At 64.7% G+C, this 53,172-nt stretch overlaps 1 protein-coding gene and 1 long non-coding RNA gene across 7 annotated transcripts; one reads left to right on the top strand and one right to left on the bottom strand.

Annotated features, from left to right (window-relative positions):
* The first annotated feature begins 462 nt into the window (after nt 1-462).
* Nucleotides 463-35,270, top strand: PFKFB3 (6-phosphofructo-2-kinase/fructose-2,6-biphosphatase 3). Of its 5 annotated transcripts, XM_055146882.1 has the most exons (17): nt 16,611-16,938; nt 21,128-21,253; nt 21,909-22,005; nt 22,603-22,669; nt 22,937-23,011; nt 23,886-23,942; nt 25,080-25,204; nt 26,127-26,334; nt 26,806-26,952; nt 27,054-27,158; nt 27,855-27,984; nt 28,165-28,227; nt 28,310-28,374; nt 29,493-29,666; nt 31,018-31,040; nt 32,542-32,593; nt 33,335-35,270. In XM_055146882.1, exons 1-16 carry the CDS (start codon nt 16,863-16,865, stop codon nt 32,582-32,584), a joined length of 1,581 nt encoding a protein of 526 aa, XP_055002857.1. In that variant the 5' UTR covers nt 16,611-16,862; the 3' UTR covers nt 32,585-32,593; nt 33,335-35,270. The 5 variants fall into 5 exon arrangements, 2 of the variants coding, with proteins under 2 accessions (XP_055002857.1, XP_055002858.1); XR_008631409.1 differs by having other exon boundaries at nt 16,610-16,938; nt 29,493-31,040; XR_008631410.1 differs by lacking the exon at nt 16,611-16,938 and adding an exon at nt 463-580 and having other exon boundaries at nt 29,493-32,593.
* Nucleotides 35,271-36,529: 1,259 nt separating this feature from the next.
* On the bottom strand, nt 36,530-44,764 carry LOC129406979 (uncharacterized). 2 transcript variants are annotated; one of them, XR_008631373.1, is made up of 3 exons: nt 44,014-44,764; nt 42,715-42,993; nt 36,530-39,927 (listed from the first exon to the last, which is right to left on the bottom strand). It is a non-coding gene; the product is annotated as an uncharacterized LOC129406979 (long non-coding RNA). The 2 variants fall into 2 exon arrangements; XR_008631374.1 differs by having other exon boundaries at nt 42,715-42,986.
* Between the last annotated feature and the right edge of the window lie 8,408 nt (nt 44,765-53,172).

Genomic DNA, 53,172 nt, shown 5'->3' with positions numbered 1-53,172 from the left:
AGTGCAGGGTGAGTGAGGCTCCAGGTGAGCGGGACGTAGGGTGCGGGGTGAGCGGGGTGCAGGGTGAGCAAGACGCAGGTGCTTGGGGTGTGGGGGCCGCAGGGTGAGCGGGGCGCAGGGTGCTGGGGGGGCAGGGGGCAGGGGGTGAGCTGGGCGCAGGGTGAGCGGGGCACAGGGGGCACAGGGTGAACTGGGCGCAGGGTGCGTGGGGCGCAGGGTGCTGGGGGGGCAGGGGGCACGGGGTGAGCTGGGCGCAGGGTGAGCAGGGCACAGGATGCTCGGGCGCTGTGTGAGCGGGGCGCAGGGTGCTGGGGGGCAGGGGGCACGGGGTGAGCTGGGCGCAGGGTGAGCGGGGCACAGGATGCTCGGGCGCTGTGTGAGCGGGGCGCAGGGTGCTGGGTGCAGGGTGAGCCTGGGTCCCGCCCCGCCCCGCCCTGCCCCGCCCCACGGCACCGCCTTTGCCCAACTCCATCGCGTCCCCGCCTGCCGCGGCCTCAGGCGCCGGGTGCTGGCTGGACGCCGTCTGCGGCTCGGGGTCCCGGGCGCCCTGGGGCCCCCTCAGTGATGTCCTTCCGGAGAGGTAGGCGGGGCACGGGCGGGGCGGGGCGCGGGCGCGCGGGCGCGCGGGGGCGCCGCCGAGTCCGGGGGCGCGGGGAGGGGGCGGGAGAGGGGCTCGGCAGGGCGCCCGCCCCGCCCCCTGCTGTGTCCACCCACCCCCTTCCGGCCCGCACACTTGCCGGGCCCCCCCATCCCCCCCGCCGTCCCCGGTCCCGCGCGCGGACTGGGGTCCCGGGGGTGTCCCGCCGCGTCCCCTCCGAGCCTCAGTTCCTCCTGGGCGCAGCCCCGCGGGCCCTTCCCGGACGCCCACCCGGCGCGGGTCCGCGGGCAGGGTCAGGCCTCGCCGGCCGGCCGGGGGTCCCCGGGACAGGATCGCGCCCTCGCCGGCCGGGGGTCCCCGGGGCAGGGTCGCGCCCTCGCCAGCCGGCCGGGGGTCCCCGGGGCAGGGTCGCGCCCTCGCCAGCCGGCCGGGGGTCCCCGAGGCGCGCGGGGCGGAAGGGGCGCAGCCTGCGGGGACGCGCGGTTTCACTTTCTCTCCCGCTGTCACTCGTTTCTTCCCTTTATTCTCGCGATTCTGGGGCCGGGCGGACCCGCCCGCCGGCCGGCCGTGGGCGCGGCAAGTGCCAGCCACTGCCCTCCCTCCCTCCCGCGTGGACCCCGCGGACCCGCGCCAGGCCCCGGCCCCGGCCAGGGGGACCCGGAAGCTGGCCTGGGGGACGGGCGGGGCGGGCAGGCGGGGCTCGGGTGATTCAGTGTCGGGCAGCTAAGGGCACAGGTAAGGCTGGTGCCCGCTGCGCCCAACCTTTGTCCCTTCCGGTCAGCAGGGGGGAGGTCGGGGCTCCCCAGGAGGACGGGGAGGCTTGGAACAGGAGCCTGCAGACTGTTGTGGCCGCGTCGCTCTGGTCCTCCCGCCCCTCCTACCCAGGGGCTGCTCTTTTGCCCATCCTGCCGCCCCTGCAGCAACTGAGCCCTCCTAGGAGCAGCCTGGAAGCTCTGGTCCCAGGGCTCCCCGCGGGCTGGGCCTTCTGGAGGCCGCCCCAGGACCACACGCCCTGCGTCTGCCCTGGCCGGGGCCCTGGCCTTGCTGGGGGTTCCTGGAGCTGAGGGGTCCTAGGAGCTCCATGTGAGGGCACAGCCCCACGTCTCGGGACACCCCAGATGGGGGTGCTTGCGGGTGCTTCCTCCCAGATGTCAGGCGCTCAGACCGCCTTAGAGTAAGGCCAGGAGGGGAGGCTGCTCTGTGCCCCTGTCAGGAGGGTCTCCGGCCCACACTGTCTGTCCGGGGCGCGCCAGCTTGCCAGCCTGGCAGGAAGCACAGGTGCCCGTGCCTGGGAATGCTGAGAAGGGGTGTCTGGAGGCGTGTGAGTGCAGGAGCAGCACGGCCTGAAGCTGGAAGCCAGGGACCCCGCCTGCCCTGGAAGCCTGCAGAGACTCGGAAGGACCCCTCCCCGCTCAGGCCTCTACCTCCCTCTGACCTTAAGGCACTGGCTTTTGGTGGCCAGATGACCGGGGGCCCTTGGGGTCTACACCTGTGGACCCTAATCCTGAGGGTGGAGCTGGTGGTCAGAAGTAGCCAGTCCAGGTCCGTTGGCCCTAGAGCAGTCGGGTTGGAGTGACTGCATGTCACGGCATCCGTCCGTCCCCTCCCCCTGTCCCACCCTCATTCATCCTGCCTCATGTCCTCTCATTCGTCTTCCCATCGACCTGCCAACCGGCCGCCCATCCAGCCCATCACCTGCCCACCATCTCTTCATCCACCCCTCCGCTGTGCCCCGGGCCTCCAGATGCCCTTGCTCCGCCGGTGAGAGGGGCGCTGGGAGGGTCCAGGTGGTCCTGCGGAGCTGAGGCCTCACAGCCTGTCACCAGGCAGGGCCCAGCGCAGGCACGGAATGGACAGTGAGGCTGCGGTTGGTCCGGGTGGCACCTAGTGGCACTTGCCCTCTGTCGGACAGGTCAGTGGGCGGGGATGAGGCCCAGCAAGAGGGCTATATGCTCTCTCAGGGGTCGTGGAGGTGCAAAGGTCCTGGAGCACAGAGACTGCGTGTGTCGGGGCCTGAGGGGCTGCTTGCTGGGATGGGGCAGGAGGATGGCGTGGGCGGCCCTTCTGTGGCGAGGCCTCGGAGGGTGTCATTATGTCATAGACCAAGCCCCTCCCTCCAGAGACCAGCGCTGGATGTGGAGTGAGCGACAGCGTGGGGGCGGGGGGTTGCTGGAGCAGAGGAGGCTGGGGGGGGGCCCTGGAGGAGAGAGAGGAAGTGCTGGCCCGGGCGGGGGGTAAGGGCCACCACTCGAGTACTTTCCCGAGTGGCTGCAGGCCGGGAGCCAGGCCGAGCCATGGCCCTCCTGCCAGCTTTCCGGGTCTGTCCGTAGCTCGGCCAGCAGCCCCCGGACCAGCGCCCGGTGCCCTTCCTGGGGAAGAACCGGCTCCGACCACCAAGGCCGGCGAGCCCTACCTGCCGGAGGGGGTTCCTGAGCTCGGCACGGGAAAGTGGGGTGCGGAGGGGGCTGGCAGGATCTCCGCCCCTCAGGGGTGAGAGCAGACCGCACGGAGCTTCCTGACCCAGCCCTGCACAGCCCCCCACCCCCCCGGCCCGCGGCCGTGCTCCTGGGCTGCCCTGGGTTCCCCACGTGGGTCTGCAGTGGTCCCGAGACCCGTGGCTTCTGCCGACCTGAGCCGTGCGCCAAGGCAGCCCGCAGCCGGCAGGGTTGCGCACGGCTGCAGGCGGGAGGCCTACGGGAGTCTCCAGGCCCTGCGCCCGGGCACCGCAGAGAAGCCTGAGAGGGGCGGGGGCGCAGGCGCGCTGGCCACTGGGACGGGTTTGCCTGCCGCCCCGAGTGCGGGACGCATGGACAGTGGCCGCGGCCCGGGAGGGCGCTCCTGCCCTCTGCTGTGAGTCCAGGCGAGCAGAGGCCGCCCCCTGACCGTGGCCTCACCCTGCGAAGCCCACGCGAGTCACTCACAGAGCACCCCGGGGCGGCTTGGGAGGACCCGTCCCTGCAGCCCTTTGCTCTGCTGCAGCCGCAGGCCCCAGAGGGCTGGTGGCAGCTGGGAACGTCAGGAAGTGTGGAGCAGGAGATAGAGAGCGCTGGCCTCGGCAGAGGGCAGGCCAGGGGCTCAAGGCGGGAGGCGCCAGTCAGAACTGGAGCGGCTGGTGTGGGCTTGGGGGGTGGGCTCCCAGCTGACGCCCAGGGGCCTGGGGACCAGAGACGCCCGGCCAGCCATTCCCGGTGTTCAGCGTGCAGGCTTGGGGATGCGATGGTGCTCAGCCAGAGGTGCTGGGGACAGCCGGGCCACCCCGGGCTCGGCGGGAGGGGGAGGGGCGCTAGGCACTGGGCATCCAACTCGCGGCCTCGCACACGAACGCTTTGAGCTCTCCCCCTGCCCAGAATTGGTGGGTTATTTGTGTTTGGGCCACCCCTGGCTGTGCTTCGTGCCTACTCCTGGCTCCGTGCTCAGGGATCACTCCTGATGGGGCCCAGAACATTCTACAGGATGCCAGGATCAACCCTGGGGTGGCTGAGTGCCAGACAGGTGCCCTCCCTGCTGTACTGCCCAGCCCCGAGTTAGGGGCTGGGGCCTTGGGGGAGATTGTGCTGCCCGGGGTCTGTCTCAGAGGGTGACCGTGGTGTGGGCATGGGTGTGTTATGTCCAGCAGTCCTGCTCGGAGTGGCGGGCCAGGGGGAGGCTGAGGGGCAGTGCTGACGGTCGGTCCTCAGGGTGCAGGGCTGTCGCTTGCAAAAGGCCCAGTGACTTCATTTGCTCCACGGGATAAAGACTCACCGCAACAGAGATCGGGCCTGCCTCCTCGAGGCCGGGGAGAAGCCTGGGTCTGTCACGGCCCCAGGGCGGTGGGTGACCATGTCCCCGAGGGCTGCTCCCGTGAGCAAAAGAAGCCTTTGAGGACCTCTCGGGGGCGGGGGGCGTTCTGTCGGGGAGCACCTCGGGCCGGGGGCGTGGCTTTCACCCCCGTCAGAGGCAGTGACAGACCCCCACTCCGGGGAGCCGCCCCTGCCCTGCCCGACTTTAGGACACTAAGTTCCCGAGCATCTGGTCTCCTGCACCCTTCTGCTCCTCCCCTGCAGAGGCTGCCAGGACCCCGCGTTGCTCCTCAGGCTCAGTGCTCACCCAGGCCATGGTCCTCTAGCTGGACACTGGCCCACCGGCCCACAGGGACACTCCTTGGTGTGGAATTCCTGCATGTCCTGGCCCCACCCCTGTCGGGGCTCACACACACCTGGAGTGCGGCAGGAGAGCACCGAGCCTGTGGGGCCCACACCACACGAGCCTGTGCCCGGTGCGCACAGCAGGGCGGGGGCTTCTCGGCCTCCCTGCCGCTTTCCCCACTGCTCGCCTCCGTCCTGTGGTCCCAGCCGTCTCCGGGGAGGCACCCAGCCCACCCCAAGTGGTTCCTGTGCCGTGGGGGGTCCTGGCGGGGGACTTGGCGGCGCTTTGAGTGTGGCTGGAGGATCCTCCTTCCGGCCATGGTACTTACTTATGCAGTGCTGGCCTTGAACCCGGGGCCCTGTGTGTGCGAGGCAGCTGCTCTGCCCTGACGCCCTCCCTCTCGGCCGTCTGGAACAGGACAGGGGAGGCGTTGCCCCTTCTCCCTCCGAGCTGCTCTCTCGTGGTGGGACTTGCCTGCCGGCCCTTTAAGGCACTTGGATCACCTCTTAGCGATGGTCCAGCAGCAGCTCAGGGGCGGGTGTGTGTGTGTGTGTGTGTGTGTGTGTGTGTGTGTGTGTGTGTGTGTGACTGTGTGTCAGTGTGCCTGTGTTTGTATGTGTGACTGTGTGTGACTGCGTGGTGTATGGCTGTGTGTGTGTGACTGTGGAGTCTGTGGTGGGGGGTTGTGTTTGGCTGTGTGTGTGTGTGGTTGTGCACGGGGTCTGTGTGTGCATGGCTGTGTGTGTGACTGTGTGGGGTGGGTGTCGGGGTGCGGGGTGTGTAGAGTGGCGACCACAGTGGTTTCCCCGTGCTCTCTGTTGCCTCCAAGCGTCTCAGCTCCCTGCTCCACTCAGACCCTCACTGCGCCGTCCCGGCTCCTCCTCTCCCTCCGCCGGCTCTCTGCGCTCCCCTCCCTCACACTCATGGTGCCCGCAGGTAGCACCTCGGCCGCAGTGCTCGGGCCTCACTGGAGCTGAGGACCATTAGGGCGAGGCTGGGTCCAGCACATGTGCCAGGCAGGTGCTCCCTCTAGGAGCTCCAGGAGCCCCAGGCCAGGGGCCACGGGCCGGAGCCACAGACAGCGGCCAGGGCATTTGTCTGCATGCGACTTTGTTTGATCCCCGGCATCCCGTATGGCCCCCCCAGCCCTGCCAGAAATGAGCCCTGAGGACAAGCCCGGAGTCAGCCCTGAGCACTGCCAGGTGTGGCCCCCAAACAAACAAACAAAGGCAGCACCTCGAACCTTTGATTCCTGGTACCAATCAGGAAACAGAACTCAGAGGGATGCTAAGTCCCCTTGCAGTGACAGTGCGCAGGAGAGCGGGTGTCCATTGTGTGTGTGACTACGTGTGTATGTGTGCGACTGTGTGGGGTCTGTGTGTGTGGTGTATGACTGCGTGTGTGACTGTGGAGTCTGTGTGGTGTCTAAGTCCCCTTGCAGTGACAGCGCGCAGGAGAGCGGGTGTCCAGCACCGAGAAAGCCGAGACAGTCTCAGGGCTTTATCCATTCTGGACCGGACCAGAACCGGCTGCTGTTCTCCCTGCGTCTCCCAGTCGGGCCCTAGTGCACACGGGCTCCTCTGAGGATCACCAGTGGTCATCTTTAAGGCAAAGGGTGCACCGCGGGGCCATCTACGCTCAGGCGCCGCCCATCCTTGGGAGGGTCCCTTCCCTCCACCCCTGCAGCCACTCAGCGGCAGCCCAGCCAGCAGGCAGCCCACCTTGTCCCTGAGTCCCAGCACCCCCGTTTGGAGTGGGGTCAGCAGGGTGGACAGACCCGGTCCCACTGCAGGGCTCTCCCAGTACCTGGGCACCTGTGGGGTGGAGGCAGGGCCAGAAGCCGGACCTGCTATCGCCGTGGGGACGAGCTGGGCGCTAGAGGGGGAGCTGGAGAGGTCAGCTGGGCGCTAGAGGGGGAGCTGGAGAGGTCAGCTGGGAGAGCCTTTGTGGTGCACTGATTGGCTGCACAACCGATACGCCCCGCCCCGCCCCGCCCCATGCCGGCTTGCTGCTTTTGTGTGGCCTTTCCTGGGGCTGTGCGGGAGCGCCCCGATCACGCTCCGGCCGTGTCCACCCCCGCAGCCTCTCGCTGTCCTTTCCCCTGGCCAGCAGCCTTCTCCGGGAAAGGCGCTGGAGACACCGTGCTTTTAAGGAGCACCCAGGGGCGTGGGTCGCAGGTGGCTGTGGAATGCAGCCCCGCCCGGGAAGGATTCTCTTCCAGAAACGGGGCGGGTTGCATAAGCGAGGGCGGCGCCCTGAGTACGAAGGGTAAATGCCCTGCCATGCTTCTCCCTGCTTGGCAGGTGATGAGCCAGGCCTGTGGTCATGTACTCAGAGTTCCGTGGAAAACTGCAAACAGACACCTGATGGTAGGTACAAGCCACAGCTGCCCACCCCGGCCACAGCAGGTGCGTGGGGGTCACAGCTGCCCACCCCAGCCACAGCAGGTATGTGGGGGCCACAGTGCCCACACCGGCCACAGCAGGTGCGTGGGGGCCACAGCTGCCCACCCCGGCCACAGCAGGTATGTGGGGGCCATGTCTGCCCACCCCAGCCACTGCACCTCCTGTCAGCAAACTCCCAGAACCGTAAGGGCCACCTGGCTCCTGTTTGTGGTCCAGACCGCTACTGTGATCGAGGACGCCCCTCCCGCCTCCACCCCATGAATTCAGACCCTGGCCGCAGCCCCTTTTCCTGAAGCGCCTGAAGTTGACTTCGAGAGGGAGTCAGCAAGTGAAAGGACCGGAAACCCACCAGGGCCGAGGGAAGAAGTGTGCATTTGACCCTGGCAGGCTCGGGGACCTGGCGCTCAGCCCAGACATTCGAAGCCTCTCCCGAGAGCACGAGTCTAGAGCTGCCTGTGGGCACAGCTGCGTAGAACAGAGATGGCTTCCGGCCAGTTGCGGAGAGGCCCGGCATGTTTATGGAGCTCTTCCTCTGTGGGACGGTCCTCGCAAGGGACGGTGGTGAGGACAAGGCGCAGCACGCACCGGCCAACTCCCAGCCTCCCCTTCTCAGCCTCCGCTGGTTTCATGGGTTGGTTACCTTAGGGGTGACAGACAGTGCCGAAGGATGAACAGGGCTGGCGGGCTCTGTGGCCGATGTGTGTAGACGGCACTGCTACCCGGAGGGGTGTTGGGCGGCCCCCCTCGCAGCTCCCCTGCAGCTAGATTTCCCAGCAGGGTGCAGCCCTTGGCCCCTGGGGCAGCCCTGACCCATGCCCCTGTGGAAGGTGCTCTCCCACTTGCCGTGACCGTCGACTTGACTTTGAGGTCAACACGTGGTCACAGTGGCCACCTCTCACCAGCTTTCTTGCCGTGTGAGCCGGGGGCCACAGGAGAGAGAAGCTGGACTGAGCGCTTTCGGCCCTCCTGGCTGAGCACAAGTCCGGGGAGGAGTGGGCCGAGTCCTCAGTGTGGGAGGCCGGAAGCCCACTGTCCGGCTAGATCAATCAGGAAAGCCCAGTGGCACTCGGCCTAGCATCCCCGAGGGTCGGGAGAGGACACAGTGGCCCTCCTTGGGTGTCCAAGCAGACCTGGTGAGGTGCCTTATCAGATGGGAAACAGCAGCTGAGCACTGTTCCCCTCCCCAGGAATTTGCCCGAGGCTGCACGGGCCTGCCCCCGCCCGTTGTGACTACCGAGAGGCCATCTGATAGCCCCGTCCTGTCCTGCGCCCTGTGGCTTGGTCGCTGTCTGCTGTCCTCTGCAGCCCCACCAAGGCTGTGAGCATGAGAAGAGGCGTTTCCTCCCTTCTCCCCAGCAGGTCTGGGCTAGGAGGAGCTGATGCCCTGGGGCTCTGGGGCGTAAACGGCCTGGGGCCAGGTCTGGGAGGCTGGGAGGGGCTCTCCCTTCCCCAGCCTCCCCGCTGCACTGGGCCTGTGGGAGCTGGCGCTTCCTGCAGCCCGTGTCTGAGCAGCCAGGCATGAATGAGGGGACCCCCCAGCAATGTGCGGGGGCTGCTGGGCGTGGATTCAGATGCCTGCACCCCCACTCAAACTCTGTGACCTTTCCCTTTTGTTTGTTTGTTGCTTGAGCCACACCCGGCGATGCTCAGAGGTTACTCCTGGCTCAGGAATCATCCCCGGCGGTGCTCAGGGGACCCTGTGGGGTGCCGGGAATCGAACCTGGATTGACCACATGCGAGGCCACCTCCTTAGCGCCTGTCCTGTCTCTTCTGCCCCGTCTATGTGGCCTGAAGAAGCTCCCTGAGCTCTGAGCCTGCCGGCCTGTGTCTATGAAGCTGAAGGGGTGACGGAGAGCAGAACCCTCACCCCGACCCCCAATGCACTGGGGGACGCTCTAGGGGCTGCCACCTCCTGCACCCTGAGGGTCTTCCCCCACCCCCGCTACTGCCTGCCAGTATGGAACCCCCAACCACCAAGTGCAGGAAACATCCTGACACTCCAGGGCCCAGAGGCCCTGGGGGTCCCTCTCCCCGCTCCAGGAAGTACAACTGAATGAGGGGGGGCGGTCCCCTGAGCAAGAGCTTTCAGTTCTCTTGGTCTCCCCTCTATGGCTCCCCCAGCAGACAGGGCTGGGCTTGAGCGAGAGGGGCCTTCCAAGTGCAGCCACTTGTCCCTGGAGTTTTTTGTTTTTTTTTTCTTTTTGGGTCACACCCAGAGGTGCAGGGTTACTCCTGGCTCTGCACTCAGGAATCACCCTGGCGGTGCTCAGGGGACCATATGGGATGCTGGGAATCGAACCCGGGTCGGCCGTGTGCAAGGCAAACACCCTCTCGGTTGTGCTATCGCTCCAGCCCCCTGTCCCTGGAGTTGAATCTGCATTTCCAGCTGTCCTGCCCTGGGGTGACCCTGCCCTGCCCGCTGATGGGGTGCAGGTGGGGCGGGGCCAAGGGTCACGGAGGAAGGGGGTGTTTGCTGAGGTCTAGGGAGAGATGACAATGTGGAAATCTTTGAATCATTCTAAAAATGTTGGCACCCGGGAAGTGTGGGCCCGGGCGGATTCCCAGCCTCTGAGCTCCGAGGGCCAAGCTCCGAGGGATCCAGGCGGGAGGCACGGCCCGCCACACTCCCTGTTTTCATGAAGTTTCTGTCATGTCTGCGAATTCCCCGAATCCTTTGCCGCTCAGCGGCATGGGGGTGTCTGGGCTGAGAGGCTGGCCACGGAGGGAGGGTGGACGGCGGGTGGGGAGGGGTGAGGTTGCAGGAACCTTAAATTAGTCACATTCTGGAAACCTGGCTTCTCCGTGTGGCTGTTTTGAAGCGGGTTGGGGGGCGGGGGAGCCTCTGGGTCACTGGGAGGAGAGTTGGAGCAGGAACCCCGTGTTTACCGGCGCTCCAGAAATAGCTTCCTAACCCAGCTGAGGTGCAGGGAGGCAGCGCCTTGCCCAGAGGGGAGCAGGGAAGACAGCTCCAAGACTAATTGGCTGACTTGTGTTTGGGCCACACCTGCCGGTGCTCAGGATGGGTGACTGGGGTGCTCTGGGGTGCTGGCGATCGAACCTGGGTCGGGTGTGGGCAAGGCAGGCTTCCTCTCTGCTGTTCTCTCTCTCGGGCCCTTTGCTTTGATTTGGAATGAGAGAGAGATGGCACAGGGGTCAGTGTGCCCTGACTCGGTGACTGAGTGACATGCTGGGTCTTCCCCAAGACAAAGACCAGAGTGATGCGTCTTCCGAGTCGCCCGGTGAATGTGCTCAGGCACCTTGGGTAAGGGTGAGAACGGGGCACGAGAAGGGAACCCCAAGCAGTGTTCACTCCCGGTGGGAACGTTCCCTCCAGGTGGGCTTTCCTGGCGGAGTTCGCAGCTGGTGGCTGTGATAATCCTTTGCCCGCACCCCCTCAGTCTCCCTGGAGCTGTGCTTGCCCAGGGCTGGTCCAGAAATGTGTCACTCCTGCTCTGGGTAGAGATTGCGGGTGGTTAGAGATCTAGCACCATACACACAGACAGACACACGGGCATAGACACACAGACACATACAGACACTTCGATGCAAACACAGACACACACAGACATACAGACATGTGGAGACAAGCGAAAACAGATACAGACACACAGAGATACACACAGACACACCAGACATAGAGTCACACACAGAGATACACAGACACACAGACACACACAGACATACAGACATGTGGAGACAAGCGAAAACAAATACAATCAGATACTCACAGACACACAGAGATACACACAGACACACACAGACATACAGAGTCACACACAGAGACACACAGACACACAGACACACACAGATAGACCCCCACGAGGCCCCTGCTGCCCACCCTCAGACATGAGTGCTCAGGGCCCGAAGGAAGGGCCAGCTGGACGTGGAGGGGGCCATGGCGGGTGGCTGGGGACTTGGAACCACCCCTCTTTGCCTCTGCTTCGACGGAGGCACGAGAAGAGCTCTGGGACACTTGTCTCGTGGCCACGCTGCTGGTTGGACTGAGGGCTGCCCAAGGTTCACGTGTGGCTTCGTGGGACACAGGCATGTTTGCAGGCAGGGGTGCAGGACTCAGTGGCCCTGGAGGGAGGCCCTCCTCCCTCTTGTATGCTGCATCCGGAAAAGGGGGGGTCTCGCTCCCCTGCACGTGTCCCTGGACTCACACCTGTGGGCACTTGGGCCAGCTCTGAGCCTCAGAAGCCGGCATCAGTGGTGCCCCAGGCCCCTCAGGACCAATCCCAGCTGCTCTGGGGGGTGGGGGATGGGCCCGCTCCCCCAGAGCCCGTCCTGGGTGGCTCAGGGAGGAGGGAAGGAGGGGGTCCCCAACGGCCATGACCCGAGGACACAGGGCCTGGGATGGCTGTTCCAGAGCTGAGGGTGCGTCTCTGTCCATGGCGGCGCCTCTGGCTCTGCTCTCCAGGGCGCTGGCCCTCGCACTGCAGCGGGCACCCCCCCCCCACCCAAATCCTGCTTTTCCAGCCTTGGCAAGGAATTTTCCAGAACAAAGTTTCCTGGCTGATCTTCCTCTTTCAGTTTTGCAAGGATAAGTGCTGGGGGTTGGCGGGGGAACCGAGAGCCAAGCAGTTGGGACAAGAGACTCATTCAGCATCCTGCCCACGGAGTCCCCTCAGCCCTTCTCCCCTCAGCCCCTCTCCCCTCAGCCCCTCTCCCCTCAGTCCCTCTCCCCTCAGCCCTTCTCCCCTCAGCCCTTCTCCCCTCAGGCCCTCTCCCCTCAGCCCCTCTCCCCTCAGGCCCTCTCCCCTCAGCCCTTCTCCCCTCAGCCCTTCTCCCCTCAGCCCCTCTCCCCTCAGCCCCTCTCCCCTCAGGCCCTCTCCCCTCAGCATCCCCCTCAGCCCCTCTTCCCTCAGTCTACTCTCCCCTCAGCCCTTCTCCCCTCAGCCTCTCTCCCCTCAGCCCTTCTCCCCTCAGCCCCTCTCCCCTCAGCCCTTCTCCCCTCAGCCCTTCTCCCCTCAGCCCCTCTCCCCTCAGCCCTTCTCCCCTCAGCCCTTCTCCCCTCAGCCCCTCTCCCCTCAGCCTTTCTCCCCTCAGCCCTTCTCCCCTCAGCCCTTCTCCTCTCAGTCCCTCTCCCCTTAGCCCTTCTCTCCTCAGCATCCCCCTCAGCCCCTCTTTCCTCAGCCTCTCTCCCCTCAGCCCCTCTCCCCTGCAGATTCAGGTCCTCGGCTCTTCCAGGGTCTCTGGTCATGACCTCAGTCCCATGACCAGTCTCATAGGCCTCCCCAGCCAGGACACAGGCAGGCTCTGATGGACGGGTCCTTACAGCCCCCTCCCTGCTGGAGTCCCCCTGCTTTAGGTGCTGGGGTGAGACCCCTCTTCGTGTGTCCCAGCTACTCCCTGCTTTCTCATTTACTTTAGAAAATCTTGGATTCTTGGAGCGCTTGGGTAAGGGCCCGGGACGCCATCCGTCCCGCGTCAATATCACAGACCCTGGGCTGGTCCTCTTGGCACCTGGTCATCATTCCAGGTCGTGGGACACCATGTCGTGCTCTCGTCACCTGTACTGGTGAGAGACACCGTGTCATTCCCTGTTGTCTTGGACTGGTGAGGGACACTGTGTTATCCCCTATCACCCATTCTGGTGAGGGACACCGTGTCATCCCCCGTCACCCATACTGGTGAGGGACACCGTGTCATCCCCCGTCACCCATACTGGTGAGGGACACCGTGTCATCTCCCGTCACCCATACTCATGAGGGACACCGTGTCATCCCCTGTCTCCTGTACTGGTGAGGGACACTGTGTCATCTCCCGTTGCCTGTACTGGTGAGGGACACTGCGTCATCCCCCATCACCCATACTGGTCAGGGACACCGTGTCATCTCCCATCACCTGTACTGGTGAGGGACACCGCATCATCCCCCGTCACCCATACTGGTGAGGGACACCGTGTCATCTCCCGTCTCCTGTACTGGTGAGGGACACTATGTCATCCCCCATCACCCATACTGGTGAGGGACACCGTGTCATCCCCCGTCACCCATACTGGTGAGGGACACCGTGTCATCTCCCGTCACCCATACTCGTGAGGGACACCGTGTCATCCCCTGTCTCCTGTACTGGTGAGGGACACTGTGTCATCTCCCGTCGCCTGTACTGGCGAGGGACACTGCGTCATCTCCCGTCACCTGTACTGGTGAGGGACACCGCATCATCCCCCGTCACCCATACTGGTGAGGGACACCGTGTCATCCCCTGTCTCCTGTACTGGTGAGGGACACTATGTCATCCCCCATCACCCATACTGGTGAGGGACACCGTGTCATCCCCCGTCACCCATACTGGTGAGGGACACCGTGTCATCTCCCGTCACCCATACTCGTGAGGGACACCATGTCATCCCCTGTCTCCTGTACTGGTGAGGGACACTGTGTCATCCCCTGTCTCCTGTACTGGTGAGGGACACTATGTCATCTCCTGTCGCCTGTACTGGTGAGGGACACCGTGTCATCCCCCGTCACCCATACTGGTCAGGGACACCGTGTCATCTCCCGTCACCCATACTGGTGAGGGACACCGTGTCATCCCCTGTCTCCTGTACTGGTGAGGGACACTATGTCATCCCCCATCACCCATACTGGTGAGGGACACCGTGTCATCTCCCGTCACCCATACTGGTGAGGGACACCGTGTCATCTCCCGTCACCCATACTCGTGAGGGACACCATGTCATCTCCCGTCTCCTGTACTGAGGGACACCGTGTCATCCCCTGTCTCCTGTACTGGTGAGGGACACTGTGTCATCCCCTGTCTCCTGTACTGGTGAGGGACACTATGTCATCTCCTGTCACCTGTACTGGTGAGGGACACCGTGTCATCCCCCGTCACCCATACTGGTGAGGGACACCGTGTCATCCCCCGTCGCCCGGACTGGTTGGAAGCGAGTGGCACTGGGATCCGGGCAGATGTCGCGGTGCCCGTGAGCCAGCCCCTCCCCTGCGGTGTCGCCTCTGCCCTGCCAGGCTTTTCCCCAGAGTCTGAGCAGACTGAGCTTTCGCTGAGATTTTGCTTTTAAAAAGCTGCTTATTTTGAAAGCGGAGTTGCCCAACCATACCCATGGCCCCATGGACCTTTCCCCCACTCTCCCCAGCTTGGTCAGAAAGCACCCGGGCGCGTGCACGGTTCTCGGCACCCCGTGCACTCAGGGTCACTCCCAGGGGAGCTCGGGGGTCACATGCGTGCTTGGGACTGAACCGAGGCTGGCCGCATGCACACGGAGTCCTGGCCCACCTCCCTTTGCAGCCCGGCAGCTGCTCTCCAGAAAGCACCTCCACTGTGAGGTCACCAGCCACTCGCCAGACTCTGATGCGGCGGACTGGGAGAGGAGACATGCGGGGTACGTGGGGAGCCAGCCAGGCTGCGCGCCAGGCAGGCACCCTCCTGCTGTCTACGGCTCCGGCCCCGGGGATCTGCTCTAACGGGCGGGTGACCGCTCAGGATGGGGCCCCTCAGGGAGTGGGGCAGAGGTGCACGAGCACTGCCTCTGTCCTGGCGGGCTGGCCTCTGTCCATGCAGGGGCAGTGAGGGCTCCCCCATCCTGTCCCCGTCTGCCCTGAGCTGGAGGCTTTCTTGGCCTAAGGTTCCCCCGTGGCTCCATCCGCTCTGCTCACTTGGTGTCCTGACTCTGAGTCCAGTCCTGGGGAGGGTGTGCCTGTGTGCCAAGGAGGGGTGAATGGGTCAGTGCCCTGGGGAGGGTGTGCCCGTGTGCCAAGGAAGGGTATGTGGGGCATCGGAGCTGGTCCAGCTCCCTGACCTCTGACCCAGACCCTTAGCCATGCCTGCCCCTACCCTATCTCCATCGCTCATCTTCCCTCCAGTGACTGAGAACAAAACAGTGGCTGAGTTATCTAGAAAGTTCTTCTGACCTTGGATTGGTGGTGGAGTGGCACCTCACCTTGGCCACAGTCTCAGTGAAGGAGCTCATGGGCAGTGGGGCAGGGCGCTGGGGACAGCCTCTCGCCAGGCAGTGGGAGCTGGGGTGGCCGGCTGATCCGCTCAGAGGAACGCCTGAGTGACCCCAGGGGGCCCAGTGGGCTCGCAAGGGCTGGCTGCCAGGAGGGAGGGCCCTGAGCTCAGGGTCCTGCCCAGCCCTCTCCTGGATAGGTACAGAGGGGACGCCATCCTTCTAGCAGAGGGTGCCCAGAAATCAGGGCCAGGGCTGCCCACCAGAGGCCCAGCTGGTCACTCCAGCAGCTACTGGTGCTCCCAGAGGCAGATCGGGTCACACACACGGGGTCCCTTAAAGACCCAGCCCCTCCCTACAGCTGCTCCCCAGGGCTGTGTGCAGGCAAGCCAGTGGGAAACCAGCGGGCTCCCGGGACCCCTATCAGGAAGGCGCTAGCATTCAGTACGGCCAGCGCAACCCCCTGGACGCACCCCTCGCCCCATTTCTAGGGCAGCAAACCCTCCCTGGGGCTCTGGGACTGCTCCCTCAGCCTCTCCCCACCCCGCTGCAGAAAAGCAAGTTCTCCTGGGGTCAGAGCAATAGTACAGCACGCAGGGAGACCTGGGTTCCATCCCGGCAGGCCTCCGGGTGCGGTACTGACCGCAGGAAGGTGGCAGGGAGGGTCGGAGCGCGCGGGCGGCAGGCGGGGCGTGTCCGCCTGACCGGGGCGTGTGCGCCTGGGCGGAGCGTGCCCGTCTGGGTGGGGGCGTGTCATTCCGGGCGGGGGTGTGTCCGTCTGGGCGGACGCGAGCCCTGCGGGACGTGAGCGACGTGTGGTCTGTCGCCTGGCGCGCGGGCCCGGCCGGTCCCCCGCATGATGCCAACGTGCCCGGGCGCCGGGGCGCAGGGGGCGCGGGGGTGTCCGAAAGGACAGACCGAGCCGGGCGGTGGCGTGGATGCGGGGCCGCAGAAGCAACGAGCCCGCGACTCCCGGGATCCTGGGGCGCGGGGGCAGGAACAGCCCCGCAAGCGCCCTGGGTTGCGTCTGCTGCGGGTCCCGAGGTCCAGGGACCGTGTTCGCCCGGGCCCGGCGTGGGGGGTCGTCCTCTGACCTCCGCACGCAGACGGCTGCCGCACCCCAGCAGCTGACCCATGACGTGGAGTCCAGGCCCCTGCGGGGTTCCGAGTGGTGCTCGGAGGTCGGGTGGGTGCGCGCAGGTCGTGCAAAGGGCGACCCCAAGAACCTTCATCCCCTGCCCCCAAGCGTCCTTCTGGCTTCCTCCAAGTCAGCCCCACCAGGCGTCTCGCTGCCCCCGGAGCCGGACTGCGCCCACCCGGCGGAAGGCATTGTGGGCGCAGCGCCCGGGGAGCAGGGCCGGGACGACGCTTTTCAAGCGGGACGCGCGGCGGGGCGCGGTGCCCGTGGAATAGGGGGGTGCCGGCCGCGGAGGGTCCCGGCACGGAGAGGCACGCGCCTTCTCTCGCCTGCAGGGGCGCCCGCGGCCGGGCCCGCGCCCCGCGCTCCTCCCGCCCGAGGGGGCGGGCCCGGACCCGCGTCCCCGCCCCGGGCTGACGTCGCGCTGCCCGCCGCGGCCACTCTTAAAAGCCGGGGCAGCGCCGGGCGTCGGGGCCGAGCCGGAGCGGGCGAGGGGCGAGGAGCGACTAGGCTGTCACCGCGCTGCGCGCATCCCGGGGGCTTCCCAGCCGCCGCATAGGCAGTGGCTCCGCCCGCATCCAGCCCCGAGCACGTTTCCACGAGTCGGGCCGCGCCCCCTGGTCCCGCTTTGTTCCGAGGGGGTCCGCTCCGCCTGAAAGCCGCGCGCAGTTGGCGAAGATGCCCTTGGAACTGACCCAGAGCCGGGTGCAGAAGATCTGGATCCCCGTGGACCACCGGCCCTCGCTGCCCAGATGTGAGTGCGGATGCGCGCACGGCCGCGTGCCCGGCCCGGCTTTGTGCGGCGCTGCGGGGACCCCCGGCTCCACCCGGGCGCGTGTCGGCCGGGCGGGCTGGGGGCGCCCCGAGCTGCGCCTCCTGCTGCCGGCATCGGGGGCGCTGTGGCCCGGCCGCTCCTCCGCAGGGCCGGCGCCCCGGAGCGCGCGGGGGGCGCTGAGGCTCAGGCTTCTCGGGGGTCGCGGGGCTCGGGAGCCCCTCCCGGTCGCCCGCCCGCCCCTGCCCCTTCCAGGGCAAACACCTGGACCCCGCACTCCACTTGCCGTTTCGGGCGGGGGGAACGGGCCTGGCTGGGTTGGGGGCCGGGCTGTGCGCGTGGGGCGCAGTCAGGGCGCGCGCGCAGCCGGCGCGCTGGGGACGCGGGGGCCGCCAGTTGCGCCGGCCAGTGCCTCCGGCTCTGGCTAGTCCGAGCTGGGGATCGGGTGGTCTGGAAGCGACACGGCGCCGGAGGTGCGTGTGCGGCCTTGTGCTGATTCTCGCGCCGTCCCTCGGGCGGGTCCCCTCGGCCGCCTTGACATCTCGTCCCCTGGGGCTTCTGGGCTCGGCCGGCCGAGCCGCCCCTCCTGGGCGGTGGGGACAGTGGCCCCACGGCATTGGCTAGACCCTGGAGCGGCCGCTGACGCCCTCCTCGGTCCTCCCGAATCCCGGGCGGGCAGCCCCTCTTTGTTAAGGACGACTCCGTGGCTTCCCGGGCTGCTGACGGTCAGTTTCCCGCTCCCCGGCCGGGAGTCTGGGGGCCGGACCCGGCCGGGGTGCAACCCCGCCCCGCCCCGCCCCGCCGGCGCTGCTGGCAGCAGGTGCCCCTGTGCAGGTGGAGGCTGGGGCGGGGGCGCTGGACGACAGTGCCCCTGCGCTCCTTCGTCCATTGCGCACGCCCCAGCTGCACGTCTCGCACGCAGGGCAGAGATCTGCCGAAAACCCTCCCCGGCGATTCGGGACCCGCCATGGGTGGCTCCAGGGGTTGTCTCAGGCGCCTATAAAAACCTTTAAGGAAACCGCAGCCCGGACTGGTCACGTGCCGCGGATGGAGCCGGTGCGGGTCACGCTGGCCGGTCACGCTGGCCGCCCGGGTGCCAGGAGAGTTTCTTCTGGTTCCCTTTCCCCCCATCCCCGGCTGTCTTGGTGATTGAAAGGTTGGGAAAAAGATTCCCAGCCCTGGTCCAGCTGTGAGCGCCGCCCCCAAGCCTGTGTCCTGCGCCCTCCCCAGTTACTACTCAGTTTTCACTCGTCCCCTCGGATATCCAAGGGGCCTGGGGCCCCGCAGGTGGGGATCGCTGATGGGGACAGGCGGCTTCTTCCCAAGGGATTGCGGAGCCCTGGCCCATTGCCCTGAGGTTCTTCACTGAGGTGGGCAGTGACCTCGCAGTGAGGCGCTGACCACGGTTCACCCCCACCCCCGTGGCTGCCGGCTGACTGGCCTCTTCTCATGCAAATACCTGTACGCGGGACCCGCCCTAGGGCGAGGCCAGTGACTGACGCCTCAGGCTGGGCTTTGCTTCCAGTTTTCTCCCGGAGCCCGGGGCTGCCAAGGAGCCTGAGACCCTCCCCTCCCCAGGGTCCCACCGGAGGCAGGCACCACCTCTTCCTCCTGCCTGCTCCCCACCCGCCCAGCTGCCCTGTGCTGGGGTCACACAGGCTCCGTTCCTCGGGGGACACACAGACTCAATGTTACTCTGGGGTCATACATACTTGTTATCATTCTGGGGTTACACATACTTGATATTACTCTGGGGTCCTACACAGTGTTACTCTGGGGTCACACATACTTGATATTACTCTTGGAACACACATACTCAATGTTACTCTGGGGTCGCACATACTTGATGTTACTCTGGGACACACATACTCGATGTTACTCTGGGACACTTGATGCTACTCTGAGATCACACATACTCGATGTTACTTGGGGTCACACATACTTGATGCTTCTCTGGGATCACACATAATTGATATGACTCTGGGGTCACACCTACTTTTACTTGCATGGTCAGTGCTCCTGGGGGCCACACCTGCCGGAATGGGGAGCTCACTGGGTGACTTGGGGGGTGCTGCTGAAGGATGGAGCCTGTGCCCAGGAAGCAGGCGTTCCTCCTGTGCCACGTCCCTTGCCCACCACACTGAGCCTGGCGCACAGGCTCCGGTTGGCACCAGATGCTGACGGGAAGATCCTCCTGGGCTTCTGTGGGTGTGTGCGGGGCCGGGGTGCCCACTGGGGTGAGCCCTGGAGTAGGCAGGGCTTGTCACCTCCCCTGGAGTCCAGTTCCAGGAGAGACGGGTTGTCCGGTGCTGGCTGCTCCAAGCAGGGCCTGGCAGGGGCTGGGGGTCTTGATCGCCCACGGTGCCAGTCTCAGCTCTGGTCTCACCTCATGCAGGGGCAGTGTGGAAAAATCAGTCACTGCACAAGCCGTGTGCGGCCCTGACTCTAGCCCCCGGCCCCAGCATGCTGGGTGTGGTCCCTCGGGAAACCGAGCACTGTAGGGGCCCACTCGAGTGAGAAGTGGACCCGGCTCAGGTGGGGAGAGGGCTGTGGCTTGGTGCTGGGGGCCCTGGCCAGAAGCTGTGTGACCCCTCTGCCCGGGGAGGGTGCCCACCCTGCTCCGTGTTTCTGCAAGTGTGGGGAACCGCCTCTTGGGCTCAGCCCGCACCCAGCCGACCCTGGTCTCAGCCCAGAGGGCCCTTCACTGCTCTCCGAGGAGTAGTGGACATCCGTGGCCCCGTCCCAGGCTCTGTGGCTGGGCTTGGCGTGGGTCTGAGTCTCCCGCTGGGGCTGTGACAGAGGTCAGTACGGCCACTGTGTTAACCCTGGACTTCTCTAGAATCCTGTGCTGGGAGGGGAGGAGCTTGGGCTGGGGCTTGAGGGGAAACTGAGGCAGAGCTGGGCAGGCAGAGCAGTAAGAGGGGCGGCCATGGCAGGTGAGAAAGGGGCATTCTGGACCATCCCTGCATCTCCCCACAGTGCCCTGTGTCTGGGTGCCACGCGCCCCGCCCCCTCCTCCCGGCTGCCTGCCAAGGGCTAAGTGGGGATGGCTGCCGGCTTGCTCCCAAGTCAGCAGTTTTGGGGAAAGTGACTTCCTCTGCCAGGGACGGGCACTGGGCTGCTCGCCCTGATGTAGGCTGTGCGAGGAACGGACCCGCCCTCCTGGGTGACCCATTTGCCAGTCCCTGTCTGGCGTGGGGCCGGACAAGGGGGCCGAGCGGGAGCAGCTGAGAGACGGTCACGCAGACAGACACGCAGACACCGCCTGGGCATGCGTGTTTGATCCGGTCAGTGGCCCTGGGGGCTCACCGGACAACAGGGAAGCCGCAGTGGCCAGTGCCGTCAAGTGTCCCCAGCCCACCCAGTGGCCGAGCTCCTGTGTCCTTGGGCCTGACTGGTTCTTGGGGACACAGTCCCCTCCCACACTTGCCCGTGGAAACTCTGTGGCCATGCCGTCTGCTCGGAACCCCAAGGCTGGCCCTGTCCATGCTGTGGTCGTCCCTGGCTCTAGAATCTGACCCCAGGCCTTACTCTCGTGACCCAGTGGGCTGCATGGACAGCTGTGCCCCCAGTGCTTGGTGACCGGTGCCCGCCTGCAGAGACGCTTGCTGTGGCCTTGGCCTGGCTGGCTGGAGCCGCGCCCCTCCCCAGGTGGCCAGCTGCCTGAGCAGCCAGGTGGCCAGTGTCTCATGGCCCACAGTCACCTGGGCTCCCGGGCCGGGACACGCTGGAACCACCAGGACAGGATCTGTGTGTCTTGGACGCTGCCCTGGGCCTGTGCCGACTGGGGGCCCCATCACTCCGGGCCTCTGTCAACCGGACAGCAGGCATGCAGAGGCGGGCTACCCCAGGGATGGGCACTTGTGCCTGTCACCCCACGGAGCCGTGTTTGCTCTGGACCGAGCTGGTCTGACCCACGCGAATGGCCTTACCTGCTTCCAGGAAAGGAGTCGGGGAGCAATGCTTGGCCTCTGTGTTGTGGCAGGGGGCCCCAGCCCACACTGGCCCCCTTTAGCTGGGCCCCTCCAGTCTCGGGAAGTCCCTTCCATGCCTGGCCCCAGTCCCTCTGGGCTTGGGCCCAGGGTCCTGCTCTTCGGGAGGCTTTGGTGGGGGTCCTGGGCATTCTGGGGAGTTCTGGAGACCCCCTGACCCCACCCCTCTGCCCCGGCAGCCTGTGGGCCCAAGCTGACCAACTCACCTACGGTCATCGTCATGGTGGGCCTTCCGGCACGTGGCAAGACCTACATCTCCAAGAAACTTACGCGCTACCTCAACTGGATTGGGGTCCCCACGAAAGGTAGGCTGGCTGTGCCCGCCCCGCTCCTGCCCATGCGCCGGCTTCTTCCTCTTGGCCGCTTGGCTGCTGCTCTGGCTCCTTTTGGTCACGCCGCAGCCATGTGGGCTGCTGATGGACACGCCCATGTCAGCGCGTTCAGAGGCTTGGGTGCTTTTCGGTTTGGGGCCCCGACCCAGCAGTGCTTGGAGCTGACTCCCAGTTCTGTGCTCAGGGAACGAGCACTCCTGTGGTGCTCGGGTCCAACCCAGGGTGTCTGTGTGCAATGGAAGCGTTTCCCCCTTATATCTCTCTGGTTCCAGCGTACGAAAATGAAAACTCGACCTTCACCAGGCCCCACAATGCCCGCACACGGGGTCCCTGTGCTGGGCCCGACTCCGTCACAGACATCCTGGCCCTTGGGGGGGGTCTCACCCTCTCTTTTTCCATGAGTCCCGCAGCCCCAGGCCTGGCTCCCCCCCTGCCCTGCCGCGTCTCCAGGGCGCACTGCACACCTGGGCCCTGCTCCCCACAGTGTGGCCTGGGGCCCGGTGTGCGTGGGGGCCCGCTCCCTCCTGGACACCGTGGGCTGCACTCACGGCAGGTGCGGCCAGGGCAGGCCGCCGGGGCTGTGCCCGGGTGTGGGCCGGCGGCCCTGAGGGTCTGTGTCACTCCCCAGTATTCAACGTGGGCGAGTACCGCCGTGAGGCTGTCAGACACTTCAGCTCCTACGACTTCTTCCGGCCTGACAACGAGGAGGCCATGAGAGTGCGCAAGTGAGGCTGCAGGGTGGGCGCGAGCAGGCGGGCACGGGGGGGGGGCAGGGCTGCTGCTCTGTGCAGCCAGAGCTGCGGGGTGGGAGACGGGGTCGGGAGACACAGCCCTGTCCCCGAGTCTCAGTGAGATCATTTAGAAACGGGGTGACCTGAGCCCCAGACGTGAGGATAGGGTCCTGGGCTGGGCCTTAGGGTCCTGGGGGGCTCGCCCCCTCCCTAGCCCCTGCTCTGAGATCTCTGGGCAGTGGGTCTCGGAACATGTCTGGGACTCCCGTGCAGAGTGAGCAGGGGGGCCCGTGGGTGTGGGCACAGGGTGCAGGGGGCCCTTGGGTGTGGGTGGGCACAGGGTGCAGGGGGGCCCGTGGGTGTGGGCACAGGGTGCAGGGGGCCCGTGGGCGTGGGCACAGGGTGCAGGAGGGCCCGTGGGTGTGGGTGGGCACAGGGTGCAGGGGGGCCCGTGGGTGTGGGCACAGGGTGCAGGGGGGCCCGTGGGTGTGGGCACAGGGTGCAGGGGGGCCCGTGGGTGTGGGCACAGGGTGCAGGGGGCCCGTGGGTGTGGGTACAGGGTGCCCTCTGATGCGCCTCTCTGCCCTGCAGGCAGTGTGCTCTCGCTGCGCTGAGGGACGTGAGGGCCTACCTGACGCAGGAGGGAGGCCAGATCGCAGTGAGTCAGGCCGCGGGGGCTGGGGGCTGACGGGGACGCCCTGGCCTGTGTCCGGGCTGGACTCAGCGGGGCTGCTGGAGCCGCTGCCCTCTCAGAGGCGCCTCCTGGCTGCACCGGGGGCCGGGCAGGGCCCGTGGCTCATCGGTGCTGCGTTGTTTGCTTGGGGGTTATGCCCGGCTGCCCCCCACACCCAGCAATGCCCAGGGACCTGGGGACAGGGCAAGTCGGCCACCCGCGGACTCCATGGCCCTTCCTTCTCTTGGCCAGGTGTTTGATGCCACCAATACAACCAGGGACAGGAGACAAATGATCCTTCACTTTGCCAAAGAAAATGACTTCAAGGTGAGCTGAAACCCTGCTGGGGTCTGGAGCGGGCAGGGATGGGCAGGGATGGGCAAGAATAGATAGGAGTGGGCAGGAGCGGGCAGGAATGGTCAGGAGTGGGCAGGAGTGGGCAGGAATGAGCAGGAGCGGGCAGGAGTGGGCAGGAGTGGGCAGGAGCGGGCAGGAGCGGGCAGGAGTGGGCAGGAGCGGGCAGGAATGGTTAGGAGCGGGCAGGAGTGGGCAGGAGCGGGCAGGAGTGAGCAGGAGCAGGCAGGAGTGGGCAGGAGCGGGCAGGAATGGTCAGGAGTGGGCAGGAGTGGGCAGGAGCAGGCAGGAGTGGGCAGGAGCGGGCAGGAGTGGGCAGGAGTGGGCAGGAATGGTCAGGAGCGGGCAGGAGCGGGCAGGAGCGGGCAGGAGTGGGCAGGAGCGGGCAGGAGTGGGCAGGAGCGGGCAGGAGTGGGCAGGAGCGGGCAGGAATGGTCAGGAGCGGGCAGGAGTGGGCAGGAGCGGGCAGGAGTGGGCAGGAGCGGGCAGGAGTGGGCAGGAGCGGGCAGGAATGGTCAGGAGCGGGCAGGAGCGGGCAGGAGCGGGCAGGAGTGGGCAGGAGCGGTCAGGAGCAGGCAGGAGTGGGCAGGAGTGGGCAGGAATGGGCAGGAGCGGGCAGGAGCAGGTGACCCCCGCAGGTGCAGACCCTGTCTCGGCGCCTCCCTGGGGCCCTTCTTCCTGCCCCCGAGACATGGGCTCTCCTGCGGGGACCCTTGGGTGCCGTCCAGAGCAGGCGCAGATTCGGGGCACAGAGGCGTGGGGTGGGCCAGGGGCTTCTGGCCCGGTGCCTGGCCATGGTGCACGCCCTGGGCAACCGCTTTGGCCTTCCGCCCGCTCCCCCGCCCAGGTGTTCTTCATTGAGTCTGTGTGTGACGACCCCACCGTGGTGGCCTCCAACATCATGGTGAGACCCTGTGGGGACCCCGGGAAGGCCCGGAGGGTGAGGGAAGCGGGTGGCACCCAGAAGACCTGGCCGAGTTCCGAGGCAGGGGGTCCCTGTGGCTGGGAGCGGCTGTGTGGGACAGACGGGGGACTTGCAGGGGCTCACCAGCACGGACGCCCCGTAATCGGAGTCGCTCGCAGCCTGTTTGGCTCCGAGGCGCCGTCACGCCAGGTGTTAGGTATTGATTGTGCCATTGACGCTCTGCCCGGTGACGGCCTGAGCGGGGGCGGGGGCACCTCCCCGGCCCACTCTCCCTGTCCCGAGCTCGCGCTCCGCGTTTCTGGGAAACGCCTCCTCTTCCAGGAAGGGCTGCTGAAGTTGTTGCGGCCTCGGGCCAGGTCCGGTGCTGTGGTGGGGACGAGACTCGAAGGAGGGACTCAGCTCACGCCCCGGGCTCGCTTTCTCGGTCCCGCAGGGTGGGGGAGCTCAGTGAGCACAGAAAACGTTTTCAGAGCAGCGTGAGATTTGCTGGTTTTCTGCTCCGTGGCCGGCCCTGGCTCCAGGCCGGGAGCAGCTCCGCCCGGCGGCCCGTTGTCCGGAGCTCTGTAGCTGCTCGGCTGGTGACCAAACACGAGGCCCTTCACCCCCATCACCCGCTCAGGGGAACGTTCCCGCCGTCTCGAGAGCAGCCGGCCCTGGAGGCCCCCAGCCTGCCTCTCACATGCCCACACGCAGAACCCGGAGCTCCAAGGAGGGGCTGCATCTTGCCCAGATGGCAGAGTGCGGGGCCCTGGGTGGCTCCGTGGCACAGTGCTTGCCTTGCGTGTGTGAGGCCCTGGGTTCGATCCCAGACATAGCTATCCGTGTCCCAGGACCACAGTGTTCTGAACGCTTCTGCTGGGCTAGAGGAGCCAGAGCCCGGCAGGCCCGGGGCAGGACCTTGCAGCCTCGGGGCACCGGGACCCGGGCCGGCCTGGGGGTGTAGACGCCGTGGGCAATTCTGGACGCTCAGGCTTTTCCTGTCTTTGTCCTTTTGGGCCCCCCATTCTCTGGGCTGAGGGGTGTCCTCCCTGGGGAGCCCGCAGCCTGTGACTCAGCCCTCCCTCCCCTGGGCTTTCCCCCGGAAGGCCTGTGACTCACACTGCCTCTGGCTCGCAGGAAGTGAAGCTGTCCAGCCCGGATTACCGGGACTGCAACTCAGCAGAGGCCATGGACGACTTCATGAAGAGGATCAGCTGCTACGAGGCCAGCTACCAACCCCTAGACCCCGACAAGCACGACAGGTGACGCCGCGGCTGCCACCGGCTCCCCCCTCCCGCGCTGTCCCGGGTTCGAAGTGTAGTAGGCAGGGAAGGCATTTGCCTGACCTGCAGCTGCCCTGGGTTCGATCCCCTGCATTCCGTATGGTTCCCTGAGTGCAGAGCCAGGAGTGTCCCCCGCCTGGATTGGGTCTCAGTGGGAGCTTCCTGGACATGGCCAGTGTATGAGCAAACAGTGAAGAGAAGGCTGGTGTGGCCGCTGTCCATGGTGGAGGCCAGCCCTTGGGGCCCCACCCTGGCAGGGGCAGGAGCTGCCACAGGCTCCTGTTCTCCAGACTCAGGAAGCAGCTCAGCCCCTCCTGGGCACAGGCCCCAGAGCTGCCCTGCTGTGTGCTGTCGGTGTGGGGTCTGAGGAGGCATCTGACAGGACCTGACGAGTCCAGGTGTGGGTTCTTGTGCGGTTCTGATTGGAGGTTTTAATGAGACCTGGTGAGGGATCTGAGGAGGAGCTGAAGGACTTCTGGGGGGGTCCTGATTGGGGGGCTCTAATGGGGATGTTGTTGGGAATCTCATGGAGGATCTGAGGAAGATTTTAGGGGGGAACCTGATAAGGAATTGGCTGAAAGGCCTGACGGGATCTAAAGGAAACATGAGAGGACCTGAGGAGAGATCTGATGGGGACTTTGAAGGGAATCTGGTGGGTTCTGAGGAGGATCTGAGGAGAGATCTGATGGGGGCTTGGAGAGGGGGAGGATCTAAGGAAAGATCTGATGTGGATTCTGAGGAGAGTCCAAGGGGGATCTTGTGGGTTCTGAGGAGATCTGAAGAAAGATCTGATGGGGATCCTGAGGGGAATCTGATGGGTTCTGAGGAGGATCTGAGGAGAGATCTGATGATTCTGAGGGGAATCTGGTGGTTCTGAGGGGTCTGTGGCCTTGCCCTGTAGGGAACTATCCTTCATCAAGGTGATTGATGTCGGCCGGCGGTTCCTAGTGAACCGGGTCCAGGATCACATCCAGAGCCGCATCGTGTACTACCTGATGAACATCCACGTGCAGCCGCGCACCATCTACCTGTGCCGGCACGGCGAGAGTGAGCACAACCTCCAGGGCAAGATTGGGGGAGACTCGGGCCTGTCCAGCAGGGGCCGGAAGGTAGGGGTGTGTGTGTGTGTGTGTGTGTGTGTGTGTGTGTGATATGTATCTGTGTGTTCATGTATGTGTGTACCTGTGTCATTACATGTCTATGTGTCTCCATGTCTATTACATGGGTGTCTGCCTCTATAACATGTGTGACTGATATGTCTCTGTGTCTATTATGTGGATGCATCTCTGTGTCTCTGTGCCTATTACTCAGGTCTGTATGTCTCTGTGTCTGCCCATGTGTGGATGTCCATGTCTGTTGCACGTGTCTTTGCCTGTCTCCGTGTGTATCGCATGTGTCTGGGAGTCAGTGTCTGCGTATGGCAGAGGAGACTTTCCAGCTTCGTGGGAGGGTGTGTGTGCAGGACCCACCTGGTCGCTCCCGGCTCCTCCCATTCAGCCCCAGGGTTGGGGCCCCTCAGATGTGGAGCGTAGCTGTTCCCGGGGAGCAGGGCGGCCTCACCTGCGCCTCTGCCCTCCCAGTTTGCTGGCGCACTGAGCAAGTTTGTGGAGGAGCAGAACTTGAAGGACCTCAAGGTGTGGACGAGCCAGCTGAAGAGCACCATCCAGACGGCGGAGGCCCTGCAGCTGCCCTACGAGCAGTGGAAGGCGCTCAACGAGATCGACGCGGTGAGCCGGCGGCCCCGAGATGTGGGCGCCTGAGCGAGCCGGGCTGGGGGGCCCGACCGTGTGGACTCAGGAGGGACCTGAGGAGTCCGGTGCTCCCACAGGGCGTCTGCGAGGAGATGACCTATGAGGAGATCCAGGCCACGTACCCCGAGGAGTACGCGCTGCGGGAGCAGGACAAGTACTACTACCGCTACCCCACGGGCGAGGTGCGTGAGGCCTCTGCTGCGCTCAGTGCCACGGAGTGATGCTGACGGACCCCCAAGTGCGCCGGAGATGCCGGGACAGTCCCCCCGGAGCTCTGGGTGGGGGACGCCCTGTGCCTCTGGCGGCCATAGACCAGTCCCCTCGGCCAACCCCCCGCCTGTCCCCTGTGCCCAGTGTGAGTAGGAGGGGCGGGGCCGGTTCTGGGGGACCCAGGGCAGGGCCTTCCCCTTCCTGAGGTGGAACTCACAGTTCAGGGCTCCTCGCAGGGGCCCAGCTGCACTCCGCTATGGCAGTTGACGCCAACAGGCCCAGGGGCCCGGTCACTTCCGAGAGGTCCAGCTCTCCCCTGCCCAGGAGGGGGAGAGGGAAGTGACCCTTGGGGCCAGCTGTACGGAGCTGCCAGTGTCTGTCAGACAAGGACCTGGACACTTGGAGCGGCCAGTCGCATCGGCCTGCCAGAGTCCCCATACGAGCGATGACGGAGACTCTGAGGGCTGGGACTCGGCAGAGGGAGGCCCTGGCCCTGTATGGGGGCCCCGGCTCCTCCTCCCTCTGACTGGTGCTGACCCAGAGCTGGAGCTGGTGGCGTGTGGGTGGGTGGGTGGGTGGGTGGCGTGTTCCTGGAGTCTTGGTGACGGGACCCATGTGGCCACGATGGTGTCCAAGCTCTGTCCCTCTGTCTGTCCTGCTGTCTGCAGTCCTACCAGGACCTGGTGCAGCGGCTGGAGCCCGTCATCATGGAGCTCGAGCGGCGGGAGAATGTGCTGGTCATCTGCCACCAGGCCGTGCTGCGCTGCCTCCTGGCCTACTTCCTGGACAAGAGTGCAGGTGCCTGGGGGGTGAAGTGGGGGGCCAGGTGACTGGGGGTGACTGGGGGTGAGGGCAGGTGACTGGGGGTGAGGGCGGGTGGCTGTGGGGGTGAGGGCAGAGACAGCCCCTGAGTCTGGGTAGGTCCTGGGAGTGTGGGGTCCCGGAGCACACCCAGAGCCTGACCATGCCCCCTCGCAGAGGAGATGCCTTTCCTGAAGTGTCCCCTTCACACCGTCCTCAAGCTGACGCCCGTTGCCTATGGTGAGTGGGGTCTGGGACTGCGTCCGGGGAACGGTGGCTGGGGACCCTGTGACTGACGCCTTTGTCACTCCCACCTGGCCAGGCTGCCGTGTCGAGTCCGTCTACCTGAACGTGGGGTCGGTGAGCACCCACAGGGACAGGCCTGAGGTGAGTGCAGGGCCCCACCTGGGGTCTCCACAGAGCTGCCGTGTGGGGCTGGCTTCACCCTCCTGCCGGCCTCGGAGAGGGCTAGCCCTGACCCCGGAGTCCCGGCTCTGCCTCCCGCTGCTGCTTCCTGCTGCCCACTTGCCCCCACCTTCCTCTTCATGCTGCTGATCTGGCCCGGCTGTAGGGCACCCCGTGGGCAGGCCACACCTCTCACGTCGGGTACTGTCACCCCTTCACCTGGGCATGAGCTGCGCACCTGGGAGCCCTTCTCGGGGGTCCGTCTGCCCTGAGTGACCTGCGTGATGCTGCATCGTAGAGCCCCAGGCCCCTCTGTCGGTGGCCCAGCAGGTCTGAGGGAGCAGGCGGGGCTGTGTCTGCTGGGGGGCAGAGGGTTGAAGACATTCTCCACGTGGTGACCACTTTGCACTCCCAAGCCAGCGGCTGGGCCCCGAGATTTCTGCATTAAAAGCTCAGCATTGGGGCCGGAGCGATAGCACAGCGGGTAGGGCGTTTGCCTTGCACTCGGCCGACCTGGGTTCGATTCCCAGCATCCCATATGGTCCCCTGAGCACCGCCAGGGGTGATTCCTGAGTGCAGAGCCAGGAGTAACCCCTGTGCATCTCCGGGTGTGACCCAAAAACCAAAAATAGAAAAAGCTCAGCATCTTCCAGCCAACCGGCCGGCTGGGGGACGGGGAGGGGGGCGGGCAGGTTCCTGGTTTCCTGCCCAGGACTGGGCAGTGTCTGGGGACCTCAGGGGACGGCAGGCTCCAGCTGGGCCTGGGGCCATCGTGGCAGCTCTGCAGAGCCAGCTCGTCCCACTGGGTGCTCACTGCAGCGTCCCTCCTGCGGGGCCCCTCTCCGCCCGCCTCTCCCCAAGGCTCGTCCTCCCTCTCTGGATCCCAGCCTCCTCTCATTGTCCCGTGCCCGGTGCTCCCTCTTGGTCCCGTGGGGCTGTGGGTTACACAGCAGAGTGGCGCCGAGGCCCAGGCTCTGGGTGCGGTCTGAGGCGCAGGGAACCGGGAGGCGCCCTGCTGGGTTCTCCTGTCTGTGTTGTGGCTTTTTTGCTCCCTCTCCCTGTAACTGTCGCCTTCTCTCTTTTGTCTTTGTCTGGCTTAGGACGCAAAGAAGGGGCCTAACCCGCTGATGAGGCGCAATAGTGTCACCCCGCTAGCCAGCCCCGAGCCCACCAAAAAGCCTCGCATCGACAGCATGGGGGAGCCCTCGGCTTCTGCCTCGGCTGCCCTGCCCGCCTGCCTGTCCCCGGAGGCACCCACGCAGCTGCCTGGCCACGTGCGTTCACCCCGCGCTCACCCCACGCTCACCCTTCCTCCCTCTGCGGTTCTCTCGGGAGGGCAGCAGCGGAGCCAGCATTCCCCAGAGGGTCTTCCTGGCTCAGGGTGCCCCTGTGGCCCTGGGTGCGGGGGGCAGAGAGAGCAGAGCCTCATCAGCCACCTTCTAGTGCAGGCTCTCCGAAACAGTTTAGGGCAGGCTTCTAGACCTTTCCGGAAGGTTCCATTCAGCTCTGGTTGTGGTACCTGTGTGGCCCAAGGTCGTCTTCTTGGTTCCAGCTCCACACTGATGCTTCCTTGGTCTCTTCTTGTGCCACTGACTCTGTGTTGTTCAGGTTAGGACTGTTGCGTTCAGACCCACGTGGAAGTAGCTGTTTTCTCTGGTTCTGCTGCAGCAGATGGGAAGCATGGGTGGACTCCCCTCAGGGCTCCCCTCAGGACTCCCCTCAGGGCTCCCCTCAGGCCCCTCTGGGCTCCCCTCAGGGCTCTCTTCAGGAATTCCCTCAAGACTCCCCCAAAGGCTCCCATAAGGCCTCCCCTCAAGGCTCCTCAGGACACCCCTTGGGGCTCCCCTCAGGACTCCCCCCTCAGGACTCCCCTCAGGCCTCCCCCCAGTGCTCCCCTCAGGACTTCCCTCAGGACTCCCCCAAGGGCTCCCCTAAGGGCTCCCCTCAGGGTTCCCCTCAGGGCTCCCCTCAAGGCTCCTCAGGGCTCCCCTCAGGGCTCCTCAGGGCTCCCCTCAGGGCTCCTCAGGGCTCCCCTCAGGGCTCCCCTCAGGGCTCCTCAGGGCTCCCCTCAGGGCTCCCCTCAGGGCTCCTCAGGGCTCCCCTCAGGGCTCCTCAGGGCTCCTCTCAGGACACTCTCATTGCTTGCTCTGACATGAACAGAGTGGCTGTAGGCCACTGGGCCTGGCATCTGTGTTCAGAACTTGCTTTCCCACGAAGGCAGCCAGGCCTGGGCACAGACAGGCACAGTGTCTGGGCGTTGCCCTGGGAACCCTGTGTATGGGGTGCAGTGGGGCCGTGGGGCCTCGGACCACTCTGCTGCTCTGCTGCCCTGTCCATCTCCGCCTCCGTCTGTGACTTGGGGACGGGCACCCCTGCAGGGGCAGTGGAGGGGTGTTGGGGTGGGACTGAATGTCGCCCCCCAGCCCCCTGTGTGAGGGGCCGTGTTCCGGCTATCTGGGGTCACCCCGTGGCCTCCGACTCGTCCGTCTGTCTTTCACCACAAGACAGTAGGGCTCCGTCTGGGCTCAGGACGGGGAGCAGGAGCCCGGGCGTGTGCGGGCAGGGGTCTGCGGGGCCTGGTGCCGTCCCGTGGCTGCGCTCACTGTCTCTCGCTTCTCTCTGCAGCCTTTGCTAGGGAAGGCCTGCCTGTAAGTACCCAGCGCCCCCCGCCCGCGGCCCCGCTCCTGACGTGCTGTCTTGGGGCTCAGGGCCGTGGGGCCCGCCGCCTCCCTCGCCAAGACAGTGGCTGGTGGCCTGCTGGGCGTGTGCCCGCTGCCACTGCCCTTGGTGCCGTCCCCCCGCACTGTCAGTCTCTGCCTTGCTGCTGGTCCCTCCCAGGGGGCCGCTGGGTCTCAGCCGTCCCCGCCCCACACTCGTCTGGCCCTGCAGCCCGTCCCTCGCTGAGGGCTGGGTCAGCCGTGCTGGTCAGCCCTGGTCCCCTACTCCAGCTGGGCTGATCCTACCTGTCCCCTGCTCCGGGGGCCCAAGCCCAGCAGGTCCCCAGCCTCTGTGCCGGGTTTCCAGGGAGCCGAGCACCTGGGAGAGGGCAACTCCTGCTGCCCTGGGGACTCGGGGCTGGCCCTGCCCCCTGCCCATCCCCTGCACTGCCCTGGGGACATGACGCTGGGGTGGAGGAGTCGTGCTCTCATGGATGCCAGGGGCTCGCCATTTCCCAGGGAGCAGGCCTGCGAGTCTGTGTTCAGTCCTCCCAGACAGTCCTCCCCTATGGACACAGCCCTCCCCTACACAGTCCTCCCCAGGGACACAGTCCTCCCTATGGGGACAGTCCTCCCCAGGGACACAGTCCTCCCTCTGGACACAGTCCTCCCTACAGGGACAGTCCTCCCCAGGGACACAGTCCTCCCTCTGGACACAGTCCTCCCTACAGGGACAGTCCTCCCCAGGGACACAGTCCTCCCTATGGACAGTCCTCCCTCTGGACACAGTCCTCTACAGGGACAGTCCTCCCTACGGGGACAGTCCTCCCCAGGGACACAGTCCTCCCTATGGGCACAGTCCTCCCCAGGGACACAGTCCTCCCTATGGACAGTCCTCCCTCTGGACACAGTCCTCCCTATGGACACAGTCCTCCCTCTGGACACAGTCCTCCCTACAGGGACAGTCCTCCCCAGGGACACAGTCCTCCCTATGGACAGTCCTCCCTCTGAACACAGTCCTCCCTATGGACAGTCCTCCCTCTGGACACAGTCCTCCCTATGGACAGTCCTTCCTGGGACACAGTCCTCCCTACAGGGACAGTCCTTCCTGGGACACAGTCCTCCCCAGGGACACAGTCCTCCCTACGGGGACAGTCCTCCCTATGAACACAATCCTCCCCAGGGACACAGTCCTCCCCCAGGGACACAGTCGTCTATGGACAGTCCTCCCTGTGGACAGTCCTCCCTATGGACACAGTCCTCTATGTCACAGTCCTCCCTATGGACACAGTCCTTCCTGGGACACAGTCCCCTCCCCAGGGACGCAGTCTCCCCCCAGGGACACAGTCCCCTATGGACAGTCCTCCCTGGGCCCAGTCCTCCCTGGGACAGCCCCAGCCCCGCACCCCGAGCCTTGCGTCCCGCGCGCTGTGAGCACTAAAGCTGTTCTGTTTCTCTTTCCCTCCGCTTCCGCCTCCCCACCCTGCGCAAGGCGAACTGTCTGTCACTTTTTCTCAAAGTTCTCTCCTTACTGAGCGGGACAGGTAAATGCTCGGTGCATGCCGGCCGCCCTGCACCGCGGCCACTGTGCGGGTGTCCTGTCTGTGTGTGGCCCGCTCGTGGGCGTGGCGCTGACCCCCTAGGCCCCACTGTGCCTCTTCTGCATCTTCTTGCCACCGTCTGTCCGTCCGTCCGTGGGGCAGGCTGGCTGTCAAGGCGGCTCAGAGCACCTCCTTCCTTCCCACCCCACTCGGGGCTGGGCTTCTGGATGTGGACCCCGGGAGGCCCACGCAGCGGGCGTCGTGACCGGGAGGGCTGGCCGGCCACCCTGGCAGTGGCCTCGGGTCTGCGCACACCTGGACCGGGGTGGGGGGGGGAGATGCGCGTCCAGGGCGGCCCGCGGGCCACGCGCTCGGGCTCCGGGCTCTGGGCAGGAGGTGGCGGCCACACGTGGAAGTGTTCTGAGGAGTTGATGCCGCCCCCTCCTGGGGGGCCGGGCTTGTTGCTTAGAAGTGGGCAGAGTGGCCACCGAGTGCCCCGGTCCGGGCTCTGCTCCCGCCTGGCTGGCCTGGGAGAGAGCTGGGATGCAGGGCCGGCTCTGGGGCTCCCCGTGCCTCCTGGGGCAGGCCTCGCCTGGGTCCGCCGGCTGATGGGGGCCCCAGGGAGACGTCCCCCTGCCCCAGTCCCTTCAGTCACGTTCTGCTTGGGGCACCAGTGTGGGGTGCAGAGGTGCGGGCGCATGGCGCGGTGTTGGCCTAACCACTGCCCCGCTCTCCCGGAAACAGAACCTGCAGGATGTCCAGAGCAGTGGCCCTTCCTGGCCCCACTGAGTGGCCACCGCCCAGCCCAGCCCGTCTCTGCAGCTTCGCTACAGCCCCTCCGCCCCACGCCCACCCTTGCTCCTGAGTGGGGGGCTGCCTAGAAGACCACCCTGCAGCCTGCAAGAGCCCTGCTGGCAGCAGCGGTGCCCGCCTGTGCCCGGGACAGCTGCCGGCAGCGCCCTCCCGTCTCCAGCGTGGGCTGCCTTCCTGCCCCTCCGACGGTGGGCGGAGTCCGATCCGAGTGCTCTGGGGTTTGCACTGGACTCTGGGAGCGGCCTGGGGGCGGAGGGCCAGGTGTCCCCGCGCCGGCCATCACCACGGTCTGCCGTGTCCGCTGTGCCTGGCCCCGCGCTCGGTGGTTGCTTTTGCACATTCTTAGGGTAGGACGTGTGGCCAGAAGGGCTGCGCCTGTGATGAACCATGTGCAGGGCCGAGACGGCGGCCCAGTGTCGGGGCCCACCGAGGGGCAGGCCAGGCTCCCGCTTCTAGAGTCTGTCGCCCCAGCCCTCGTGGCTCTCCGCCTCCTGCAGGGCCGGGGGTCCCCGGGGTCCCTGCCTTCATCATGTGGCCTGTGGTTCTGCGACCCTGTCGTCCTGCTCTGGGACTCAGCAGCTGGAGTGAGTGACCCCTGTGGGGCCTCCCCAGCCCCCCTCACCACCTGCTGCATTACTGGGCAGACACGAACCGAGCCCTGGCCTGGGGGTCGGGGGCACTGTTGGGGAAGCCCCTCTCCGTGGGGTCGGCGGAAAGGGGGCATTCTCCAGACACCGCCCGTTTGCAGCGTCTGTGCCAACCCTTAGCCCATCCCACCCTGTCCCACCAAGGGGCTGCCAGCAGTGTCCTTCCTGTGCCCCCAGCTCTGGTCGCCCCTCTGTCCCTCCGGAGTGTCATCTCTCATGCACATGTGTGTCAGTGTGTATCTGTGTGTGCACTCGTATGTGTTCATGCATGTGTTAGTGTGAGCACACGTCAGTGAATGTGTTGGTATGAGTGCATAGGTGAGCGCAAATGCACATCTGCATACATGTATGAGGACATGTATTATTGTACACGTGCCAGAATGCACATGCCTGTGCATCTAGGCACACGTGTGAGTGCAAGTCTACACGCGTGATTGTGTGTTCATGTGCACAGTGTAAGTGTGTTTGTATACACGCGTGAGCGTAAGTGTTTATGTGCATATATGAGTGTGCCTGTGTGCACACATGAGCATAAGTGTTCATGTGCACATGCATGAGTATCTGCATACACGTGTGAGTGTAAGTGTACGTGTGCACATGTGTCTGAGCACTGTGGTTCAGTGTGTGTCTGGGTGTGTGTGCCCCTCGTGGTCAGCTGGCTAGTTTGCAGTGGCCGGAGGCTGCAGCCCTGCTCGTCCTTGGACCTCCCCCCTCCCCGCCCCCTCCTGACACTAAGGGGCTCAGCACGGCCCCTTGGTTTGGTGAGGCCTGGGTAACTGCAGCTTGAGTGAGGGGCCCTAGCGGGGACCTTCCCCAGTCAGAACCTGACGGGGGCGTGGCTGTGGCCACTGACTACTGACCTCTCCCTCGGGACTGCGGGACCCGCGACAGCCTCTGGCCTCCTGGTCGGTGCCTCGCAGGGTTGCCCTCCTCACTGACCGCACCCACTCCCTTTGGGGGCAGGAACAACTGTCGAACTGCACCAAGGACACTTGCATTTGTAAAACTTGAAATTTATTTTTATATTACTTTGATAGCAGATGTGCTATTTATTTATTTAAGATGTACACGTGGGGAGCAGTGCGGATGGCCCAAGGCTGCCTTGTGTCTCCCTGTGGGTCCAAATTCATTGTCTGGGAACAAACGGCCGCCTTCCAGGGGGGCTGAGAGACGTTGTTCTGCAGTTGCCAGATCAATAAAATGCCTGGTTGAAACTCTGACAGTGCCGTGGTTCCTCCCGGGCCGAGATCGGCCCTCTGCACTCTCAGCCGGGGTGGGCCTGGCCCCGCTGGCCAGGGTGGAGGGAAGGGTGTGGTCAGCCCAGGGCAGCCGGGGACAGTCCCGGAGGGCTGCTCCCACCCTGCCCCTCCCCGTTCGGTGGACACGCACTTTGGGAGCAGCCTGGCCTCGGCAGGGCTGGGTCCTCACTGCAGGCCGCAGTCAGCCTGAGGGGGCGTCTGTGGTGCCCCCAGGCTGCCCCAGCCTTGCTGCCGAGGGCGGCATCACTGTCCTGAAGCGGCCCCCGTGGGGGCGACCCTGGCAGTGGCCTGGGCCTGGCGGGGACCCCTGCCCTCCGTCCCAGCCACACGTGGGTCTTCCTCTCAGCTCTTTCAGGTTCTGGACCCAGGACACTGGGAGGGGCCAGCTGGCCAGGGCAGGTCCCCGAGGAAGCATGGAGAGTGCAGTGAGGGGTCACGAGGGCAAACGCCAGGCTGAGGGCCTGCAGCTCTGGGTGCCAGAAGCAGGCGAGGCCCGGCCTCACCCGTAACCGTATGCGTCTCCATCTGTGGGGGGAGGGTACTGACCCCAGGACAGGGGCTGGATGGCCAGGGCCCTCCGGGCGTCATCAGCAGTTGGAAAGGGCAGCCCTGGCCGGATCTTGGAGCTCTGCAGGTAATGCCCAGGTTCTGCCTGGATTCCACCAGGGCTCCTGGGGGCTGAAGACCTGCTGGGGGTGGTGCTGGGGGCGGAGCCTTGGGGCGGGGTCCCGCAGGTGCACCCCCACAGGCCCCACCCCTGCAGGGGAGCCCACCGAGGCCCCGCCCCAAGCAAGCCCACGCCCCTGAGACCCCGCCCCTGCCGCCTAGGTGCCTCTGGCTTCTCATCTCTTTCTAATTTTATTTTCAAAAGGTTGTTCACATTCATTGATTAATTTAATATTTCAACATTTCAACACCAATCCCACCACCATTACACCTTCCCACCACCATTATTTTGAATTTTCTTTTTTTTTTTTAAATTTTATTGAATCACCGTGAGATAGTTACAAGCTTTCATGTTTGGGTTACAATCACACAATGATCAAACACCCATCCCTCCACCAGTGCACATTCCCCACCACCAATATCTGGGTATACCCCCCTTTCCCACCCTCCCCCTGCCTCCATGGCAGACAATATTCCCTATACTCTCTCTCTCTCTCTCTCTCTCTCTCTCTCTCTCTCTCTCTCTCTCTCTCTCTCTCTCTCTCTTTTGGGCATTATGGCTTGCAACACAGACACTGAGAGGTCATCATGTTTGGTCCATTATCTACTTTCGGCATGCATCTCCCATCCCGACTGATTCCTCCAGCCATCATTTTCTTAGTGATCCCTTCTCTATTCCATCTGCCTTCTCCCCTCCGCTCATGAAGCAGTTTTCCAGCTATGGGGCAATCTCCCTGGCCCTTGTATCTACTGTCCTTGGGTGTCAGCCTCATGTGATGCTACCCTACACTCCACAAATGAGTGCAGTCCCTCTATGTCTGTCCCTCTCTTTCTGACTCACTTCACTTGCATGATACTCTCCATATCTATCCATTTATAAGCAAATTTCATGACTTCATTTCCCCTAACAGCTGTATAGTATTCCATTGTGTAGATGTACCAAGGTTTCTTTACCCAGTCTTCTGTTTTAGGGCACTGGGGTTGTTTCCATATTTTGGCTATTGTGAACAGTGCTGCAGTGAACATATAGGCACAGGTGTCGTTTCTGCTGTGCCTTTCCACCACCTTTCAAGCCTGCCTGCTGGGGCAGATGCCAGATAATTTATTTTTCTATTGTTTTGCCCTTGGCCTCCTCTTGCACTTTCCCTGTGTGCGTGGTTGAGAATATTTTGCCTTAGCATATCTGAACCGGCCGGGGAGAATCAGTCAGGGAGAAGCTAATCAGATCACAGCGTCCGAGCAGCCAGAAATCCTACTGACCTTTTCAAGAAAAAGTCAACCCGCAGACCTGGGCACCATCTGGCATGTCCCGGGGCCTGAGTCCCACCCCTGCGCCCGCCCCCGCCCCCGCCCCCATCACCACCTGGGCAGAGCAACACCGCACTTGGCTGGCTGGCGAGGGGGGCTGCGGGAGCCCGCTGTGGCCTCGTCCCGAATCCCCCCGTCCAGCTCGGAGGGCTGGGAATGGGCGCGCCACGCGGCACGGACCTGGCTTGTGTGAGTGAGGCCCTGGGTTTTGGCCTTTGGCTCCGCAAAACAATCTTTTGAAGCTATTAAAAAAGTCAATAAAATGCGTAAGTTTTGGATGGAAGAAGAGAGGCTGGAAAGCAGTGAAGACAGCCACAACAGCTACAGAGGAAATACCAGGACTCACCGGTGAAAATATCTTATAAAACTTCCTAAGGCCCACGGGGGGGGGGGAGATAAAAACATTGAAAAAGAAAGAAACCCCAAGCCACCCTAAAGCTATTTGCTGCGACTTGGGCCCCAGACTACCCTACAGTTCAAACGGGAGGGCAGCTTGCAGGGGGTGCGGACGAGCGCGGGCACCCCACTGTCCTCATGTTCATTCCTGGCCTGTGGGGATGTGGAGCCGAGTCCTAGGCCTCCGTCCCCTGCGCGGGGCACTGCGAGGGTCAGGCCCAGGCTCCGGGGCGTGGGCAGAGCCGAGGGCTGGCACTGGCCTCCGCGTCCAGAGACGCCATGGCGGGTTCTGCACCCTGGGGCCCACAGGCCTCCTGGAGGGGGCGGCCTCTCCAGGGGGTCCTGGTCTGCATCTGGGGATCTGCAGGTGCAGGTTTTCAGGTGCTCGAGGTGCGAGCTCCAGCCCGTGCAGACGGCCCGAGGGCCAGGCCGGAGGCCCCGACCCTCAGAGCCACTCAGCAGTGGGAGAACCAGGCACCGGCGCCTCGGCAGGCTGGGTCTGTGATTCCTGACCAGGAGGCTCCGGGGAACGACGACAGGGCTGGGAAGGACCCAACTTCAGTGCTCCACTGTGTCCTTTTTAAAATATGTATTTTTTAGTATATGTGCTGCCGAAGCGAGCACAACTGTTTGTTTTGTTTTATTTTGTCTTTTTGGGTCACACCCAGCGATGCACAGGGGTTACTCCTGGCTCATGCACTCAGGAATTACTCCTGGCGGTGCTCGGGGGACCATATGAAATGCTGGGAATCGAACCCGGTTGGCCGCATGCAAGGCAGACACCCTCCCCGCTGTGCTCTCGCTCCAGCCCCAAGAATATATTTTTAAAGGGGAGTTTGCTCTATGACCAACAATTCTGTGGCAGAGGTTTGCGTCAGAGAACCGGGTGGCATCTGCCCTGGCGGCCCCAGTGGCCCGTGTGCAGGGCCCAGTCAGCACCACGACTCCCGGTCTGGGTGGCCGGAAGGCTGGTGCGTTGCTCCTGGGCCCCTCCAGGACCTTGTGCAGAGCTTCTGAAGTGGGCAGTGAGAGGCTGTGCCGGAGACCTCGGGGTGTGCGGACCCTTCCTCTCTCCTGAGCTCTCAGCCGAGCTGCGGCTTAGTTAGAGGCCTGCATGGGGCCAAAGCCCCCCGCGGTGACCCCATCCTGGCCCGGCATGTCCTATAGGCAGGGACAGGACTGTCACCGAGGGCTGCACCCATGGGAGTGAGGCCACGAGAGCGCTCGCCTCCTCCCTGCTCTGTGCACACCCCCTTAAGTGACAGGAAGGTCCCCTGCTGTCGTCCATTCAGCTGGAGATATGGTACAGCACCCAGCAACCCCCCACTCCCTACCAGTGCTCGTGCCGGGCACTGTCCTGGGAGTCTGCCTTAGTGGGGGGATGTCAGAGCGAAGTGGGAGGAAGTGCCCCCTTAAAGACACACCTAAGCCTAAGCTCTCCCCACTGTCCCCGCTATGCTCCAGAGGGAGGGAAAAATGTCTGCAGGGCTGTCGGCCCTTTAAATCTCACCTCTAGCAGGTAACCAAGAGGGGCTGGGGTCTTGCTGGGCATCTCTGCGAGGGTCCTGCCCACTCTACTCTCTTTGTGGGGGAAGTGTCTGTTCAAGGCTTTTATTTATACACACACATACACACACACACACATACAATCTCTCTGGGGGCCAGAGAGATAGCACAGTGGGTAGAACACTGGCCTTGCATGCATCTGACCCAGACTCTGTCCCCAGGTCCCATATGGCCCCCCGAGCCCCACCAGGGGTGAGCCCTGAGTGCAGAGCCAGGAGTAAGCCCTGAGCACCAGGCGTGGCCCCAAGACAAACAAACACCGAAAGCTTTGTTTTCTGCTGAATTTTGAGCGTTCCCGCAGGTCCTGTCAGTTCTTGTGCCTGACTCTTGAGCACTGCCTCCGGGTGGGGCCGCTGCTCGTCTCTGGGCCGCGGCTTCTGGAGAGCACAGCGCCTGCTTGGGTGATGCCCAGAGTCGCCCAGCGGGTGGTTTTCCCCCTGGTGGCTGCTACGAAGACGTCTCCGGACGCGCACTCGCTCTGGGAGAGCTCGGGCCGTCGTGAGTGCCGCAGCCCGCAAACCTGGCTGCTTCCGGGACAAGCACCTGGGCCTCCGCCTCTGGGGGTCCATGTTCAGCCAAGCCGTGGCAGCCCCAGCGGGCCCAGCCCCTGGGGCACACAGAACCAGGCTCCGTGGCAGGGGCTCCCGCGTGGCGGTGGGGCCGGAGCCTCTGTCGGGGGAAGCTGAGGGAGAAAAGCCCATTGTGAGCTGAGAAAGGGCCAATGTTCCTTCCCCCGCGGGGGCCGGCCCTGGCGTGGCACGGAGGCTTGCCTGGCGGTGAACAAAGCGCTCTTCTTCCCCTGGGAGCCCGGGCCCAGCCGCCTGACCCCGCCCGCGGCCCTGGCTCCCGGGGAGGCCGAGCGAGGAGACGCGGCTGCTGCCTCCAGAGTCAGCCGCTCGCCAGGGAGAGTCCGTCTCCCCACACAGCAGACAGGCGTGGAGCTGCACGCTGTCCCCTGGCGGCCACGCCTCAGACCGGCCTGCTGGGCTCCCCGTGGTCACTCAGACCGGCCTGCTGGGCTCCTCGTGGTCACTCGGACCGGCCTGCTGGGCTCCTCGTGGTCACTCAGACCGGCCTGCTGGGCTCCCCGTGGTCACTCAGACCGGCCTGCTGGGCTCCTCGTGGTCACTCGGACCGGCCTGCTGGGCCACGCTCCCCGTGGTCACTCAGACCGGCCTGCTGGGCTCCCCGTGGTCACTCAGACCGGCCTGCTGGGCTCCCCGTGGTCACTCAGACCGGCCTGCTGGGCTCCCCGTGGTCACTCAGACCGGCCTGCTGGGCTCCCCGTGGTCACTCAGACCGGCCTGCTGGGCTCCCCGTGGTCACTCAGACCGGCCTGCTGGGCTCCTCATGGTCACTCAGACCGGCCTGCTGGGCCACGCTCCTCGTGGTCACTCAGACCGGCCTGCTCGGCTCCCCGTGGTCACTCAGACCGGCCTGCTGGGCCACGCTCCTCGTGGTCACTCAGGCTGGCCTCCAGCAGCGCGTGTGTCCTGGCCTCACTCGTGGTTCTGTTTGAGCTACTCTTGGGACAGCGGGGGAGGGTGCCGACAGGAAAGGGGCGGCGGGGAGCCCCCCTCAGCTGAGCCCCCCACTCCGCCTGCCCAGGCCCGCCCCATGGCAGCTGCCACTCTCGTGCCCTTTCTCCCCTCCAGGGCACCGTGGACCCCACCTGGTGCCCAGCAGGCTCCCAAATGAGGCTCCGGCAGCCCCTTCTGGCCCTCCTGCTCCCGACTAAGCCCCTCCCAGGGGGGTCCCGGGGGTGGCACCCCACCAGCTGGCTGGGAGGGAAGACACAGTGATGCTGCCTGGGCAGTGCCCGCCGGCTCCTGGTGCCCTTCTGTCGTCTTGATGCTGGTATGCCTGTTTGGGAAGCCTCTGACCCTGTCCCTGCCTTCAGGGCGGGGGCTGCCGGGGGCCCCCCCAGGCTGGGCTGGAGACCCGGCACATCCCTCGGCCTCCTCAGTCTGGAAGGGACAGAGGACCCCTGCCCTCGGGGTGCGTGTGGGCTGGGCGGTTGGACCCTGACGGCATCGGGCGGGGAGGCGAGTGGGCAGTCACTCACCTTCCTGGGGGCTAAGACGGGGGGGGGGAGGCTGCCATCGGCATCCACAGCCTAGTTTTATTTACTTTGTTTTTGGGATACACTGGCAGTGCTCAGGGCTGACTCCTGGCTCTGTGCTCTGGGATCACTCCTGGTGGGGCTCAGGGGACCAGGCAGGGTGCCAGGAATCGAACCTGGGTCAGCTGCTTGCAAGGCCTGTGGCCTCCCTCCTGTCCTATCTCTCGGGCCCCACATCCTGCTTTTAAAGAAGGTGCTGGAGCCCGGCCGGTGCTGCCCGAGGAGGGGGTGGGGGCAGCCTGGGGTGCCACAGCACTGACGTCTGAGGGATAGTAGAGGTGAGGTCAGAGGTCAGGGCACGTCCCTGGGGGTCCCTCTCCGCAGATCTGTACTTGTAGTTTCTTAGCAAGTACCTTGGCCGTCACATGGTCTCAGTCCCTGCCCTGGGCGTGCTGCGGCCTCAGTTGGAACACCAAGAGGTGGGCTTCCAGCCCCCAGCCCCACTGACCCAGGGCCTTCCCCGGAGCCCGAGTGGCTGAAGAATCCTCCACTGGCCACTGAGAGACGGACAGACGGACTCTGGGCCGAGGGGGCATGGCTCTGCCGACAGGAGGAAGCCAAGGGCTGGGAGGGGAAGTGCGGGATGAGGAGTGCGGGGAAAGCACAAGAGAAGGTGGGGTCAGCGGCAGCTCCCTGCCTCCCTGCACTTGCCCCCAGCTGGGGGTCCAGGCTGACCTTTGACCTTAGGCTGCCTGGCCTGGACTCCAATGGCTCAGGAGTTCAGGAAGGTGTTTGACTTGCGTCCACCTATTGATTTTTTTCATGTTTATAATTTATTTATTTTTTTAATTGAGTTACTGTGAGAACAGTTACAGGCCTTTCAGGATCGAGTCTCAGTCATACAATGATCAGACACCCGTCCCTTCACCAGTGCACATGTTCCACCACCAAGAACCCCAGCATACCCCCCTCCTACTGCCCCTCTGCCCGTGTGGCAGATGATTTTCACTTTACTCTCTCCTTACTTTGATTGCATTCAATTTTGGACAGGAAACTCACTATCATTATTTGGAGTTTCCCCCCCAACAGTCAGACCTGCCGGAATGGCATCATTAGATCGTATGTTTTTTACTGTCGATAACAAAGAGCATATGATGTTGCACGGTCGCGAAAGCGGCCGCTCAGTTTTGGAATTCTGGTATCAAGTCCAGAGGTATTTCTGCCCGCAGCTGCTGCATTCCGAGATTGGTTTGTGTGCCTCTGGGATCATGGCTATTAGGAGCGGAGGAGCTGTTCGAGGGCGGCCACTTGGGGTCTCATTTGGGCAGGAGACAGGGCTGGTTCGGACCCCCCCACCCCGCATCACGAGATTCCCCATGCATCCCTCCCATCACTGCAAGCTCCTACCTCTCTGTCCAGTTGTTTCTAGACGTTGGCGGTCGTCATGCTGCCGCAAAGGGAAAAGGACGAGGCTGCCCGGGCGTGGCTTAGTTCACAGTCCAGCAGTACACCTGCCAGAGCCGCTGTGTTCGAGACTGGTTTCTGCGCCTCTGGGGTAATGGACGCTCAGGGGTGGCGGAGCCCCTCCTGAGCAGTTTGCCGGGGCTCCATCTGGAGAAGGCGGGCTGGCTGCACCTTCTCCGTCTGGCATGCCGGTGTTGTTGGCCCGGTGCGTCCACCTATTGACTAGGAAGGGTTGGGGTCAGTCAAATGGAACCCCCACCCCAGGCAGCCCAGCATCTCTGCCCATCTGGGGGCGAAGTGGCCCCACACCAAGAACAGAGACTCGGATGCAGATGGAAACCAAAGCTGTGTGGGAGGCCTTGCCCTGGACGTCAGCCTTGCAGATGCCCTCTTGTCCCCCCCACGGAAAGCCAGCCTGGCCAGTGCTGGGGCAAGGGCCCAGGTGGCGGGGGACGAGGGGCCCAGCCCGTCAAGTGAGAGGTGGAGTCTGTGGCTGCAGGCGCTCCCCAACTGGAACCTGGCCTTGGTGGTCTCTGTCCCAGGCCTGGCTCCAGGAAAACGTGCATTTCGCTTGGTGCTCCTTTGCTTGTTAGAGTAAGTTGGTCCTGGCCGTGCCTGTCTGGCCCCTTGTCTGTGTGTGGAGGGCTGGCCTGGGACACCGTCCTCACACTGTGCTGTCCCTGCCCAGCTCGGAGGTAGCAGAAGCTCTTTCTCTCTGGGGGTCAGCCTTCCAGATCCGGGTGTATTCCATCCCCTTCCCTGACCAGCACAGACAGGATGGGCCATGGATAGGTCTGGAAAACTCACCAAACTCGGTTCCCACAGAACTGTAGAGAAATCTTATTGCAGAGGGCGTTGTATTAGGCTCTGGGCAAAGAAAACTATATGGGGAAGTCTACACTTTCAGCTGCAAGACTTATGTCAAATTCTTGTTTCAATGTATTCATTCAATGTATTCAATGTATCCATGTGTTTATCCACCCACCCACTCATCTACCCTCTCCTCTATTCATCTTTCCATCAATCCATCCACCCACCATCCATCCATCCATCCATCCATCCATCCTTTCACTCATTCTTCTATCCACCCATCCACTTACACACACACACACACACACACACACACCCACACACACACACACACCCATGCATGCGTCCAGCCATCCATCCACTGACCGACGCTGACCATGCTTCATGCTCCCATCTTCCCGTCCATCCATCCACTCACATCGGGAGACTCACCAGCCGGGCATGTGCCCAGTCTAGCACGTAGGTGTTGCAAATGCACTGGGCACTGACGGCCAGAGCCAACCTCATCTCCAGTGGACGTGGAGGCTGCTCTAGCCCCCCGCCTGCTTCTCGTTACTCCAGTTGTCTCCTGGCGTGGCTTCCCAGCTTCTTCCCTGTCTCCGAGTCCGAGGCAGCAGGCGGGGGTCTGCTGGGCTTTCAGCTCAGGCGCTGTGCCCGCCCGCTCAGCGGGTCTCCTGCGTTCCTGCACTCAGCCGACCACGCACACACGGCGAAGGAAGCCGGGCAGTGCCGGGCAGCCGTGCTGAAAGCGGCTGGGGTTAGAGGCAGCGTGACGTGACGGGGGCACTGCGTGGGGGCCGGGGCGGCCCTGCAGTGCTCTCAGAGCCCCTCCCCGCCACACTGGACGCTAAGTGTAGTAACCCAGCAGCAGGGGCCGAGAGAGGAGCAGGGCTCACCTCTGAGCCAGTGCTCAGCCCGGAGGGGTAGGGAGAGAGGCAGGGGGGTGAGGGGCAGAGGCCTCTGCCCTGCAGGGCTGGGGCCAGCTTTGGCCTGTCAGTGTCCGCTATGAAGCTTAGCGTGGGCAGGCCCGGCCCTCACTCTGCGGAGGGACCCAGGAGCCAGGGGCTCAGTCTCAGGGACCACTAGGGAGATGAGCTGAGTGCAGACCCCCCAGTACCCCAGACAGCCACAGAGTGGGGCCCGTGGGGAAGGCGGGGGTCCAGGAGACAGCGAGCTGCCCGCAGGGAACTCAGCTCTCTCCCTCCCCCCTCTCCTCCCTTTTCCCTCCCCTCCCACCTTCCTCCTCCTCCCTCTCTCCCCCTCAACCCCCTCCTCTACCTTCCCCTCCCTCCCTCCCCTCCTCCCTCTCCCCCTCCCTCCTCCCTCCCTCCCCCTCAGCCCCCTCCTCTACCTTCCCCTTCCCCCCTCCCCCCTCCTCCCTTTTCCCTCCCCTCCCACCTTCCTCCTCCTCCCTCCCTCCCCCTCAACCCCCAACTCTACCTTCCCCTCCCTCCCTCCCCTCCTCCCTCTCCCCCTCCCTCCTCCCTCCCTCCCCCTCAACCCCCTCCTCTACCTTCCCCTCCCCCTCCCCTCCTCCCTCCCCCCTCCCTCCTCTCCCTTCCCCCTCTGAGCCTGCACCTGTGCCCCTGCAGGCAGTTCTGCGTCTGGGGCGGGGGGCCAGACTGTCCAGGCACTCTCGTCCCCCAGCGCCCTCCAGGCCTGGGCTGCTGGCACCAGCTGGGAGACTGAGTCGGGGGTGGGGGTGGGGGCTCCACACTCAGCCTCTCGGGAGTGCTGGGAGGCTGGTGCTCCTGGAGGCTGCCGGCCGGTGACTCAGTGGAGACAGCTCCTCGTCTGCCCGAGTGCTGCGTGGGGTCTGCTGAATCACACCTCCTGCCGCCCCCACGCAAGGCCTGCAGCCTGGGGGCACACAGGCAGCTCAGGGCTGGGGGAGCACAGTCGTGGCCTTGGGAGGAGCCCAACCTGCCCCCAGAGCTGGACTCCCCCAAGCTCCCTCCCGAGGGCCCGAGCCCTGGCGTGCCCCCATGGCGTGCCCCCACCTGGCAGCTCCCGAAGGTGCAGACAGAGCAAGGCGGGGCCTGGCCTCCTCCCGGAGGGGCCCCTTCCTGCAGACTCAGCCGGCAGTGACTGAGCTGACTGGGCGATTCCCCTGCGGTGCCCGAGCAAAGCCACAAAGCAGAGAGAGCTGGAGGCTGAGCTGTGATGCTCCCGGCGGGGCCCAGGGCAACGCCCGGGGGAGGTAGGGGCAACAGCAGCTGCACTTAGGACTCCCGGCTCTGTGCTCAGGGCTGACTCCTGACTCTGTGCTCACAGCTCAGGGCTCTGTGCTCAAGGCTCACTCCTGACTCTGTGCTCACAGCTCAGGGCTCTGTGGTCAGGGCTGACTCCTGGCTCTGTGCTCCCGGCTCCCAGCTCTGTGCTCAGGGCTCACTCCTGGCTCTGTGCTCAGGGCTGACTCCTGGTGGGGCTCAGAGGACCATATGGGGTGTCAGGGATGAGCCAGGGCCAGCTGTGTAGGAAACAAACCCCGATGCCCTAGCTCTGGCCAGTTACTCTCATGATCATGTTTGGGTGCGGGCGAGTCTTGCACACAGGCCTGCCCTGACCACCCGCCCCGCTCCGGGCCAAGGCGCCTCTTCCGTGTGCTCGTTTGTGTTCTGTTTTGTAGACAAGCATCGCGTGTCCTAGTCCTGTGAGTTGCCAGAGTCCAAGCTCTCAGCTTACAACTCCGCAGCTCCAGGCCCACCTGTGAGGGTCCTGCCCCGCTGCCCTGCCCCGGGACCCCTCCAGGCCCACCTGTGAGGGCCCTGCCCTGCCCCGGGACCCCTCCAAGCCCACCTGTGAGGGCCCTGTCCCGCTGCCCCACCCCGGGACCCCCTCCAGGCCCACCTGTGAGGGCCCTGCCCTGCCCCGGGACCCCTCCAGGCCCACCAGTGAGGGCCCTGCCCTGCCCTGGACCCCTCCAGGCCCACCTGTGAGGGCCGTGTCCCGCCCCGGGACCCCTCCAGGCCCACCTGTGAGGGCCCTTCCCCGCTGCCCCAGGACCCCCTCCAGGCCCACCTGTGAGGGCCCTGCCCCGCTGCCCCGGGACCCCCTCCAGGCCCACCTGTGAGGGTCCTGCCCCAGCCCCGGGACCCCCTCCAGGCCCACCTGTGAGGGCCCTGCCCCACTGCCCCGGGACCCCCCTCCAGGCCCACCGGTGAGGGCCCTTCCCCGCTGCCCCAGGACCCCCTCCAGGCCCACCTGTGAGGGCCCTGCCTCGCTGCCCCGGGACCCCCTCCATGCCCACCTGTGAGGGCCTTGCCCCGCCCCGGGACCCCCTCCAGGCCCACCTGTGAGGGTCCTGCCCCAGCCCCGGGACCCCCTCCAGGCCCACCTGTGAGGGCCCTGCCCCGCTGCCCCGGGACCCCCTCCAGGCCCACCTGTGAGGGCCCTGCCCCGCCCCGGGACCCCTCCAGGCCCACCTGTGAGGGCCCTACCCCGCTGCTCCGGGACCCCCTCCAGGCCCACCTGTGAGAGCCCTGCCCTGCTGCCCCGGGACCCCTCCAAGCCCACCTGTGAGGGCCCTGCCCCGCCCCGGGACCCCTCCAGGCCCACCTGTGAGGGCTCTGCCCTGCCCTGGGACCCCCTCCAGGCCCACCTGTGAGGGCCCTGCCCCACTGCCCCGGGACCCCCCTCCAGGCCCACCTGTGAGGGCCCTGTCCCGCTGCCCCGCCCTGGGACTCCCTCCAGGCCCACGTGTGAGGGCCCGGCCCCGCCCCGGGACACCTCCAGGCCCACCTGTGAGGGCCCTGCCCTGCCCCGGGACCCCTCCAGGCCCACCTGTGAGGGCCCTGTCCCGCTGCCCCACCCCGGGACCCCCTCCAGGCCCACCTGTGAGGGCCCTGTCCCGCTGCCCCGCCCCGGGACCCCCCTCCAGGCCCACCTGTGAGGGCCCTGCCCCGCCCCGGGACCCCTCCAGGCCCACATGTGAGGGCCCTGCCCTGCCCCGGGACCCCTCCAGGCCCACCTGTGAGGGCCCTGCCCTGCCCCGGGACCCCTCCAGGCCCACCTGTGAGGGCCCTGCCCCACTGCCCCGGGACCCCCTCCATGCCCACCTGTGAGGGCCTTGCCCCGCCCCGGGACCCCCTCCAGGCCCACCTGTGAGGGTCCTGCCCCAGCCCCGGGACCCCCTCCAGGCCCACCTGTGAGGGCCCTGCCCCGCTGCCCCGGGACCCCCTCCAGGCCCACCTGTGAGGGCCCTGCCCTGCCCCGGGACCCCTCCAGGCCCACCTGTGAGGGCCCTGCCCCGCTGCCCCGGGACCCCCTCCAGGCCCACCTGTGAGAGCCCTGCCCTGCTGCCCCAGGACCCCTCCAAGCCCACCTGTGAGGGCCCTGCCCCGCCCCGGGACCCCTCCAGGCCCACCTGTGAGGGCTCTGCCCTGCCCTGGGACCCCCTCCAGGCCCACCTGTGAGGGCCCTGCCCCACTGCCCCGGGACCCCCTCCAGGCCCACCTGTGAGGGCCCTGTCCCGCTGCCCCGCCCTGGGACCCCCTCCAGGCCCACCTGTGAGGGCCCTGCCCCGCCCCGGGACACCTCCAGGCCCACCTGTGAGGGCCCTGCCCTGCCCCGGGACCCCTCCAGGCCCACCTGTGAGGGCCCTGTCCCGCTGCCCCGCCCCGGGACCCCCTCCAGGCCCACCTGTGAGGGCCCTGTCCCGCTGCCCCGCCCCGGGACCCCCTCCAGGCCCACCTGTGAGGGCCCTGCCCCGCCCCGGGACCCCTCCAGGCCCACATGTGAGGGCCCTGCCCTGCCCCGGGACCCCTCCAGGCCCACCTGTGAGGGCCCTGCCCTGCCCCGGGACCCCTCCAGGCCCACCTGTGAGGGCCCTGCCCCGCTGCCCTGGGAACCCCTCCAGGCCCACCTGTGAGGGCCCTGTCCCGCCCCGGGACCCCTCCAGGCCCACCTGTGAGAGCCCTGCCCCGCTGCCCCGGGACCCCCTCCAGGCCCACCTGTGAGGGCCCTGCCTTGCTGCCCCGGGACCCCCTCCAGGCCCACCTGTGAGGGCCCTGTCCCGCTGCCCTGCCCCAGGACCCCCTCCAGGCTCTCGGTCAGTTCCCAGATCCCGGCTCTGTGGAGAGGCAGCAGTAAGAGTCGTGGCAGGGGAGATCCCTGGGGTCTTTGGCCCCCTCAGGCGTGTCCACAGGGCCCCTTTCCTCTCAGGGGAGCAGGGCCCCCCGCGCCCCATGTGCCCACAGCCGCCTCCCCGGGTCTGCTCCCTTCTGGAAGCTTCCGGCTCTGGTGACGTGACTGCCGAGAGCACGGGTGTGCACGGGTGTGCACGCGTCTCTGCAGCTGCCTCGGGGAAGACCGTGCCCCCCCCTTCCTCCTCCTCCTTCTCTCCCTCCTCAACCCCCTCCTTCTACCTTCCTCTTTTGCAGGACTCGGCTGCAAAGCCTGGGTCTCCGGGGCTGAGTCCTTGCGGGGACCAGGCAGGGCAGGGGCTAGGCGGCGAGGCACCGTCCGCTCGGACCCAGAGTCCCTGTGCGAGGACTTGGTCACCCGGGGCCCCTGCAGCCGTCCTTGCACAGCCCCTCACACAAGCCCGCCCCTCACGCCTGCACTTAGGGCCTGGCTGGCCTGCGTGCTGGCCTCCCGGGGACCCCGACGTCCTCCCCGCAGGAGGGGAGCACGGTGCCCGTGGGCCCAACGGCATGGGGCGCCTCTCCACGAGGCTGTGTCCTGACTCTTCTCCCGCGACCCGGAACGCCTCACGGGAGCTCGCGAATCACGGCATGATCTTCAGACTCCGATTCCTCTCTCTTTCGGTGGGGGCACACCCGGCAGTGCTCAGAGACCACTCCTGGCTTTGCTGGGGGGCGCCGTTTGGACTAATGAGAGTCACAGCTGGGCCAGGACTCAGGCCAGCACCTTGCCTGCTGCCCTACTGCTCTTGGCTTCTGAGCTGAGGCGTGGGAGTGTTGGGCCGGCCCCCTCCACACCCTGGGCCCGCCTGGGTGCAGGTGACACTTGTGCAGGCCAGCACCGAGCTGGGTGGCAGCCGTCCTGCCTCTGGAAGTGCAGCCTCTCAGCACCCTCTGAGGAACCTGGCCAGGGGCGCCCCGAGCCGGCGTGTGCACGCAGAGCCAAGAGCCTCCACACAGTGAGAGGAGACGCAGAGGCAGCAGGGCCAGCCAGGTGAGGCTCTGTGGTGCCCTGGGGCCCGCTGACACAGGAAGCTCTGGAACCTTCCCCGCGCTGGGAGGCATTAGGTGGCTTCTCCTGAAAGAACACCAAATGAGCTGGAAAGAAGGCACCGGCTGGGGGACCGAGCGGGAGGACAGATGCTGCCTCTCGAAGGGGACTGTCCCTCCGCTTCCCCTCACCTGCTTGGCCGCAGCCCACGTGTGCCCGGGAGTGGGGGGCAGGGGACAGAGGCAGTGTCGTCTGCCCAGCAACCCAGATGAGCCCAAAGCACATCAACACCACCTGTGCATTGTGCTCCCAGACGGGGATCTCGACGGGACCAGAGGGCAGACACGGCTCTTTATTGTTTATTTATTATTGAATCTCCGTGAGAACAGTTACAGAGCTTTCAGGTTTAAGTCTCAGTCATACAATGCTCAAACACCCACCCCTTCACCCTTCATCAGTGCACATGTTCCACCACCAAGAACCCCTGTATACCTCCCATCCCGCTCCCTCTCGATCCCCGCCTGTGTGGCTGATGATTTTCACTTTATATTTACTTTGATTACATTCAATATTTCTTTTTTGTTGTTGTTTTTTGCTTTTTGGGTCACACCCAGCGATGCACAGGGGTTACTCCTGGCTCTGTACTCAGGAATCACCCCTGGCGGTGCTCAGGGGACCATATGGGATGCTGGGAATTGAACCCGGGTCGCCCGCTTGCAAGGCAAACGCCCTACCCGCTGTGCTATTGCTCCAGCCCCTACATTCAATATTTCAACAGAAAACTCACTATTATTATTTGGAATTTTCCCCAACAATCAGACCTGCTGAAAAGGCATCATTTGATAATTTATTTTTCATTGCCGAGACGAAGAGCATATGAGGTTTTGGATTTCTGGTATTTTAGTAATTAAGTCCAGAGAAATTTACGCCAAAAGTCAAGTCACTGCAAGCTTGTACCTCCGGTTAGTGGACTCTGTAAGATGGTGGATTCAACACCACCACGAAAGGAAAGTCCGAGAGAGAAAAACCTTTCCCCTCCCGGGGAGGCATGGGGCCGTAGCTTAGTTCACAGTCTAGAGGCATTTCTGCAAGAAGCCGCTGGGTGCCGAAAGCAGTTAGCCTCCGGGACCGTGGTGTTTGAGGAGCGAGCAGCCGTTTGTGTGCGGCCGCTCAGGGGAGCAGACACGTCTCTTCAGAAACTGTCTCCTTGGTCGAGATTCTCAGCAGTGGGGCTCAGTGGCTGGAGCGTCCCCCACTTTTTCCAAATGCCGAAGTTTACAAAGCTGCTCATGATGGCGTGTTGCTCATGGCTCCAGCCCAGTCCCTCCCCCCGTCCCCTCCCCCCACCACTGTCCCCATCTCCCCAACCCCCCCCAAAGCCTGCCCCCTTAGCAGCCCCATAAGAATTGATTTTAGGGGCTGGAGCGATAGCACAGCGGTAGGGCATTTGCCTTGCACGCGGACGACCCGGGTTCGATTCCCAGCATCCCATATGGTCCCCTGAGCACCGCCAGGAGTAATTCCTGAGTGCAGAGCCAGGAATAAACCCCTATGCACTGCCGGGTGTGACCCAAAAAAGAAAAAAAAAAGAATTGATTTTATATTGCTTACCACTAAATGGCTAATGGAATGATAAAGAATATTTCTGTAGAAGAAAATTGGTAAGAATCGCTGTACCTCGCCCTGGGGCCGTGGAGCCCTGGCTGCGGGTTTACTGAGCTGCGGCTGCAAGTAACGCGCTGTGTGTTTCTTCTCTCCTCTTCCTAGTTTGGGTCCCACCCAGCGATGCTCAGTGGTTACTCCTGGCGGTGCGCTCAGGAATTACTCCTGGCGGTGCTTGGGGGGACCATTCGGGATGCCGGTGATTGAACCCGGGTCGGCCACGTCAAGGCAAACGCCCTCCCCGCTGTAGGGTCGCTCCAGCCAGCACGAGAGCTTCTGTGTTGATGTTTGTGTTCATCGAGGTTGTTCAGCTTCTGTGTCACCCCATCCAGTCCGATGTGCCCCTACAGGGTGTCAGTGCTGCAGAGTTTGGAGACGTCGCTCCGGAAAATCTAGGATATTTAATTGGGCGGTCCGGCGCGTGGCAGGGGTGCTTTGGCGTGTGGAAGCTGTTGTTGGGGGGTGCTGGCCCGTCCCACTCGAGAGCGCCCTGGAGGTCTCAGCTGGGAACAGGTGTCCGACCACTTGATCTCTCTCTCGAGATTTATTTATGAGTCTGTGGCACAAGGCCGTTCGCTGAGCAGAGGTGGGACATGGGCCTGGCCGGGGGGTGATTGGAGTTTTAATCACATCAATTTCTCTCGGACAATAATAATACAAGAACGAGCGCGCCCCTCATTTCTCTCAGGGAGTGGGCTGTGTTCTCACGGCCAGAGCCCAAGCACAGGGAAGGCACTTCCCTGCACGCAGCCAACCGGGCCGGATCCCGGCACTGCATCTGGTGGCCTGAGCCCCCGCCAGGAGTGACTCCTGAGCACAGAGCCAGGATCAGCCGTGAGCACTGCTGGGTGTGGGCCCCGCGTGGAAGTCAACTTCTCAAGCTTGCGGGTGAGCCCGCTGACCGCTCGCAGGCAGAGAGAGAACGTGGGATGCATTGTGCTCTGTGGCCCCCCCCCGGAAGCCGGCGGGGGACCAGGGGTTTGGTTGGGCGAGTGCAGATTCTAGCCTGTGTGTGAGCTGTTTGACGGCACCTGACCACCGTTTACTTCACAGCTGAGAAAGAGCCAGGACCGAGGGCGAGAGACGGGTCTGCAGGTGCCCGAGTGGCCCCCAGGCAAATGCTCAGGTTTTTTTTTTTTTTTTTTAATTTATTTATTTTTAATTAGAGAATCACCGTGAGGGTACAGTTACAGATTTATACACTTTTGTGCTTATACTTCCCCTCATACAAAGTTTGGGAACCCATCCCTTCACCAGTGCCCATTCTCCACCACCCGTAAACCCAGTGTCCCTCCCACCCTCCCCCAATCCCATCTCCCCCCCACCCCACCCTGCCACTGTGGCAAGGCTTTCCCTTCTGTTTTCCTCTCTCTAATTAGCTGTTGTGGTTTGCAATAAAGGTGTTGAGTGGCCGCTGTGCTCAGTCTCTAAATGCTCAGGTTTTATTCAAAGTCACGGAGCTTTTGCGACTCTGACGGCTGTGGGTCTGATGCAGGTTCTGTGCGTGACCCTGCTCTGGCCCCTTGGCCCAGCCTCGTGATGGCCAGTTCCCACGGTCCGGCTCCAAGTCGGGAAGATGAGGAGGGGCACTAGGCCAGGACCCCCCTCTCCCGCACAGAGGTGCTGTAGTTCCTGCTGTCCAGGCGATCGAAACCCAGTGTTTGCAGATATATCGCAGTGGGTGACTTGGGCACAAAGGGAGGAGAGATGGGAGGAAGGAAGAGAGGAGGGGAAAGGTGGGGACGGAAGGGAGAGAACGGAAGGAGGGAGGGGGGGAAGAAAAGGAGGAAGGGG

Source organism: Sorex araneus, chromosome 9 (assembly GCF_027595985.1).
Source record: "Sorex araneus isolate mSorAra2 chromosome 9, mSorAra2.pri, whole genome shotgun sequence".
NCBI lineage: Eukaryota > Metazoa > Chordata > Mammalia > Eulipotyphla > Soricidae > Sorex > Sorex araneus.
This window is presented reverse-complemented; position numbering and strand designations above follow the sequence as displayed.

Coding starts and splice junctions, on each gene's coding strand:
- PFKFB3 (XM_055146882.1), top strand. CDS start 16,863: ATGCCCTTGGAACTGACCCAGAGCCGGGTGCAGAAGATCTGGATCCCC. Junction 28,375..29,492: donor CCCACAGGGACAGGCCTGAG/GTGAGTGCAGGG, acceptor TGTCTGGCTTAG/GACGCAAAGAAGGGGCCTAA. Junction 29,667..31,017: donor CCACGCAGCTGCCTGGCCAC/GTGCGTTCACCC, acceptor TTCTCTCTGCAG/CCTTTGCTAGGGAAGGCCTG.